Genomic DNA, 72,089 nt, shown 5'->3' on the forward strand with positions numbered 1-72,089 from the left:
TGACTTTAACATATCCACCTAATAGCTAACTACCATCACCCCAAGCCCCTCAAAGCACAAAGGAAGCAACATTTAGACAAGAAGGGAACAATCTCACGCAAATCTGTCCTCATAATGAGAAACTGTACTAGCATACAATGCTGAGCTCATACTATCAGGCATAACCTAAACAAGCTATCCTACTGTTGTCTACTCAATACTAGCATGCAATTCTCATAAGCTAAAGCACATAAAACATGCACATAAGGCATCATTCCTAGATCCTTAGTCCTATTCTAGCATGTTGTGTCTACTGAAACTGATAAACATAATCCAACCATTGTATGGGTACTTTGGGGAATACTTACTTGAGCTCGGCCGGTCGCGCAAATCACACACTTGTTCTTTCTCAAAAACTCTTCTGTCTTATTATTTAGAAAACCATTTTTCCTAGAAAAATCTTTTAATCCCTCGATTTGAGTCCAGACACCCCCGAAGGTGTGTCTGAATCCCTCAAACCAGAGCTCTGATACCAACTTGTAACGACCCAATTTTCACGTCCAAAAATTTCATTTTTAAATCAATACTTTGGAAAGCATTTGTGAATAAACATCGTTTGATCATATCATTTCATAAACATATTTCGTGTCTGAAAACCAAAACATAAAAACAACCATAGTGTCAGAGTACAAAATCCCAGAATAACTCATGGTGCGGAAAACAATGTGCGTGTATGATGTGCAGCTACCGCGCCAACTCCTTCCCCTTCGATGAAGAGGTACCTGAAAACAAAACTATAAACTGTAAGCACGAAGCTCAATGAGTTCCCCCATCGTACCACATACCATAAATCCACATAACATACAAATAATGTCAGGCATATCTGGGTGCCCGACCTACCCTTTCGGTCCTTTCGACCGGATACTGCCTAGCAATATCTGGGTGCTGGCCTCCCCTTCGGTCCTTTCCACCGGATACTGCCTAACATATATGGGTGATGGCCTCCCCTTCGGTCCTTTCGACCGGATACTGCCTAACATATTTGGGTGCTGGCCTCCCCTTCGGTCCTTTTGAACGGATACTGCCTAGCATATCTGGGTGCTAGCCTCCCCTTTGGTCCTTTCGACCAGATACTGGGGACTATTTCACCCCTCTACTACTACCACATAACATATATCACATAATCACATTCGATCTAACATAACTGGGCATGACTACCCCCTTCGGCCCTGTCGACCGATGATCTTGGGGACTATCTCCCCTACCGCTACTAGCATATAACATATTGTATTGGCTCGTATCATAACAGATAATAGCAAACCTAGATGATATCACAAAGACCATCATCTAAAATACGTCTACTACTGGTGGGTCGGCATTGTGGCCTTAGACCCACCGCTACTGGAAGGCAACTCACCTCGAAGTAGTTGTTGATCTGTGCGGGAATCCTCTGACTGTTGCCGCTGCTGCTCTGGAAATCCTCTGGCTATAATTCCCACAAAACACTTAGTCATACACTGCTAACTGTACTTAGGGTATAGACTTTATACCTTCTGTAGACTGCAAATGATGCTCAAAAGCGGATCCCTCTAGCCTCCTCTTGATCCTTCAAGCTTTTCCTTCCTTCCTTGGATCACAAAACACCAAAATCACTCCAAATGCCTTAGATTCCTTCAATAGCGGCTAGGGTTTGTTATGGGGGTCTTTTGGGAGCTAATGGGACGAAGGAGGCCGAGTTAAGGTGTTTAAATAGGGTGCAAACCCTCGGGTTAGGGTTTTTGTCCAGACAGGGCCTACTCGCCGAGTCCGGGACCCGACTCGTCGAGTCCACAGCTTAAACCCCGCGTCTCATCTCACTTCTACTCAGCGAGTTGGTCCTTCGACTCGCCGAGTCCAAGGCCAAAATGCAAAAATATTAAGAAAAGAATATGTACCAAGAACCAGGTGCTACATAAGCGTACACGTTGCATGGCTTGTACGTTGCACGTACGAGCTTGTACGCCCAACATACTCACTCATTAAGCCATTTCTCCAATAAGATCTTAATTACTTAAGTCCAAGGATACCAATCATATAGGGTGCAAACCCTCGGGTTAGGGTTTTTGTCCAGACAGGGCCTACTCGCCGAGTCCGGGACCCGACTCGTCGAGTCCACAGCTTAAACCCCGCGTCTCATCCCGCTTCTACTCAGCGAGTTGGTCCTTCGACTCGCCGAGTCCAAGGCCAAAATGCAAAAATATTAAGAAAAGAATACGTACCAAGAACCAGGTGCTACATAAGCGTACACGTTGCATGGCTTGTACGCTGCACGTACGAGCTTGTACGCCCAACGTACTCACTCATTAAGCCATTTCTCCAATAAGATCTTAATTACTTAAGTCCAAGGGTACCAATCATAGATCTGAGTCATATGCAACATCTTAAACCATAAAATCATTAACTTGGCGGCTTAACATGCCCCAAATGAACCTAAACCCGAAATATAACACTCTACTTCCATTAAATGTGTAACGACGTAAAAATTTTAAACAAATTTTTTAAATGCATACTATTCTAACACTTTGTATAAAAATCTCATTTGTTCAATTTTCAAAACATAACTCCATATTTGATTAAATTGGCAATCTAGATCCTCGAAACATAACTCTTTCTTTGGTGTGTACAATCAAGCCGATGCCATCTCGCTATCTTGAGAAACCCGAAACACATATCACATAACACGGTAAGCACGAAGCTTAGTGAGTTCCCCAAAATACCACATACAACACATACGCCACTCAAGGCTATATCTCAGCACGACCCTCCAGTCGATGTGTCTCAGCGGGACCCTCTAGTCCCGTAGCTCTTTGGACCCTTTGGTCCGGTCATAGCTCGTTGGAGCCTTCGGTACGGTCTTTATCGTTGGACCCTTTTTGTCCGGTCTATATCGTTGGACCCTCTGGTCTGGTCTATACAACACATAGCATACATATATCACAATGCACATAATCTCATACATACACATAGCACACAATACCCTCCGGTCTACACATAGACACCACTCTAGGTAATGTATAGTGAGAAGACTCACCTCGGATGATGAACAACTCCTATAGACACTGCTGCTTCGCACCGGCCTCTATCTCCGTGCCAAAACCACAATTTATCTTAATTAGGAACTAAGTCCAACCTCTCACTTATTAGGTCTAAAGATATACCACCTACCAGCCTATCAATGCCCTAAACCCATTGGGCCCACCAAGGCCCAATAATAAATGGGCTTCTCCGAGACCCAAACCTCAACCTACATGACAAGCCCAACTCAAGGGCCCAAGGCATAATTATATTATTTCTCTGCTCATAGACTCAAATACACAGGCCAGAGATTCATGTCCATCGCTTAAGGCCCAACAGTAAAGTCTAGCCCAAAAGCATAAAGAGAGATTACGCGGGGCGTACCTCCTTGGATCTGGGTCTTGACCCATTAAGACCTTAACTCATCTCTTGGATCTGGACTTCCTAACATATCTTACTCCATAAAGTTAATGACTTTAGGCCCTTGCATGGCTGATAAGGTCACAACACATGAAACTCTTACTTTCTTAACTCAAAATGCACATAACTCATGCATGGGTTGATTCTCATTATCAAGATCTCATTTTTATGGTTCCACACCACTAGAAACACTTAAAAGGACAAGTTATTAAGCTCTGAAGTTCACCAACTCACAAAGTTCCAATATTGGGACATAAAACCCTAAAAATGGACCATACTAAGCATAGATAAAAAAGAATGGGAAAACTTTGAGCTTTATACCTTCAAATGATGCTCTAGCCTCAAGAAAACTCAGATCCAAGGCCTGGATTTCAACTCCATTCTCTTCCATGCTCCTTCTTAACTCCAAAGAGCCCACAATAACATATATAAGCTCAACATGGCCACCCACAAGCTCAAGAACAGATATTAGGGTTTGAGAGGGTTTATTGACTGAGGAAGGTGGCCATAAATGAGACCACCTCATTCTTTAAATAGGGACACTACTCGAATTAGGGTTTTCCCTCAGCGCCTAATACGCCCAGCATACCCTCTGGTATGCCCAACGTACTAGGTGGCCCTCACATCTATTCCACGCTCATAGGTACGCTAAGTGTAACCATACTTACGCCCAGCGTACTCGATGACACCCAATTCTCAATAAGGACCAAACTTGTTATAACTTCCAAACTGTCATAGCTTCTTTGATATAGCTCAGATTCCAAAGATCCTCATATCTACGAAAAGGTGATGAGATGCCCTACGCTTTGGCAACTCGCTGCAACCCGAGACCTCCTCATGCCCGGCTTGTGGCTCACAAACCCTAATCACGGACAATCCGAAACATGATGTTACAAAATGAACTCAAACTCATGCATGGATGGTTCTAAGCTTCAAAGATGGCAAATTTATGACTCTATGACTAAAAGAACATCAAGAGTACCAACTTTAAGCTTCAGAAATGATAATAATCCACAAGATCTCATCTATGGGACCAAAAAGGGTCCAAAAACTCAACAAAGGAGATCTAAGCTATAACACAACAAATTCAAAGATTTATACCTTAAATGAGTGCCAAATGATGATGATAACTCAGATCTTCAAGCTCAAGCTCCAACAACTCTTCTTCACCAACTTCTTTTTCTTCCTTCCAAGGCACCAAACTACCTACAAGGTCAAGAACACACCAAGATGCTATAGGCTTCAATATTAGGGTTTATGGACAACAAAGGCCAATAAGGAGGCTAACACTTGGGACTTAATGACATTATATAAGGCTTGAACCATAGAAATTAGGGTTTTGAGTCTGATCACGTACGTTGCGCATACCACCTTGTACGCTGCGCGTACGTGCATGCCTCCGCGTTTCTTATGATCCATCTATGCCCCGCGTACACCAGACTTACGCCCAACGTACGACCTCGACTAAGTCCACACATAAAGGCCCAATACAACTTAACTAATTTAGAAAATTAAATAAATAATTAAATAAATATTACCTTAGAACCATCGAGTGTTACATTAGTTGTATTTTGATTTGTATTGGATGATTTGTTTGGTAGTTATAAAATTAAAAGTTATATTTGTTAATGTTTGTAGGTGATGCAAAATCCTGTCGATTTGCGCTTTAGAGAAAAACCAAGTATCTTAGAGAGTTTGAATGACAGAGTAAATAAAATTTATTGTTTTTATCTTTAAATTTCTAGAGTCGACTTTAATATTGTTGATTTTAGAAGAAGATGAATGTGCAAAGGAATGAAATTCTAGACTTCAGATTCTTATTATGTTTTTCTTTTTCTTCAATTCGTTAGTGGCTTACAAAAAAGATTGTGCAACTTTCGTTTTTCGCTCGATTGAATCGCCATATTTGCATGTAGAGTTTGGGAAGACGAAGACCGACTGCAATCGCTGCTTATCTTGTAGTGAATCGGTGTTTTTATTAAGTCGTTTTTAATATGTAAGTTCATTCTCCCCCTTTATAATAATTAGGTTGAATGCAAGTAATAACATCTTATATTCATTGCATTAATGATTTTTTTAGCATAAATTGACATCCCCATATTTAAGTTGGATGTTGGTGTGGTGTAGAGTTGCATACCTCGAGAAGTGGAAGTTGTATTTTGTGATTGTGGTCTGTAGGCAAAAGGATGAGCTACCATTCATCAGCACTTGGGAAAACACCTTATGGTATGATCTATTTGTAGATTTTGCCACTTTTGTAGATCGTTCTTAAATATGGCATTCTCCGTTAATATGCTTACTTGTTGTGTTTAATTAACATTATATATAAGATAGAATAAAATTTATGTTGATAAGTAACTTTTGGGGAAAGCTGGATTACTACACCACGAAAAGTACAATTATTATACATATAAGGGGTATGAAGGAGATGAGCCCGTAAATACCTTTGTGAAGCTTTGAAGAGATGAAATAAGACTAGGCTAGAGCAGCAACATTGGTGGAGAAGAAGATCACAGTATTGGTTTCACCTTCTGCCATTGATGACCACAAGAAACGCACCCAATAAAAGGTGACGATAATAAAATACTAAAATCAGCAAGAGTCACGTTTTTATCAAGAAAACCTTTATTTGTACCCTATTACTCATACCACAATCATTTTTATCAATAAATTATGGTAGCTATGTATAAGAGATCAAGTAACAAGTCTCTTTCCCACCTTCTAAATACTTGCAACTTTTGTCCCGTTGACTTGAGTCTAGGTCCTATTCATGCATATTTATTATTTAGCTTATTGAATATTAAAGTTGTTTTAATGACTAATCTACTATATTATATAACTCTTTATAATAATGCAGACAACAGAAGATTAAAAGATCTATTGCAACAATGTGATAATCAAACATGTGCTAATTGTGTTGCACCTGATCGGTTAAGTGGGCATCAATTCTTTTAGCTTGAACTAAAAGAGGTTTAATTTTCAAATATTCACTCAGTAAAAAGCAAAATGGTAAAACTTTAAACGTTCATTTCCTTTAACTCAAGAATATTAAAAACCGTCAAGAATATGGATAAAATAATTAGTTTCCTTTCTTTTCCTTTTTCCTTTATTTCTGTTCCTCCAAAAGAAATTTAGAAAACACAATGTTATTATTACTTTCTCAATGATTCCATGTCATCTATCTAACGATACGATGTTGTCATAAAAAACAAATCAAAATAGGATGCTCAAATGAAAACTTTTGATTTTGAATTTTATGTCGGCCAATATTGGAGTGTTCATAACTTCATATGTTTTGCTACTCATGAACACCGTTCAAATTTTACCAGGTGGACTATTATGCCCTTTGGTTCATATGTTCATAACTTTTTCATGGTTTTCTTCATACCCATGAAACAAGATTTCCCAACTATCTGGTGATTGACTATAAAGCAAAACAAAGTTGTGAAATCCGAATAAACAAACTGATTTTAGTGAAAAATGTAAGTTTATTAAAAAATATACACGTCCTAATATATTTGTGAATTTTTCCAATGAATTATAATTTTATCCATGTGATTATTATGACAGAAAAACATAATGAGATTCATAGTTTTGAAAATCTGTGATAAGAGGAAAAAATCTCTTTTTATGAATTCACACATTAGGGTAACATTGGAAATGAGAACAGACGAACAACCGCGAAGCACCATTACTGCTTCCCTTTCTCGCTCCGTCAACCTGAGTTTCACCATCACCGAACAACTACCAAGACAAGCTTCAACTTCTTGCTCCACCGTCTTCCGCCCTTAAATGCTCATAGCCACCATCGCATTCTCTATGTTTCTATCTACAAAACACCTGTATTATATTAATAATAGCGTCCCCTATGTACCAAGTAATTGATAGGTGTAATGAAATAAAAAGCTTCTACTTGCGGCCACCATGAATGTTCCTATGTCCCCATATTAGATTTAAATTACAATCACAAATATATAAAAAAAATTAAGTGACACTAGTTTAAATAAAAGGGCTAAAGATTTAAATTTAATAAAGATGATCACTTTAATGCTTTGCTCGCGAGTTCATCAAAGAAGAGAGAAAAAAAAAAGGAAAAATAAGAACTACGAGAAAAGAAAAAAATGAAGTGAAAAAATTATTTCCGTGTTCCCGATATCAAAAAAAAAAAAAAAAAAGTGAAGAAAGTATACATTTTAGCCTTTCCAATTTAAAAGGAAAAGAAAACTTGCATCGTGATTTTGTCATTTTCCCAACTTCTTCCCCCTTCCTTTCTCTTCCTCGATTAGTTTGACTGATGTCAAAGAATTTTACAATTTTCGTGGGATATTCACGACTTCTTTCGTCCAAATACCAATACCCGTTAATAAAATGATTCAGATACCAACTAAAAATATCAAAACTAAACCGTGTTTCCACTTTCCATGAAGTTTCTCCGATGTTCAACCTGCAGCTTCTCTCGAGCATTCACCTCCTCCGCCTACGCTTACCGCAACTTCCATGAAAATGTCAGGTTTTTCCTAACGAAGGGTCGTCTGGATGAAGCACTGACTCTCTTTTACACTTCAAACATCACTCATACCCAACAAACATACGCCGATCTCTTCCACGCATGTGCCCGCCATGGCAACCTTTCTCAAGGCCGAGCTCTACATCGCCACATGCTTGACACTCACAATCAAAATACCTTCCCTAATCTCTACGTTTCCAATCATCTGATCAATATGTATGCAAAATGCGGCTCTTTGGAATATGCACGTAAGCTGTTCGATGAAATGGGTGAGAGAAATATTGTGTCTTGGACTGCTCTTATTTCAGGTTATGCCCAATCTGAAAGACTCCAGGAGTGTTGTACAATGTTTTCTAGAATGTTAGGGGATCACCGCCCAAATGAATTTGCATATGCAAGCGTGCTAAGTTGTTGTGATCTCGAGGTTGGCAAACAGGTGCATGCACATGCCATGAAAACATGTTTGGATGCTTACACGTATGTGGCAAACGCATTGATAACAATGTACATGAATAATGATGATAAAAGTGAAGCTTTTGAGGCTTTGATGGTTTTCAAGTTTTTGAAGTCTAGGAATCTTGTGACATGGAACTCCATGATTGCAGCTTTTCAGACTAGAGGCAAGTTGGAAGAAGCTTTAAATTTGTTCTCATTGATGCGTCATGATTCCAACATTGGTTTCGATCGTGCAACCCTTCTTAGCATCTTTTCTTCATTACTGATAGGAAGAAGAGACTATGGTCATAACATGATTGCCTCATGTCTCAAGTATTGTTCTCAGGTACACTGCCTTGCCATTAAAACATGGTTTATCTCTGAAATAGGAGTAATAACAGCATTAGCAAAGGCTTATGCAGATCTTGGAGCAGAAAGCTTTGACCTTTCCAATCTTTACATGGAGTCAGAAGGCAAGAGAGATATCGTTTCTTGGACTGCATTCATAACAATCTTTGCAGAAAACGACCCTGAAGAATCCCTTCATATTTTCTCTGAATTGTGTCAATCTGGTTTGAGTCCAGATCATCACACATATTCCATAGTGTTAAAAGCTTGTGCAAACCTAGTCACTGATCGACACACCTTATCTATCCATTCTCAAATACTCAAACATGGTTTCCAAAACGACACTGTGCTTGCAAATGCATTGATTCATGCATATGGAAGATCCGGTTCGCTTATCGAATCCAAAAAAGTTTTCGATTCGACTCTTATTAAAGACATAATCTCTTGGAATACAATGATAAAGATTTACGGATTACATGGTCAACCAAAAGATGCATTGAAATGCTTTTCAGAAATGAATTTGAATTTATCCCCTGATGCCACCACCTTTGTAGCTCTCCTTTCAGCCTGCAACCATGCTGGTATGGTTGAAGAAGGGAGCAGGATTTTTGAAAGCATGCTCAAAACATATAAGATTGTTCCTCAACTCGATCACTATGCTTGTATGGTTGACATTCTTGGAAGATCTGGTCGCATTCTAGATGCTCAAAAGCTTATAAACAAAATGCCAATGGAACCCGATTCTATAATATGGAGTTCTATGCTTGGAGCATGTAGGAAACATGGTGAACACAAGCTTGCAGAGTTAGCAGCTGCAAAACTACAGGAATTGGACCCAAAGAATTCCCTTGGTTATGTATTAATGTCCAACATACATTGCTCAATTGGTACTTTCAGTGAAGCTCTAGATATAAGAAACCAAATGAAAAGATGGGGTGTGAAAAAGGACCCTGGTTTAAGTTGGACTGAAATTGAAAACAGGGTGCATGAGTTTGGTTCAGGTGGGATTCGACACCCAGAAAGAAACTCCATATGTGATGATTTGGATGAGTTAGTGAGTGAACTAAAAGGGTTAGGTTATGTGGCTGAAACTAATTTGGCTTTGCATGATATAGAAGAGGAAGATAAGAATCGAGAGTTGAATTACCATAGTGAGAAGCTTGCTTTTGTTTATGCGTTAAAGCATGGTGAATCTAAGTGTTATGGAGGTGCTATTAGGATTGTTAAGAACATACGTATATGTGTTGATTGCCATAACTTTATGAAATTTGCAAGTGAGTTTGTTGGAAGGGAAATTATAGTGAGAGATTCAAATAGATTTCATCATTTTAAAGACAGAGTGTGTTCATGCGATGACTATTGGTGATGGTATGTTCCTTAAGTCTATGTTTGTTACATTTGGAAATTGATAGCATTTACACAATCTTTCCCAAAGTTTTGGGGGGAAAGTGAAAGTCTTCAAGGAAATAACTGATATGGATGCATGCTTGGTAATTAGGTACTTGTTACAACCTGCACAAATATATAATGAAAAATCAACCCAATTATAGCAATGTCATTCAAACACAAAGTGATTTTCACTATTTTTTTGAATTATAATGTCCTGATAAGAAAAATTGAAAGTACAATGCACTTTCATTCACTTGTTTATTATAGCATCTTATTTTCATTTACTGATAAGAAAACACTGAAAAGTACATCATTCGTAGTACAATACCTTAGTAAGAATTTTTTTGAAAGGTAATAGAAAAATGAAAGCAAGATGGTATAATACACAAATAAATGGAAGTATGTGGTTGCATTTAGCCCAATAATTGATGCTTTCACTATGATTACAAAAACTGTATTATCAAAATAATATATATATTATTTTTTAATTAAAGCAATGTAGGAAGGTGTGAGATTTTTTGATACAATTTGGATGAGTTGAGAGCGAAATTGGATTTGTAGGCTATGCATATATGTTAAATATTTGATGTATTTTAATGTTTAATAAATGTTTTTACACATGTATTAATTGTATTGGTCATTTGGTTGGTGTAGGTGGAATTACGTCTTACCTTGTAGGCCAACAGGACCCACCTGTGTTGGACATTAAGAAGTCATCACATAAAAAGCTATCAAAGTGGCTACGGGACCCACACTTGTCTAGAAACAAGGAAACCAAAGTTGGGAACATCATCTTACCTCTATAAGCAAAGCAGATAACTGACATTACGTGCACTTAAAGATCAAATCCAAAAGAAATGTGAGGTTCGGGTGTTCAAGGCCAATGCTTTTGCAACCAAGCATGTTTTGATTGAAATCCCATTTTGAATGACAAAAAGGACAATCATCAACATGTTGGTGATCTGATCTTCATTGTTAGAGTGCATCAAGTTTATTGATTGTCTACATGGAAGAATGCATACTCTCCCTTAGTGACATCGATCATGAGTAATGCAAGAACAAAGGGCTCAAAACCAGGATTTGCAAGGCTCAAGATGGATCTTAGCAAAAGAAATGAATCGGGGTTTGAAATCATCTTTTTTTTTTTTGTCTTTAAGTTGGTGTTTGGTTTGCTGATAAATAATAGCAAGTAGTAGTATGTTTATTAGGCTTGTGTTGTTGGTATTGTGGTTTGCATAACTGTTGATGTTATTATTATTATTATTTTTTGCATATGGTACCTTTTTTTGTTAAGACACTACATATGGTACACTTTATGTCGTAGTTAATGAATGCATCGTCATGCATTTTGGTTATTACTATTGTGTAATTTGCTAGTTCTATTGATATGCTATCATTGATAGAAGTGCTTCCACATTTTGTTTGAACTTGCAAATAATACATAATGCAACATAGGATTTGGTCAACGATGCAAATATCATCTTTAGTTTATTATCAAAAGCAAACCCAAAAACATGAACCCCCAACAAAAACTTTTATGTTTGACCAAAGTTAAATGAACACCGATTACAATTGCGTCTAATTCTAACATAAGACCAAAATTACAAACAAAATCCTACTTATAGTAGGATCGATTTCAAGTTTCTAGCTTGTCATTGGTATTGCTCCACTGATGCTTCCACTTGGTTGTTGCTTTTCAATAAGCCAAATATGACCTCCACATGACAAACACATTAGGCAGATCAATCTCTCTTATAAAACGACATATTGAGCCCTTCATAAGGAAGAACCATGGTTAGGTTGGGAAACATCTATATGGACTAAGTAAGGTCCATGATGCATAATATTCCAATGAAGCACAAGCACGAAGCTATGGTCATATTTTGGGTGAGGCTGTTGAAGTTGGAACTCTTATCGAAATTTTTAATATTAAATATGAGATATCAAAATATCATTTTGTCCTTGTGTAAAAGACATGTGAAGTCACTATTCACTAAGAACCGAAAAAATGAGATATCAAAATAAGGGAATGGAAGAGTAAATAAATAAATAAATAATTTTAATATAAAAAATGAGATATCAAAATATCATTTTGCTCTGGTGCAAGAGACATGTAAAGTCACTATTTACTAACATTAAAAACCGAAAAATGGGTTTAAAAGGATTGGACCGAATTTACAAATAAAAAACATGGCCAAAATGTAATTTTTATAATTTAGGGACTGAACTTCCAAAATTTTGCTAAAACACACAATATTTACGATTACTCTTTATTTAAAAGCCAAATCGAACCATAGACCCGGATCCAGATACCCGCCATATGTTTTTGAAGACCAGAAGCCAGAAGCTGTCTAAACCCTGAGGCAAAAATCTAACTATTCATATCAACCAAAACCTAACATTCAAGAACTTTTCTACAATTCCTACGTTAATCTTGTCATGAGGACCACATCGGTGTCGGAGCTCAACGATGGAATCATCCGCAGTATGTCTATTGGGGCACTGTTTTCAGATTTCGTGAGTGCTTCCCCATTTTATGTGTGTATATCAACAAAAGATTATCGATAAAATTCATTGCATGTAAAGATAATTGATAACAAACAAGCACATGATGATAAATCGGATGGAACCTAGAATATAAATCCATATTACACTCGCATTCAGCATCGATTGGGACGAAGGTAATCTTGCTTCAGCTTTCGATGCGAATACTTTTCATGCCCAATGAAATTGCATATTGTGTTTGGGAGCATCAAATTGGAAGTGGACCTTAGCATACGCAGTTCAATCCTGCAACTGACTTTTGCTTGCCCTCCTTACAATTATGCCTTGATTTTTGCTATATAGTTTTTATACATGGTAAGGGGCAGATTAAAGCACCAAAACCTAAGGATTGTACATATTTTTCATAAACAACTTGCTATTTAATCTTTATACAAACTGGAAAGCTGATATTTGTCATAAAAAACTTGTCTTTAATCATAGCTAAACCATTCCTCCATGAGGAATTAAAGCACCAAAGGTCAGACTTGTACTCTCTTATCATAGGACAAACAAAAATCTTTGTATTGCCCACAGCAGTTAGCAATTAGCCAACTAGCAAACAACTTGTAATCACATAGAAAGTAGAAACCACAACCTTATGAACGACCTCTTTTTTTTTTTTTACTCTCATCATTAAAAGAGCACATGAATGAGATGTGAAAACTGATAATTTTTCTTAACTTTGGGATTCCACATGAACAAGAGAATGTGTGATAACTAGTCTCATGATGAGAATCTTTAGCAGTTTAGTTAATAAGTTTGTTATTTTGTGCATTTTTATGATTTCAAATGCTGTATTTTTTCTGTTGGATTCAGTCGACTCCTTTCATCATGACACATAGAAGTGTTTCAGGTTGGAAAGATAAATGCACTTGATTTTCATCGCACTGCGGATCTTTTGGTAACAACAGGTGAAGATGATTCTGTTCGGCTATATGACATAGCAAATGGCAAGTGCGTATTCTTATTTCTATATGTCGAAATCTTTAATTTTATTTGTTATGAAATATATTGTATTAAAGTTTTGTGCACTTTTATAAAAACCATATCTATATCTAGTGGTTGTAGTCTATGATCTTTTTTTGTTGTCTGCATTTCTCAATGATGAACTTAATGAATCGGTTCATTTTGCTTGATATTAGGCTATAGGAGATGCAGTTTGTAAAAATCTGACTACTTGATGATTGCTTGAATTTTTATCCATATATACTCAATTACTCATGATATGATTATGAATGAACTTCAGGTTACTAAAAACCACACATCATAAGAAACATGGTGCTGATCGTATATGTTTTACACACCACCCTAGTTCTGTCATATGCTCTTCAACACGAAATTTGGATTCAGGTGCAGGTAACTGTCTCTTTCTCATTAATCATTATCAAGTTTCTTTGACTTTTTCTTGTTTTGACTTTTTCAATGATGAAAACTACCATATTTTTATTTTCTTTCGTTTTCAGAGTCCCTGCGTTATCTATCCATGTATGACAATCGTTGCCTTCGTTACTTCAAGGGCCATAAAGAAAGGTTTGACTTTATTAATTTCATCTTATTCTTCAATGGTCAGATTAGTTGATGAGATTATGACAAAGGGTTTTACAAGTTTGCATTTTTTATGCTATTTGGCTTTTAATTTTGCCTAGGAGCATGTTGGATTTAGGTTAGTGTAAGGGAATGGAATGGAGCATTAGGATAAAATGTAAAAATCATAGGAATGGAATGAAGCTTTCTCACAGAATGTGAGACGATTTTCATTCCATGGAATGAAGTGATATATTACAGTTATAAAATTACTTATATCTATATAGTCTTCAGTAATGATAATGTTTTTCAAAAGTATGAGAATTTCATTTAAATTATTATTTTTTTAAAACAATTTTTTGATTATAACCAGCTTTTAAGATTTTATGGTATTTAATTTAATTTTTTATATTTGTAAAAAAATTTCTAAAGTAATTAATAAACTTTTTTTTTACTATTTGAAATACATAGTCTATATTTCAAAAGACATGAAACTTTTTTGTATGTAATTATGTACATATACATCTTTATTTGATTAAAGTTCTTTTTATAATATATCATTTTGACTTTTACTTATCAATTTATTTCCGTTAAATTTTTTAATTGTACATAACAAACAACATGTTTAAATGACTCATTTCATTCCTTTAAGCCAACCAAACATGATAAGGGAATGTAATCACACATTCCATCACCTTGGTCATTCCATTCCTTCGTTCATTCCATTTCATTGTGATTCCATTCCATCATACCAAAGAAACCCTAGATGAATGATTAGATCTAATTACATATTTACATTAATCTTTATTAAAATTATAAAGTTTTGTCTTTAATTTGGCTGTAGGGTTGTATCCCTGTGTACATCTCCAGTTGATGACAGTTTCATGTCAGGTTCTCTTGATCACACTGTCAGAATATGGGATCTTCGTGTGAATGCCTGCCAGGTTGGCATTTAAACTTTAAAAATAATATATATATATATATATATATATATATATATATATATATATATATATATATATATATATATTTCTGAAAATGATTTATACCTACCCTTTTCAGGGAATTTTACGCCTAAGAGGTAGGCCTACAGTTGCATATGATCAACAAGGCCTTGTTTTTGCAGTATCAATGGAAGGAGGTGCTATCAAATTATTTGACTCACGATCATATGATAAGGTTCCAGGGAAACAAAAGAAATATATAGAGTAAATTACATTTTTGGTCCTTGCGTATAGCTGATTTTTTCAGTTTTGGTCCCAAAAACTTTTCTCTTGCAGTTTTGGTCCTTATTTGAGGGTTTTGTAACGGTTTTTTTAGTTCATGTTATAAGTAAAAAAGGACTACCAAAATTGCAAAATCAGCTATGATCAGGGACTGAAAATATAACTTTATTAATAAAAATAAAGATCAAATTCTGACATCTGAATTTGATGGTTGTAGGGCCCATTTGACACGTTCTTGGTGGGAGGTGACATGGCTGAGATCTGGGATATAAAATTCAGTAATGATGGAAAATCAATGCTTTTGACTACCAAAAGTAACAACATATATGTTCTAGATGCGTATAATGGAGAGAAGGTTGGTTATTTACTGTTTTAAACACATTAATTAATCATCAATAATTATTTATCATATTTTGTTATGTAGAGATGTGGATTTAGTGTGGATGCTTCTCCAAACACAACGATTGAGTCCACATTTACACCTGATGGCCAATATGTGATTTCAGGTATATTATTATTCTCAATATGACTTAAATAAACAGAAGAAGAACTTATTAACTTGTATTTATAGTTTTCTTGTAATATTTTAAATTTTTTATGAATTTTTCTTATTCAGGCTCTGGAGATGGAACATTGAATGCTTGGAGCATTCCCACCAGGAGTAAGGTAGTAAAAATTATCATTTTCTTTAAAATAATTTTCCATCAAGTTTACATATGTAAAGGCTAAAACGGATCCCTATAGAGTACATAGCTTTAAACCTTCCAAATTATTTTATTAAAAAAACAATTGGATCATAATTTTCTCTTTTTTTTCATGTTAAGGGGCTGTTTCTTTTTTTCTTTTAACCCCATTAAGTCCTGTATAGATAAAACGGTTGAATATGTAATGATGTCTGTATGGATAAAGTGTTGTATACATAAGGTTTGTTTTATTTCTAGACTGAATAAACCGTCTGAATGACCAATTTACCCTTACATTTCAACAAATAGTTTTCACAATATTCATCGATTTTAACATGTTGTCTAGATAACTGATGCCTAAGAAATACCATGCAAAACTTGGGGAAATGGAAGGAGAAATAGAACAAGGGTAAATTTGTAAAAGGTTAAGGGCTTAATGGGGAAAACCTCATTTCTTTGACTTTTTCTGTTAGGTTGTTCTTTCTGCATGAAGCAAAAAAAAATTTAAAAATAACACCTCTATATATAGCTTACTAGATTGAAGCATGTTCCAATAAAATAAAATAAAAAAGAGTTCATAAACTTTTCTAATGACATAACTACCCTTGCGAGTAACTAAAAAATATGGTTGTGACAGGTGGCGAATTGGGACAGCCAGATAGGTGTTGCATCGTGCTTGAAATGGGCACCTCGTAGGGTCATGTTTGCTGCTGCTTCTGTGGGGGTTCTCACTTTCTGGATACCAAACGATACAATTTAGGATAAATTTTTGAGCAATTATTTATTTTCTTTTTTTTGGGGGGGCATTTTCGACCCTGTTTTTTCTCCCCTAATCCTTGTCAAATTGTACCTTATATATATCAAGAGCAAAATTTTGAAAGTGGGTGATGCATTTTAGTAAAAAAAACAGGGGAATCTGTCTTTCTGTGTAGGGCAAATTGCATAAAAGGCAACCAACTTTGGTTGTTATTTTGTTTAAGGTAATCAACTTTTTCTAGTAGCAAGTAGAAAAAAAAAGTTGAAAGTTGCTTGCTTAAGGGGAGATGAGATTGAAAGCTTGTTCCTGTAAGTATAAAATTGTGGACGTTTATTTTCTTTTTTTTTTAAGCAAAAAAATAATTGGCTACCTTAGACAAGAGATGTATAAAGTTATACTTACTAGCGTTGGAACTCCTGAAAAGCCATCTACTACTAAGAACAATATTCATCATAAGGTGTCTTCTTGATTCTTGATTACATCTTGGCAAATTTTCTTGATTGACGTTCAATTAGAGATTTAGTATGATATAATGTATTGTAGACTTACACATTTGTCAAATTTTAGCTATAATATTGCCATCAACAACTATGCAGTTATCGTAGGCAAAATTCTCTGCAGTGGTATCGACCACTATTTAAAATCACGGTTATCATGGTGGTATAGTGTTTTTTTTTTAATATTATGTATAATTTATATTATATATTTATATAGAAGCTATGAGATAGGTTCAAGTATTTTAACTAAGTATTGTATTATTGTATGCATGATTGTGGACCAATAAAAAATTAATAGAAAAAACAATAATTAAATAAATCAATAAGGGTAACTAGGTAATTTGAGAAATAACTTCCATAAATACTCCCTATAATTTTGGTTGATTTTAACCTAATTCCCCCCTTTTATATACGACCTATGACTCGACTGATCTGATCAATCTTCCACAAATACTCCTGCCGTTGAAGATGCCATCACCAAATCGGTAGCAGCAGTAGCAGCGACGACGCGAACAGCAATGGACGGAGCAACGAAGGTTCGGCGTTCGGCTTCGCAAGTCGATGTGGTCGATGGGAACAACAGAGAAGGTGTGGATGGCGCTCTGGTCGATGGGAACAGTAGGTACGACTATGGCAGTACCTTGGAGTATGACACTGTGGATGGCGAATATGGTGGTTGGGTTATATCGTGCTTGACTGTAGCTGATGAGATCGTTGGATCACTTCGTACTGGCAATATCGGTCCATTTCATGTTGGTTAGATCGCAATTTGTTATCGTTTTCGACTGTGCTGGTGAGTGAGTCTTCCATTATCATGTAATAATTCGAATCAATTCTTGATTGGCGGGGTTTCTGCTAATTTTGCTCTAAGTAATATGCCCTTTAGGTATGCATAATTTGTAATCAAATCCTATGATAATGACGATGGTATGGTTAGGTTTTTTCTTCAATTAATTCGCCTTCAATAGTGGGATTATGATTGCTTCATAGGATTTTGAATTACCCATTTCGTTGTATGAAGTTATCTGCTGATGAGTACGTACTATCATGGGATCAAAGTTGATATCAGAATCATATAACTGGATATAGTTTTGTATTTTTTATACTTGAATTCTTAGATTTCTAGGATGAACACCCATGGATAAAAATGTAAGTCCATTGTTATAATGGATAAAAATGTTGTTCATTGCTATTCTCTAGATACACACACATGTAGATGATTTGGTTAAAATGCTTGGGATTTGTAGTTATGGCCACTTTTTTGGTGCAATTTTTGTTGGGTTTTAGGTAAAACAAATAAACTAGAAAACAATTCCTAAGTTCACATGCAACCTACTTTAGATCTATGTTTTAACTATTGAACATATAACTTTGAATTGCAAACAAGAACCCTAGAGGAGAGAGGCTATTTTCGAAAATAACTAACTAGGGTTTAAGAGTTACATAACTTTAAGTTGTTATAGTAAACAATTGATAATCATCTTGAACTTGATCTTCTTGGAAGCCTAGCACCACAAATGTAATGCCTCTAATGGAATCACACCCAAGAACTAGCAAGAAGGAAACTTGAAGGAGAGAGGGTAGGGTATGCAAAAATTGGCCAAGGGTTTCTTCCAAGGTAGGAGTGGCCGAATTTAGGAGCTGGGAGGCTCCTTATATAGCTGAGGGATCTAGGGTTTTGGGAAAACCCTAATACTCCTTTGCTTGGGGCCTAAGCTAATCCAAAGGCCTTATCCAAAGCCCCTTGGACGAAATCCTTAAGGTTTCCCCTATAGATTTCGTCCACCTCCCTCCAAGGAGGTTCTGGAGCCTTCCACTCAACTATCTGATAATTGCAAACTAGTTCCTGCACTTTATAATTAATAGTACTTTTAACCCCAAAATTAATTATAATTAATTTCTGGCTAACTATTAATTAAACATTATGATTTATAATCAATATATATATATATATTAACAAATTAATAAATCATTTATATTAATTTATTAATCCTATAATAAATCAATATCTCTCCTTTCATAATTTCCTTGTCCAGTTGCTAGGTTTGAGGGCAACCCAAAAGGACTGTGTTGCTGTCAATTCAAGTACATACCAATTATAGTTATGGGATTAGACACCTAATCCAACAGTCTCCCACTTGGATAAGTCTATAACTATAATTGCTAGTATGACTTCTAGATTTGACTAGCAAATTGTAGCTTCCAAAAGCTGTTGCCGAACTCTGACCCAGTCAGTTACGTATCCTAAGATAAGTGATCACACGACCCTTCGTTCTACTAGATATCCCTAGACATAAGACATGGAATACAATCAATCTCTTTGTCCATAATCTATGTTTCCCGATTTTTGATTTGTGATGATATAGGACTTCTAATCGAACACATCAATTTGGTCCTGGCTGGGCCCAACACAAAAGTCAACAGCAAATCATCGAGGGGGCCACAGATATCGCTTTTCCCATTAGGGCAAAAGGAACGAATAAACATTGACTCATATGCTTGTATCTTTTACTCATCAAACCATACATGACAATACGTTTTATAACACCAAGTTACTGATGCGTTTTCGTATCACCAATGTACAGCCGACTTGCAAATTACAACTCATATATCTCTGTTTCAAGATCATAGATATTATCGTCTCAGTATTACTCGTGATGAATTCCATGAAGTAATACTCTGATCGTGGGTTTATCCAATACTCAAATCTCACTCTTTAAGTACTCATGAACATTGCAACAATTCTACTGCTATCTCTATCCTTAGACAATCTGCAATCCTATTCATGACAGTCTTAATTCACAACTTACTTCCAAAAGTATGAGCGACTGTAGAGTTTGAACAATCATATTATTCGGGGATTTAAACATGCAAAATATGAAACACAATAATAAACAGTTGACAAAAGGCCGTAAACAAACTCATAAATAATACTTTATTATTTAATCACCAAAAGTCAATTACATTTACTTTGTAACAAGTTTCTGAACTAGATTAATCTAACCACTAAAACTAATATCATCTTTCAGCCCTATGCTTCGAGCATGCTGAATATGCTTAGCCCTACTCAGACCCTTTGTGAGAGGGTCTGCTGGGTTATCTTTAGATGATACCCTCTTTACAACAAGATGGTCTTCTTCTACTCTATGCCTGATGAAATGGTACTTTCTGTCGATATGTCTGGTTTTACCATGGTCTCTGGGTTCCTTAGTTAAGGCAACCGCTCCCTCATTATCGCATAACAGTTCCATAGGCTCCTGGATGGTTGGAAAAACTCCGAGATCCCCGATGAAGTTCCTTAACCAAGCTGCTTCTTTAGACGCTTCACTCGCTGTTATGTACTCTGATTCACAAGTAGAATTAGCCACCGTATCTTGCTTTGAACTTTTCCAAGTAACTGCTCCTCCATTCAGTAGAAATACCCAACCATATTGAGAACGAAAGTTATCTCTATCCGTTTGAAAGTTGGCATCACTGTAACCATCTACTCTCAAAGTATCATTTCCACCAAGTACAAGGACCCAATCCTTCGTTCTTCGCAAATACTTGAGTATATTCTTTACTGCTATCCAATGAGCTCTACCTGGGTTTCCCTGATATCGACTGACCATGCTCAAAGCAAAGGCCACATCAGGGAGAGTAAATGTCATAGCGTACATGATCGATCCGACAGCGGAAACATAAGGTACACGACTCATGTCAGCTATTTCCTCATCTGTACTAGGGCATTGAGTCTTACTCAATTTTGTGTTGCTCTGGATAGGTAGTTCTCCCTTCTTGGAATTTTCCATACTAAACCTCTTTAGTACTGCTCTGACTAAGTCCAATTAGTCTTTTCTTTCTATCTCTCAATATCCTAATCCCAAGAATATAGGCAGCTTCTCCAAGGTCTTTCATGGAAAAACACTTTCCAAGCCAAGATTTAACTTCGTTCAAGGTTGGAATGTCGTTACCAATGAGTAATATGTCATCGACATATAACACCAGAAAAGTCACTATACTCCCACTAGCCTTTATATACACACAAAACTCATCTTCACTCCTAGAGAAGTCAAACTCTTTGACTTTCTCATGGAAGCAAAGATTCCAACTGCGAGATGATTGTTTCAATCCATAAATGGATTTCTCAAGCTTACACACTCTATTGGGAAACTCTGCATCAACAAAACCCTCTGGCTGATTCATGTAAACATCCTCAGCCAGCTTCCCATTAAGGAAAGCAGTCTTGACATCCATCTGCCATATTTCATAGTCATGAAAGGCAACTATGGCGAGCAATATCCTGATAGATTTAATCTTGGCTACTGGCGAGAAGGTTTCATCATAGTCAACCCCTGGGTCTGTGTGAAACCTTTCGCAACCAGTCTAGCCTTGAATGTGTGTACATTCCCATCCATTTATGTCTTCTTCTTGAAGATCCATTTGCACCCAAATGTCTTACGACCCGATGAATTATCAACCAAATTCCAAACTTGGTTGTCATACATGGACTTTATCTCGCTGTCCATTGTCAATTTCCACTTGGAAGCCTTTAAGCCTGCCATTGCTTCCTTATAAGAGACTGGTTCATCTAAATTCACCAGTGTCCTATCACTGATGAATGTGTCACCGTCTGAAGTAATATGAAAACCATACAACTCAGGTGGCACACTCACCCTAGTGGATCTTCGAAGAGGTAATGATTTATCAACTGGGTCAACACGAACTGTTTCCTCTGGTTGAGTGCTAGTGTTATCTAAGGTTCCTTCAGTAGTTGACTCTTGAATCTCTTCAAGGTCAATCGTACTCCCACTGTCCTCTTTGAATATGAGTTCTCTTTCTAGAAAGACTCCTCTTCGTGCTACAAAAACCATGTTCTCATTAGGTCTGTAGAACAAATATCCAAAAGACTGTTTTGGGTAACCAATGAAAAAACATTTCTCACTTCTTGCTGCTAGCTTGTCGTGAGTCTCTCATCTTACGAAAGCTTCACAACCCCAGACTTTAATATGTGCTAACGAGGGAACTTTCCTTGTCCATATTTCGTGAGGTGTTTTGGAAACCTTCTTTGTTGGGACAAGATTTAGGATGTGGGCGGCTGTTTCTAGGGCATAGCCCCATAAATGAATTGAAAGTGGAACATGACTCATCATAGAACGAACCATGTCTAACAAGGTTCAATTACGCCTCTCAGCCACACCATTTAACTGTGGTGTCCTAGGAGGAGTCAATTGTGAGACTATCCCACATTCCTTTAGATAGTCGTTGAACTCAATGCTAAGATACTCTCCGCCTCTATCGGATCTAAGTATCTTTATTTTCCTGCCTAATTGATTTTCGACCTCATGTTTAAACTCTTTGAACTTTTCAAAGGTTTCTGACTTATGTTTGATTAAGTATACATAACCATGTCTACTATAATCATCAGTGAAAGTCACATAAAATCGATTAGCATCTTTTTGTGGTTGATCTGAAGGGTCCACAAACATCTGTATGTATGAGGTCCAACAAACCTTCACCTCTTTCACAAGACCCTATGAATGGTGACTTTTTCATCTTTCCCAAAAGACAAGATTCACACACATCATCTGATTTCAGGTCAAATAATTCCAACACTTCATCCTTTTGGAGTTGGACTATGTGTTTCTTGTTAATGTGTACAAGATGACAATGCCACAAGCATGCCTTGTCTACACTATTAGATAAGTCAATATTAAACACACTATTTCCTAAGCTATCAACACAAGTCAATGTTTCATACATACCATCACAAGGTAAAGCTTCAAACATGAAAACACCCTTCTTATAAACAGAAATTGAACCATTCAAATTATTAAAAGAATATTTAAAACCTTGTCTGAACAATGCATGAAATGAAATAATGTTTCTTGTCATCTCAGACGAATAACAACAATTCAACAAATCTAATCTAACATCATTACTAAGCAAAAGTTGATAAACTCCGATCTTGGTCACTGGTGAAGACTTCTTGTTTCCCATGATCAAGTTTATCCTTCCTCGCTCTATCTCCTCACTTTCCTTTAGCCTCTGCAAATCAGAGCAGATGTGAAAACCACATCCTGTATCAAGGACCCATGAACGAGAAGATAATGAGTTATTAGAAGGAATAGTGTAAATACCTGCCGAAGATGGCTTCACTTTGCCATCTTTGAAATCCTGCAGATATTTTGGGCAGGTTCTCTTCCAATGACCTTTTTGACTGCAATAAAAACAAATAGCATCCTTTGGATCAGAAACATGGGGAATGGTAGCATTGGGCTTAGCCTTTGGGTCACCGCTAGATGACCCGACTTGGACCTTTCCCTTCCAGTTTTGCTTAGGAGGACCTTTCCTCTTTTTCCCTTTTCCTTGTCCAATAGTTAAGACATGAGCACTTGCAGGAGTGGAGGCTATACTTTTACCCTTCATCCCTACTTCAGCAATCTGCAACAAGTTGTGCAGTTGGGCCAGTTTCTGCTGAGTGTTGTTCAAATGGTAAGTTAGGATAAACTGACCATAACAATCAGGCAATGAGTTCAAGACCATGTCAATGGCCAATTCCTCATCAAAGTGAATGTTGAGCTTGACCAAACTCTCTATGTAGCGTTGCATTCTAAGCATATGAGATACAACCGACTCCCCTTCTTTCATCTTGCAAACCATGAGTGACTTGACTACTTTAAACTTTTCTTGACGAGCTCGCTTATGGTACTTTTCCATAAGGTCCTTTTTTATCTCAAAAGGCCAGTAGTCCTCATTGTACCTTTGCAGTTCTAGGGACATGGTTGCGACCATGATGCATGCCACTTTGGTAGCATCATCATAGTGCTTTTTGTAGGCAACATACTCTTCGGGAGTGGCTTTGGACTCATCAAGTTCTTTGAGCTCCTTTTCAAGGACATATTCTTTGTCCTCGAATCGAAGCTCCATCTTGATGTTATGCATCCAATCGTTATATTTAGAGTCATCCATAACAACTTTGGAGCAAATGTTGAGTAAAGAGATGTTGTGGCTGGAGGATGATGAAGTAGAAGTGTTTCTAGGAGTAGACATCTGAAAATAAAGATAGTTTTAGTTAGATTTCAAGACAACTCAATATAATAACCCAAAGATATCATATCAAGGTTAGGATCCAACTATGAAGATTTACAACTTAGAAATGGGATGCCGAGATCCAAGTTTAAATTTCATAAAGGTAGGTGAATGACGATTCACCAATTCCACCATTAGTCAAAATAAACGAAGTGAAATTCCCAATTCCTTTTGGGATACATTGAAACTATTCAATGGCATGTTTTAATCTCGGATTATGCTCTTCTATTTGTGACTGGGATACCGAGGATTACAAACTAGATGTGAATAACCATGCAAATGTGCTTGGTAACCTCATTGTCTTTATCATTAACTATTGATGTGCCGGTAAACCACACACGCTCCATCAAAATGATAATTATGAGATACCCATTACTACACTTTATTAGTGACTATTAGTGTGTTGGTAATCCACACACGCTCCACTAACGACCAATAAAGCATAATGTGCAATTTCATGGATTAGCATATTTTTCATATTTTTCCTAAAGTAACTAGAGTTGGGATTTTGTAAAATAATGTTCTAGTACTTTCTTTAATAACATTATACTTTTAATGAGATGTAGTTGTCCTATCAAATCATTCTGCTAACGACCCTCCACTAATCAAGGAAGCGGTGGGTGAGAGTGGACACTCATTCAACTACCATTTTATAGGCAATTTCCTTATACCCCCTTATAGATTAGCTTCGTGAATGAGGCATACTAGCGATTTGACTGACCATAGTCTTATACATATATAATATTTAACTTTTAATTATAATATATATATATATATATATATATATATATATATATATATATATATATATATATATATATATATATAAGGTGTCTTGTAAACTTTTTAAAACTTTAGGGTTTATATATAAATTTCGAAAATCAAGACATTAATCTTAAATTTAAAATAAACCAAATAACTAGATTTAATATTTATCTATTAATTAACTTTTAATTAATTAATTAAATCTTGTAATGATTATCTAATTAAATTAAACAATTAATTTAATCCTAATCCAAATCCCTCTAGATTTTGAAAATCAAGGAATAGGATATTTTCCTTATTTTTTTCTCAATTATCCAATAAGGCAACTATTATCCAAAATGAAGAAACCCTAAAAGGGAATAACAAATTTCGAAGTTTTAAGGGAGGAGGCTAGGGTTTCCAAGACCCTAACCCTAATTTCTATTAGGGTTCATGGAGGCTAGGGTTTTTCGAAAACCCTATGAATTAAAACCCTAAAATCGAAAATCTTGGCCTTTAGGGTTTAATGGCTATAAACCCTAATTTGCAATTCAACTATTATAGCTATTCAATTTAAAAAAAACCAATCGCTCTGATACCACTGTTGGGTTTTAAGTAAAACAAATAAACTAGAAAACAATTCCTAAGTTCACATGCAACCTACTTTGGATCTATGTTTTAACTATTAAACATATAACTTTGAATTGCAAACAAGAACCCTAGAGGAGAGAGGCTATTTTCGAAAATAACTAATTAGGGTTTAAGAGTTACATACCTTTCAATTGTTATAGTAAACAATTGATAATCCTCTTGAACTTGATCTTATTGGAAGCCTAGCACCACGAATGTAATGTCTCTAATGGAATCACACCCAAGAACTAGCAAGAAGGAAACTTGAAGGAGAGAGGATAGGGTATGCAAAAATCGACCTAGGGTTTCTTCCAAGGTAGGAGTGGCCAAATTTAGGAGCTGGGAGGCTCCTTATATAGCTGAGGGATCTAGGGTTTTGGGAAAATCCTAATACTCCTTTACTTGGGGCCTAAGCTAATCCAAAGGCCTTATCCAAATCCCCTTGGACGAAATCCTTAGGGTTTCCCCTATATATTTCTTCCACATCCCTCCAAGGAGGTTCTGGAGCTTTCCACTCAACTATATGATAATCGCAAACTAGTCTCTGCACTTTATAATTAATACTTCTAACCCCAAAATTAATTCTGATTAATTTTAGGATAAATATTAATTAAGCATTATGATTTATAATGAATATATATTAACATATTAATAAATCATTTATATTAATTTATTAATCGTATAATAAATCAATATCTCTCGTTTCATAATTTCCTTGTCCGGTTGCTAGGTTTGAGGGCAACCCAAAAGGACTGTGTTGCTATCAGTTTAAGTACATACCAATTATAGTTATGGGCTTAGACACCTAATCCAACAATTTTATCATTCCATCAGTGTTATTATAATTATACAAATGAAATATAACTAATATCAAGTTGCATTTGCTCGCAGGTTTTAATGACTTCTGTTGATGTAAATATTATATGCAAAAGTATCATCACAATTTACAATGGTTCCTCCTATCAAATGTTAGTCTTTTTATGTAGTAAAAAGTATGGAAGAAGGATCTAATAATCCAATAAAGTAAAGTTGTGTAGTTAAAAGATGGCATGGAATGGAATTCCAATTCTGTTGGAATGGAGTATGGATATTTTCACAAAATTGAAAGTGATTCTAAGCAAAATTATTCTTTTAGAATGTATTATATAAGAAATAATGTATTTTTTGTTTTTTATTCGTCAATTGTTAACAATTCTTAACAATTGTTACCCGTATTTTATAAGAAATAATGTATTTTTTGTTTTTATTCGTCAATTGATTGTTTAAGAATTTGTTATTCTACAAGAAGTTTTTAAAGTCATGATCAAGAAGTAGGTTCAAGAATATTTTTATTATTTATGCTTCAAAAATATTTTTTATTTTTGAATATACTCATAAACATAATCTGTCAGAATGTCTGAATTAAAAGAACTATAATCAGATTTTTAAAATTAATAGAATCTATGATCCCTAAAAAATGCAATTTTTCTTTATTAAATATATATTAATTGACTAAATTACCCTTGTAATTAATTAAGATGATATTTTTCAATTATATTTAATTGAATAATATATATTAATCACTTTCTTAAAATAAGTAAATTGGATTGGCCCACATTTATGCATACAATAACACAATAATTACTTTGAATAGAATAACGTAAGCCTAGAAGCTATATATTAGAGTATCAATACTATATAGAATTAATGGTGTCGGTCACAACATGCTAGTCATTCTTCATCGATTCAAATCAAACGAGCTTAGGACTTGGGAGGGAAAGTGGACACACAATCGGAAAGAGGAACAACGACTGCTTTCTAATTATGTTAACCCATTAAAGAATTCAAGTTTTGGTCCGGGCTCATTAAAAAAACATATTTATTATAAGGATTAACAAAAATCATTTTTTATTATAACAAGTAGCCCAAAGATGACTATATGATATAGTGTTGACACGAATAACTGTAAATCGTGGTAAATAGTGTTGCTAATAGTGTCGCCGCTATTCCAAATCGCTATTTGATAAATCACTTTCTTACTAGTCTATGAACCGCTATAGCGCATGATCAACAATGAATATTGGGTTATTTAAAGCTTAATGATATTGACATTAACAATGAATGTCGGGAATTTGGAGCTTGGATGAAGGAACCGATGAGGAAGAAGGAATTATAGAGTAGAGAGAGGGAAGAAATAAGTTAAGGAAAAGATAAATAGGAAAATATAAAGAAAAAGATAAGGTGTTGCTTGTGTATTTTACAATTTCTTTTACATGTTGCAAATCAAAGAATTGATCTTAAGTACATTATCTTCGTCTCAAGAAGGTGTTTGGTTTCTTGGTGGAAGGTAAGGGAATGGTGGTGGATGGTCGATTAGGTAATCCTTTTAGGGTTAGAGTTTCAATTGGAGAGGGAGAGTTGCACCAATGAAATAATGGGTGGCGGTGGCTTACAATTTAGTAGCAGTGAGAGAGAAGGAGAGATGGTGGTGGATGCGAGCTTCCAAAGGTAGTGGCTCATAAATCTAAACTATGTTGTATATTCATCTTTCATCTTTCACTATCATAGGAGCATCACATCACTTTCCACCTTAATCTTTCATTCCAAGTTATACCCATCTTTCAAAAAAAAATTAAAATTAAAGAGGCAAAATAAGAGCAAAAAAAATTGTTTTAAGGACTGCTTCAAACTAGAGCTGGCAAAAATCAACCCAACCCGAACCCAAAATTAGCGGGTTGGGTTAAGATTTTCAACCCATTTAACTTAAATGGGTTAACCCGTTGAACCCATTTAATTAAATAGGTTGGGTTAGGTAAAAATTATTAACTCGTTTTCAACCCGTCAACCCATTTAACTTTAATATATATATATATATATATATATATATATATATATATATATATATATATATATATATATATATATATATATATATATATAATTTAATATTATTTGAATATTATCATGGATTAATCAAAGTATTAATTTGTAAATTATAATGTTGCATTGTTATTATCTATGTTTAATAAAATTCAATCCTAATTTGCATCCTTTTTTTAGCGCCGATAATATCGGTCACTCTCCAAATTCACTATGAAACTAAATGTTTTTAATGTTATTTGAACAATTTATTTGTATTTATGAATTACGATTGTGCTTGTAACGCTTGTTTCAGGTATCATTTATTTCTCTAATATTTTAGGGTTTTGGACTGGGACTCGACGGGTTGGGAGCGCCAACTCGTCGAGTAAGGATCATTATGGACGCGCGATGAAGGGTCTACTCGACAAGTTGGAAGGCCCCAACTCGATGAGTAGACGCTGGAAAGGAAAACCCTAATTTTCTGGGTTTTGCACGCCTCCCTCATCGTCTTTACAGTCTAGAAGCAAACCCTAATTGAGCTAACCTTCCATATTGAGTGTGTGTAAGGCTAAAGAGTGTGTGTTTGGTGCACTTCTTGAAGAACTCGAAGATTAAAGAGCTTGGAACGAGAAAAATCTTATAGATCCAACATCTACTCAGTTGTAGCACCCGTTCGAAGGTAAAAAGTTGTTACCTTGATCATTCTCTTGTTAGATTTCTCCATTTAAGAGTTTAGGGTCCTTTTAGCCCACTTTGGATCCATTTTTGGAGGTTGGGCATGAGTTGAAGTTGTAACTTCAGATTTTGACTCCTCTAGGCCCTCATAGTTATAAAGTTATCGACTTTATCAAGCTTTGGTCCTTCTCCATGCCCTAAATGTATTATCAAGCTTGTTTTTAGCATTTTAGTCTCTTGAAGCCTTGCATGCACTTAAATTTGGCAACTTTACGTGGTAACTTAACCCTAGGGGACTGGATCTGTAATTTAGGGCTTTAGATTCGACTGAAAAGGGCTGAATAGGTTGAGACTGGGAAAACTCGACGAGTTGCCCTGGAAACTCGATGAGTTGTATCGGGTTTCCCCGTTTAGTGGATACTGAGTGAACTCGACGAGTTGATGAGACAACTCGACGAGTTGGCTAAGGTTTGTCCCGGTTTTCTGAACACTGAAGGAACTCGACGAGTTTCTAGATGCACTCGACGAGTTGGGGTCAACATGGATTGTTGAACTTGACCTTGACCATGGTTGACCAAGTTTGACTCTGAGGGTATTTTTGGTATTTTGGAATTTTGACAAGTTAGCCACATGATGGTTATAGGCAGTTGAGTTGGAGCTGCGAGTTGGGACTTATCTTATCAGTTCAACATTTCTTGAGAGGTGAGTCTCCTCACCATACTAATGGGTCGAAGGCACCAAGGCCGACCCATTATGTAATTATGTGGTATGCTAGTTAAGTATTTGGTATGTGGTATGCTAGTTGTCTTTGTGATACTTATATGGGAAACCCCGGGGGGAGTCCGTGACACTTGGATATCAAACCATGTGGGGGAGCCCATGGCACATGGATATCAGACCATGTGGGGGAGCCCATGGCATTCTAGGTAAAGACCATGGGGGGGAGCCCATGATACATAGGTGTAAAACCATGAGGGGAGCCCACGACATCCTTATACGTTTATATGCATGGCTTATGGGATTGTTATGGATTATATGATTATGTGGGGTATGCTCTGGGGAACTCACTAAGCATTAGCTTACAGTTTGTTGGTTGTTTCAGGTACTTCAGGATCTAAGGGCAAGGGCCCGGCTTGATGGCGTGACATGCACTCTCTGGCGATTTGTTTGGGGACACTATGATTTTACGAATAATGTATCTGAAGTTTTGGATTTGAAAACAGTTGTGATTGAAATTTTAAAACTTATGGAAATGGAATACACTATTTAAAAATGAAAAAAATTTATTGAGATTTTAGGCTGTTACAATGCTTTTGTCATAATTATGAAGTTTTATTTACATTTTATCATTTAAGTGGTATAATATTTTATTATATAATTTATTTAATTGATTTTAAATGGGTAACTCATGTTTAACTCTTTTATTTAATAGGTTTGGTCGGGAACTACATAAACAGGTCAACCCGGTCTCATTTATCTAAAATGTTAGGTTGGGTTGAAAATATCAACCCATTTAAATAAACAGGTTGGGTTGGGTTGACATTTTCAACCAAATTATTAAATGGATTGAATCCGAACCTAACCGAGGTCGACCCATTGTCACCTCTACTTCAAACCATTAAAAAGATTTCTTCATCAAAAATACATGATCTTTCTTGGAATCAAGAAACATTTCTAGTTGGGATATGTAAATCTTCTCATCTAAACTACCATGAAGAAATACAGTTTTTACGTCAAGCTGCTCAAGCTCCAGATCAAGTGAACTTACCATGGACAAAAAAACATGAATTGTTGTGTGTTTCACGATAAGTGAGAACACCTTGTGATAGTCAATTCATTCTTTTTAAAAAACCATTTTGCCACCAACCTCAATTTGAACCTCGTAGATTCAACTCCATAAATTCTCTCATTTATTTTAAAGATCCGTTTGCATCTCATTGGTTTTGCTTATTTCGATAATGGGACAAGAACTTACATTTTATTTTTCTCAAATGATTGTATTTATTCATTATCACCATTAACCATTTTAATGTGTGGTTAAGTTTTACAAGTTATGTAATTTTATAAACCTTTCTAAGTTTCTTATATTAGTGGCATTTTATGTTTTACAATTTAAGGACAATTCCATAAAAGTCACTGTATTTTTTTTGTCCGGTTTAACCATCGAAATAACTTTTTTCCAGTTTTGTTTTATTTTTCATAAAAACCACTATATTAAATTTGGTAAGAACAACTGAAGTTTGGAATTTGTTTGGTTTCATTATACAATTTTTTTTAATGATTTAACCTTTTAAACTTTGATTTTTTTTCCTAAAAGAAACATTTTTAACAAAATAAAAGCTATTGTTTCGATTGGTGTCTTCTACTCGATACCGAAACGTTCATGGCATAAGCCAAGTATGTTGAAGCCTTGAAGGTTTAGAAAAATAGATACAACAATATTAAGATGAGCAAAGGAATTGACCCGGCTGGAACCGGCCCGAACCGGACCCGGTGCGGGAACCAAAGTCGGCCGAATTTAAAAACCAAACCGGATCGCTGGTTCTACCGATTCTCGATTCCTACCGGTTCTTATCGTGTCTTCAATGTTAGAACCGATCCTCAAGAAATAGCAACATACGATTCCGTTTTTTGCCGGTTCTACTGGTTTTTGTCAGTTTCGATTCTACCGGTTCCCGGTTTCAAAAATCCACAAAAATATCGTCTCGGTATTGGGCCGATCGGCTCTATCCGGTTCCGGTACCGGGTTTTCCGGTCCAAATGCGCATCCCTAAACAATATCATTTGATTGCGTTCGTTATTTTGGATATTAAGATAGCTATTTTTTAAGTGTTGATAAAACTAACCAAGCCATGACCTTTTTTATGTATAAAATCAACCTACTACTAGGTAGAACCTATATACGTCAACTGTAATAAAAAAAAAAAAACCCAAACTGAAACGGAAATAAACATAACCGGAAGAAACCGGATCTGAACCGAAAAAAACCTTTACACTTCCTAGTCTAGACCAAGACCGGTTCGGGAAAATAAAAAGGGATAATGACTTGAAAGGGTAACAAACTTTCGACTTTTGTCACATTTAGTCACTAAACTTTTTTTCGTTATCTATTTGTCATTGAACTATTGAAACTGTTCATATTTTACCCTTATGACCGGCAACAGCCGGTCATAAGGGTAAAATATGAACAGTTTCAATAGTTTAGTGGCAAATAGACAACGAAAAAAAGTTTAGTGAATAAATGTGAACAAAATCGAAAGTTCGTTTCCCTCTAAAAAGTTCAATGACTAAATGTGAACAAACTTCCTATTGTATTATGTTTTAGCAAATTATTTATTTTTGTTTAATTGTAGCAACATTTGTTGATGAAGAAATCTATGAAATAAAAAAACAAAATGTAACATCCAGATTTCCAGGTATCATAATTTAAGTATTTTTCTTTTGAGTTAAGAAGAGAGACTCAACGAGTTGACGCCTCAACTCGTCGAGTAAGGTCGCGACTGATGACTCAGATTAATGAATGGACTCGACGAGTCGGTGAGGCGACTCGACGAGTCCGTGTTGTTGGCAGAAACCCTAAATCTTTGGGCCCGAGCCATATTTAAAGGCACTTATGACCTTCAATTGCGACTACCTTTCCCATAAGTGAGAACCCTAGCGAGCTTGAGTGTGTAGAGTGAAAGGAAGAGCTATCTTGAGCTTTTTGGTGTGATAGATCCGGACCCTTCTAGGTTTAGAGAGCTGAGAATATGAAGCTTTAGTAGAGTAAACCTTGGGGTTCGAAGTTAGGAAGCATTATGGTATTTTTATGGTATATATAGTTATTTTCATCTTACACATAGATATGAAGTATTTTATATAAATTACGTGCTATGTGTGCATATTATTTGAATACTTGTTGTCTATGCTGGATGAACGATTTTATACATGTTTTAAAAGATTTAAACGGTATATTTATTTTATATCTACAAATATGTTGCGGATGAAACATGGGTAGATGAAATAGTTGGTGTGTGATGAAATAAAATGATAAGAGATAGGAGATGATAGAAAGGTGATGATAATTAGGTAAATCGATGATGATGAATATGTGATGTAGGATGAAAGGAGATACCATAACCTTAACCGACAATATGGCGATGTAGTCATCTATCAGAGTATAGATGGCGACCACGGACTATTTTAGACAACTCAGTGGAAACATCAGCAGGCCCATAACCTGTAGGTGATGAATTACGAGTTCAAGCGATGTTGTAACTACGTATTCATGCGATTATACTCTAACCCCTTACTATGAATTACGAGTTCAGACGATGTTGTAACTACATATTCATAGGATGTCACAAATTCCGCATGCCAAACTAATGGTCATAATTCACATCAGTGAGAATGGTTCATTTTTTTGTAAAACCAAAATCAGATTGAAAATTTTGATTTTTTATTTTGGAAAATGTCAAACCATTGTTTTTTATTTCGGTTTTGGTTTTTTGTTTTTTTTAATATATTTTCAGGGTTCTGTTTTTTTTATTTCATAGATTTCTTCATCAACAAATGTTGCTACAATTTAACAAAAATAAATAATTTGCTAAAACATAATACAAGAGAAAGTTTGTTCACATTTAGTCATTGAACTTTTTAGAAGGAAACGAACTTTCGATTTTGTTCATATTTATTCACTAAACTTTTTTTGTTATCTATTTGTCATTGAACTATTGAAACTGTTCACATTTTATCCTTATGACCGGCTGTTATTCGTTGTTGCCGGTCATAAGGGTAAAATGTGAACAGTTTCAATAGTTCAATGACAAATAGATAACAAAAAAAGTTTAGTGACTAAATGTGACAAAAGTCGAAAGTTCGTTACCCTTTCAAGTCATTATCCCAAATAAAAATGGTCCAGACCTAGATTGAGAGACCGGTCCCAAACGGAGACCTATTCGAACACCGGATCGGACCCTTTTTGTGCACCTCTAATATATAGTCCACTTCTGGCCTTCTTTGGATTCAAGACAAATGAAATAATTTTTTCACTCATCTCATATCCTCTACAATTCTGGGCTTGCATTCTTTGGTTATTCATTTATTGTATAAACCAATCAAGCTTGTTTAACATCAACATATTTGCCTATTTTTATGCATATTATTCATATCTTTTGTTCAGAACCTCTAAATTTTGTTGTCTTTTGACGTATTTAAAATTCCAGAAAATTAAATAACAAATAAGCAAACCAGGATCGGTAACAGCCAGTGAAAAAGAAAATTTGGTACTGATTTTCAAGTAGGAAGTACAAATTACCAAAGCATCATGGTACCCCTACTCTATTGACCATAACTAAGACATCTTATTTAACTTAATCAACATTATTACAATATTAATTAAATTTTCAACTCTTTCCACCCTTCCGACCACTTTTACTTTGAGCTTGAGTTTGATCATCTGGTCCTATTTCATGAGCCTTGCTCTGAATCGTCTGACCCACCTCCTCCGTCTTCTGCCCTGCATACACCGCCAGATCCTCAATCCGCTGCTTCGCATAATCGATCTGCTCCGGCACCGACCCCATCGTCTGCCGGAGTCTATTCACCAAGAACGATAACGAGGTCAGACCCGTCAACCCGAACGTCCCGGAGGTCAAAATCCCAGTAACCGCAAGCCCGATTATGAGTGCTGCGGGTACGATAACCGGACTGAAAATTATGAACACCGGGGTGGCTAAAGCGAGTCCGATCAATGTTCCGACGAAGGTTAGTCCGGCGAGGCCTAGTAACAACCCACCAACTGGAAGCAACGCCATCACGGCCAGGATTTTGCCCTTGGATGGACCTTGTTGATGGCGGAGGGACGAATCGCCTCCGTAAACAGGGCGGTGGTGGGTGGTGGTGTGGACTTGGATCTGGTGTGGCTGACGTTCATGAGTAGCCATGGTTAATGGATGCTTGTAGTAGTGAAAGAGATCAGCTACTGAGATGGAGGAGGTGGTGTTTATAAACATGGAGGGGTGAAAGTGTGGCGATGACACGTGTATGTTGACGTGGCAGCATTAAGGTCTGCATGAGGTCCAAGTTTCATAGCTTTTTGGACTGTTCTGAATCTATTGAAACACGCGACATGTTCTTTTTTGGGGAAGTTATATTTGGCCCCCCTGTAATATGAACTTATTACAAAGAGGCGTGTTATACTTTGTGAGAATTAGCAGTAACGCCCCTCAAGTATACTAGTTTGTCGGTGAAAATAGTAATGTTCTTTAGGGAAAATGACTCTTGAGGGTAATTAACTTTTGCGTTTGTACTCATTTGGTCCCTTTTCTTTTTTTTGTATTCAATATACCATCGAACTTGTTGTCGGTGTTTACCATAGCCCTTTTGACCGGCTTTTGACCTGTGATAGCCGGTCAAAGGGCTATGGTAAACACCAACAACAAGTTCGATGGTATATTGAATACAAAAAAAAGAAAAGGGACCAAATGAGAACAAACGCAACAGTTGGTTACCCTCCTGATTCATTTTCCCTTTACTCATTTACAACAAATCCCACATCATCTCCTACTGATATTAATAACTTTTATGAGATTCATTCTTGCTTCTCTTCAAAACATAACCTACGAAAGGACATTATTCATACATGTACAACTTTGTAATGCACTTGAATATTTATTAGGGGAATCTTGACTAAGCAGGCGCATTTCATGACTACATTTACATTTCAATCAAATGATTTATCGTATCATGGATTCTAGACAAGTCTACAAACGAGTGGAATCATAAGTGTTATGATTTTTGAGTTTACTTAGCTTTAAGATCGAACTCATGGGATAAGATACAACATCAATATGTACAATATTATGGTGTATTGTACATATTGATGTTGTATCTTATCCCATGAGTTCGATCTTAAAGCTAAGTAAACTCAAAAATCATAGCACTTATGATTTCACTCGTTTGTAGACTTGTCTAGAATCCATGATACGATAAATCATTTGATTGAAATGTAAATGTAGTCATGAAATGCGCCTGCTTAGTCAAGATTCCCCTAATAAATATTCAAGTGCATTACAAAGTTGTACATGTATGAATAATGTCCTTTCGTAGGTTATGTTTTGAAGAGAAGCAAGAATGAATCTCATAAAAGTTATTAATATCAGTAGGAGATGATGTGGGATTTGTTGTAAATGAGTAAAGGGAAAATGAATCAGGAGGGTAACCAACTGTTGCGTTTGTTCTCATTTGGTCCCTTTTTTTTTTTTTTTGTATTCAATATACCATCGAACTTGTTGTTGGTGTTTACCATAGCCCTTTGACCGGCTATCACAGGTCAAAAGCCGGTCAAAAGGGCTATGGTAAACACCGACAACAAGTTCGATGGTATATTGAATACAAAAAAAAGAAAAGGGACCAAATGAGTACAAACGCAAAAGTTAATTACCCTCAAGAGTCATTTTCCCTGTTCTTTAAAAGTATGTTTCGAAAATAGTTAGTTGCGATATCGTCCGTATAAAGATATTTATTAATTTTTATATTTTTAATTGAACAAGCTAATGAAAAACTTCCTTTCCAATATTTTTTTTCTTTATCTTTTTAAGTCTCCTAATTAATGTCATGTCACTTGATTTTTTATTTCAAATTTTAAATTATTACTTTTTCATTCTAATTATATTAAATTAATAAAATTATAATAAAAATTTAAATGAAATTAATACATATTATAAGGTCACATATTTATTTAATTCAACGATTATAATGTTATATAACTAAAAAAAATATCTAATTAATAATTTATTTAAAATAATTGATTAATAGTTTTGAGTTTTTACTATAAAAATTTAATTAATTTTGTAACTATAGTTTTCAAAGGTTATAAACTGATATTAATATAAAGGAAAAATAGTTAAAAAAAAAACAAAAAACACCAATGTTCTATTTATGTAATTTGGCTATTATATCGGGAGCATTATTATAATTGTATCTTATATACTAGTTGTGAGACCCGTATGTTATACGGGTTGGATAGAACAAAAAAATTAAATATAAAGGTTTAAACAAAAATTTATTTAAATTTGAAATTTAAAATTTAAAATTTGAATTTAAAAGGAAATATATTCAATAGTACATGAGTTGTAATATTGTAATTTAATGGTTATTTTCAATTAAAGTAATTATTAATTGAGATGTAAATATGATGTGTTAATTAAGAAAAGACAAACAATGAGAAAATGACACATGAAAAAAACATGTATTCAAAAATACCAAAAAATGACATGTGTCCAAGTTAATAAGAGAGTGACATATGGCAAAATTATTTTCATTTATTAGGGAGGATTGAATAAGCTAATGAAAAACTTCCTTTCGAATAGTTTTTTTTTCTTTCATCTTTTTAAGTCTCCTGATTAATGTCATGTCACTTGATTTTTCATTTCAAATTTTAAATTATAACTTTTTCATTCTAATTATATTAAATTAATAAAATTATAATAAAAATTTAAATGAAATTAATACAGATTATAAGGTCACATATTTATTTAATTCAACGATTATAATTTTATATAACTAAAAAAATATATCTAATTAATAATTTATTTAAAATAGTTGATTAATAGTTTTGAGTTTTTACTATAAAAATTTAATTAATTTTGTAACTATAGTTTTCAAAGGTTATAAACTGATATTAATATAAAGAAAAAATAATTAAAAATGAAACAAAAAACACCAATGTTCTATTTATGTAATTTGTATTTATGTAATTTGGCTATTATATCGGGAGCATTATTATAATTGTATCTTATATATTGTTTATTTCTTTAATTTTAAATATGGACTATTTTTATAAATTTGCAATCATAGATGGACCATTTATGTATCTTCGTTGTTACATAATAACCATTTCTATAATCACACATGCAATGACAATTCTAGAATTAAAACCATGTGTTACTTATGTAACTATAACGAAAAAAATATGAGTAAAAGATATTAGCACTATAACGAAAAAAATCTGAGTAAAAGATATTAGCACGGTCAAATCGTATGCCCTAAAACATTTAAACATAATTTAAGTAGTTGTAACATCCATAAAAATCATAAAAAATCTAAACTTTTTAAACAACCCAAAATCATCATTGTTTACAAAATAGTTTTTCAAAAAATGTCTATTATCAGATTTTGCCCAAAATCACAAAACCAAACCCGAGGAGGTGCACAATCACGCCTTCGCCTTCTCGCGATCATCTGAGGTACCTGAAACATAATCCAAAACTGTAAGCCCAAAACTTAATAACTTCCCCCAAAATACAAATGCACAAACAATAGCACATATACAATAACAACATGCAATGGGTCCACAACTAACATAATGGATTACCCCTGAGCCCATAACATAAGTCTAGCCTACTCTCAGCCCATAACTTATGTCTGGCTGCTCCCCAACCAGATCAGTCCTCAGACTGAATACCACTAAGCCCTCAGTACGAGTATGGCATGCCCTTCATGACCCTTAGCTCGTATCTGAAATGCTCATGAGCCCTCAGTATGAGTCTGAGATGCCCTCCCCGGCCCTCAACTCATATCTGGCTTACTCCAGGGTTTGTTGGCTACCGCACGGAGCAGTACAACCTCAACCCAACCCACACAATATGTCTATTTATAACAAATAATATCATACACATATAAACATACAGTAACACAGGTAGTCCTACAAATCTACCAGAATAGTATGACAAAACTAACATGCATATCTATTCCACACTAAACATATCAACGAATATCGGGTTATCAAACCAATGGGTCGGCCTTGGTGCCTTTAACCCCGTAAGTATAGTGAGGAAAACTCACATCCTACTGTTGAATCACACTGAAAGTCTCCGACTGCTAGCTCGCTAACATCCTCGCGCTATCACAACAAAATAATCATCTAATTAATAATTGGATTACAACCTAAGCTAATAGTCCATCATTAGGGTAAAATGCCACTCTACCCTTTCCCTAGTTGGGCTAAGACCCATGCCCAAATCTTGATCCAAAAGCTAATAGTCCATCATGAGGATTACAACCTAAGCTAATAGTCCATCATTTGGTTATTCCACTTTAACTTATTTTCCTCGTTGGGATGTGAGCCTAAAGAATAATCATTTATTTGACTACCTTTTCAATCTTAATTATATACGACTCGTATACACGAGACTGTGATTGATGAACCATGTATGACTTCTAATATGAACTTCAGAACGGAGACTGCCCAAGACTACGAGTAATCGCATCATCATGCGAACAAATTTAGAACCCAATACGACTCCTGTAACCAGATCGCCCTATAGTCTAACACCCATGGAGATACAAGAACCGTCCGGACAGCTTAACGACTACTCAGCAATGGAATGGAAAGACCAAGCTTCTCACCCTGGAGAGCTCCGGTCTTATTCTTCAAGAAGGTAGACGGATTGTTTCATAAGAGCATCGACTTCAGAGACCTCGACAAGATCTCCATTAGAAACCATTACCATCTGCCTCACATAGAAGAACTGGTTGACCAACCGCAAGGAACGATGTACCTTTCAGGAATGGACCTGAGATCCGAATATCACTAGTTGCGAGTGTTAGAGAAGGATGTCCCGAGGACAATCTTCCAAACTCGATACGGATGTTGCGAGTCTGTAGTGATACCCCTCGGATAAGACCAATGCGCCCGTAGTATTCATGAACTTAATGAATAGGGTACGTCATTCTTACTTGGATCAGTTCGTCATTGTCCTTGTAAATGACTTACTTATCTACTCTCGTAGTAAGAAGGAAATCATGAAGAGCATATACAACAAACCATAGAAACAATACGATCAGAGAAACTTTACGCAAAGTTCTCTAAATACGAGTTTTGGAAATGAAGAGTTGAATTCCTAAGACACACTATTAGTGATGTGGGAATTCTTGAGGACCCTTCCAAAAATCAAAACCGATGAGAATTTGTCAGCACCAAAGACACCGACGGGAATTCGCCAAATCCTAGGTCTCGCTGACCTACTGTCGTAGCTCATTCAGAACTCCTCGCAAATTACGGAACCTCTTATGACTCTGACCCAGAAGGGAGCGGACCTTGACTGGGAAGAGAAGCAACAGGAGGAAACCTTTGTAATTCCAAGTGAGAGACCAAATCCTTTTGGAAGTCTCACTCTAGGAAGGCTTCATACCCGGAAAGTGTGGTAAGCTAAATCCAAGATAGTTAGGACCTCCGAGATTCTTGCCAGAATCAACCCTGTAACTCATCCAACCTACCCGCGAACTCAGTAACGTACATTTTACCCTCCACATCTTGAACTTGAAAAAGTACCTTTCCGTCAGGACTCTTGTAATCCCACTCGACGAGATCAAGTTCAACAAGAGCCTCACCTTCGTGGAAGAACCTTAGTGACGATGGACCGAGAGGTCAAGCGAACAAAGCGACACCGCATCCCATTAGTAAAGGTTCGCTGGAATGCCAACCGAGGACCTGAATTCACTTAGGAGCACGGGAATCAATTGAATAGGAAGTATCCCCACCTCATTGCTTGATTTTTCATACCTACTTCCTTACCTAAATTCTAATTTCGAGACGAAATTCCCTCTAACAGGGGGATGATGTGATAACCTAAAATTTTCCATCCTGTTCAGTCTAACACTTCATTGGAAGTCAAACTCATTCCTGCTATCATTTAGCACAATTTGGAGCCTGTTTGAGCGTTCTGAGCCTTGTACTCTTAAGGGATAAGTGTCGGGGTTTATCTGCTGAAGATATAGCACAAAGAACAAGTCTATATCACCTTGACAAGGAGTTCACGGCCACCACATGGGAGTTTACGGTCGTAAACTCCATGTGGGCCGTAAACTCCTCCTATATGTTGACATTTTGGCCATTTGTTCCATTCTTTCACTTTCTTGGCTGAAATCCTCTCAAGTACCATCCTGATCTTCGTCCCTGATCTTCAAAACTCGTAAGTTTATTGTCCTAATTAGTTGATATCTTACATGATCTAGTGATCTTACATGACTTCATCCATGAAATCATTCCATTTTGTAGATCTTCAAGTTTCACCAAGAACACCAAGAATACACACTAGTGTTCTTGGCCAAAACCGACCATTCACGTGTTGGGTTTTGAGCATTCTAACACTCCTAAGTGTACATGCAACCCTAAATACCTTGGATCTATGTTTTCTCTATTATACATGAAAATATGAATATTCAAAGGTATTCATCCTAACTAGCATAATAACATTGATTCATATGAATATCTCAAGTTAGAATTACATACCTCTTTGATGTAGAATGTCTTCACGAAGCTTGAGTGCATAGTGCCCTAAGTGTGACACCTCAAATGGTTCACACAACACCATAAAAACTTGGAATAACCTTGAGAATAAGGATACTTTGGTTCTCTTTAGTGAAATCGGCTAGCCCTCTTAGTGTACCTACACTAGTGTCAATTTCACCAACCAAGGATATCTTTATATAGTGTGGAGATTAGGGTTAAACCCCAATACCCATGACCTTTCATTTCATATGATCCATGGGTTGAACACTCCATGGACTATCCATGAAAGCTTAGCCCAACCTAAATGAACTTGGCCCATCACACAAATATATCTTAGAGTCCATATTTAATTAGTTCCTTTTGATCACTTAATTAATTATAAATTAATTATTGATCAATACTAATTAAATAATATGGTTATATATTAATATATTAGAACTTATAATATATTAATATAAATCACTGGTATCCTTTTTCCTCATCTTGTCTATCCAATTGTCCCGATGCCATGCAACCCAAATGGACCATGCCGGGTCGGGTCAAGTCTTACCAATTATAGTTATGGACTTAGAAATTAATCCAATAGTCTCCCACTTGGATAAGTCTAAAACTATTATTGAGTATGACTTCAAACCCTGACTAGCAATCGTAGATCTCAAAAGCTTCTGTCGAACTCTGACCTTGCCGATGAACTCTGACCTTTGTCAATGACTTGTCCATTAGATAAGGGATCATACATTCCTCCATTCTAGATATCATATGGACTAAGACATGGATTATAAATCATTCTCTCTGTCCATTTGTTGTTTCCCAATTTCCGATTCATGACGACTGACTGATTGAACAAATCAAATCAGTCCCGGCTTGGCCAAGCACTCACGTGTATCATCATTTAAATCATCGAGGGGCCCACATATATCGCTTTTATCCCAAAGGTAAAAGGAATGGATAAACTTCGACTCATACGACTTGTTCTACTACTTGTTGAATCATACACAAAGGCACGTTTTATAACATCGAGTTACCGAATGCGTTTTCGTGCAATCAATGTACAACCAACTCATAGTAACAACTCATATCTCTAGGTTTGAAGAATATAAGATATTATCGTCCCGTGATCACTCGTGATAAAATCCATGAAGTGATTCAAATGAGCGCGGGTTGAATCCAATACTCAAAAATTATGAGCACTCATGAGTGTTGTAGCACAACTTTGTCCACCAACTTGGACCTCTACAAGCCAACCCATGACAGTCTTGATTCATATCTACTTCCAACATATGACCGACTGTGGATGGTTTGAATAACTTAGTCATTCCGGAAGAATAACCTAGTTAATGAAAGTCAAAACATGCAAAGTGAAACACAAGAATTAATTAATCAAATATGGTATCAAATCCTATGAATATAAATAGACCACTTTTATTTATCACCATACTGATTACTCATTATTCATTGTTTCGGTTTTATCAACTTTATACCTGAATTAAAAACACTAGTTGTCCCATGCTCCAAGCATGTACACTATGTTTTTCTAAACAATAGCTTTGCCATACACCAAGTATGCACTCTATGTTTGTCTATGATCCTTTTCTCTGTGAGCTAGATCAATTGAACATAATTTCAATGATTCTCTTTTCACACTCCCAAATCCTTGTCTTAAATGTAAGAATTCTAAATTCCTATCATTTATCGAAATATGTTTAGATTTTAAACATATATGCATTGTTCCTCTTGTAATGATTATGCGTAAAGCCACAAAGACTTGGCAACAATCATTACAAAGCATTCCAATGGAAAGCAATTCCATGGAAACGAAGTCTCAAAGCACATTGCTTTGAATATCCTTCTTGCATTAAGTTTTTCTAATTTTACACATATAACTTCCACCTATGGAGACAACTCCATATTCCTATTTTGACTACTACTTATGAACAAGAGTTGTCTCTTTTCTAGAATATGTCAATATGGTCCTTCCAATATTAACAATATACTTCCAACAGTCCTTGAGCAACCAATCTTTGGTAAAACCTTAGATTGTCCTCGACAATTGTTTAATCACTTTAGTCATATCCGATTCTAGACCTTTTTTCCCCTTAATGCCCCAAGGCATTTGGAAAATTTAGAAAGGATAAATATTATAGCACATGCAATCGATCTTGTACCCAAAGCAAATGGGACACGATTCATGATGTCTCACATAAGGACATGATTCTAGACCAGTCTTTTGCTACAATAATTTTTGTTTGCCATGTTTTCAAAATTTGACTATGAAGAGGGATGTCGTAATCATAACTGAATTTTGAGAACGCAATATATAGAATTTCCTTAAGTTGAACCAATCCAAAATGAAATTCATATATATATATATATATATATATATATATATATATATATATATATATATATATATATTCTTGACCAAAATGATTAAAATCTCAATCTAAGCCTTTTAGAATTGAAATGAAGTATAATTTCCTCTCCCTTAATTATAGCAAAACAACTTTTTCAACCCTTGCAACCTCACGAGTTGAACTTTTGTTTTCTATAATTAACATTGCTAACTTGCAATACTTATCATAATTATCATGCTCCCACTAACATGATGATTATTATCATAACACTTATGCTCCCACTAGCTTTGACATGTACTTAGAAATCAGCTGGACTTCTAGAAATCAATACTTTATTGACTTTCTTACCAAAGTTCAGATTTTTGATACTAGATTGCTTTGATAAAACTTTATCATAATCATACACCTTATCTTAGATAGCTCACTGATATGTCTACACAATTTCAAAACTATGAAAAGGTATGTCGTAATCATAGTCTCAATTGTTTAGACCTTTGTCACTTCTCTCAAGTCTATGTTAATGTGTCGATAAACCACACACGCTCCACTAATGACTTTGAGAGTGCAAATATCACAATTGCTATCTACTTAAAAAAATCTACTTAGTGAAAGTGTTTCCTCACCATCATTTTCGTGAATCGGAGAGAAACCTTATGACACTTAGATTTTTATGGTGTATGAGTTCTTACCCATATGAATTTGTCAAAACCATAATCACAAGACAAGGTTAGTGTCAAATCCAAACTCATATGGATTGAACTTGTGCAATCTTAAGTTCTTGCCCCCTGGCAACACAAGGGCCTGTCATAGCTTCCAAGTAGCTGTGCAACCAATTGAGAACTCTCAGAACTACTATGCAAAGTCAACTTGAATAGGCACAAAAATGTCAACACGATATGTTATACACCTCAAGTCGTGTGCTAGTGAAGAATTTCAGGTTTTATTCTTGACTAGGTCTTGAAACTTTCAAGAGCTTTAGGACTCCCACTGTCCTCTTGACATATAGGACTCACTTGCCAAATATACAAGAGATAGTGCAGATTCTTTATCAAGACAAACACTTCACACAATTGCTCTAAGTTGGTCTCTGTTTTATCCAAAACATCACAACTTACCAATTTCAAATGTACAAGAGTAGATAACCATTTACTCTTACATTTGACTAGTGTTAATAAACCTTCTTTAAGATATGTCATTCAAGTCACAATCTTGGAGTATGACTCTAAGAATTGTTTTGGAACGAAGTATGACTCATCTTTTTGATTTAACCATTTCAACAATTCATGACTCCTCTTCTTAGTCATAAAAAAAATGCACTAAGAGGACCTTAGAGGATCAAGTGTGATATGGTATCTTAATCATTAAGATGATCATAAACATGATACTAAAGTACTCTCCCATATTTTCAGATTTGAGAAACTTTTATCTTTCTGCCAAATTTGATTATTCTCATTCGTTCTGCCATACATTGAAGTATTTTCAATGTTTCAGAATTATACTTAAACTTGTAAGTATAACCATATTTACTAAGCTTTAGTAAATCATGACGAATATTCTTTGTGGTGGACCTGACCAGCACACACCCAAGTGTACCCGATCCCTTTGTCCTTCCCTTGACTAATATATACATGTGAACAAGGAATTAGTCTTAATTTTCCAAATATGAAAATTTTCATTCATCATACTATACAACTTGCATGATTCCAAGTTTCGGTCCAATTTAAACTTGGGTGATGAAAATCTTTCCTTATTTGGTAAAATTAGACACTACCATAGATGAAAGAATCAAATCCATATTCAATATTGCTATCAATGGAATCTTATAAGCAACAATTTTTCCACAAATGCCATTGTAAGGATACTGAAAATAAATGAAATCAAAAATTTTCCTTTTATTTTAAAATTTTGCGGAAAACCTTATCCTTACAATCCATATGAAAACCTTGTTGTTATCTATACCTAAGCAATATATCATAACTCTTAAGCAACAACTCAAAAATTCTGATCACCGAACCATGCGATCGAAATCCATCTTCGCAATCAAAATCAGCATATACTTCCTTTAAGTTTCTTTACTTTTCTTTGATTCTTAAAACATCAACATGTGACCCAGTCACATCATGTAATTAGAATCTCCAAGTAGGAACTTAATAGAGTTAGACAATGGACTATACCTGAAATAAAGTCATACTTATTGACTTTACCATCCTTAGGTAAGTTTGGCAGCTTCGTAACCAAAGCCCCTTCCTTTGGCAATAGAAACATATGGAACAATAGTTATTGGTACATGGGACTATCTCAGACTTAGCTTTTCTCTTTACCATTTGGTCAACCAAGTTGACTATGGCCAATCCCTTTCCATTGGGAAGAGAATGCTTTTATGGATTTCCTGTGTCACTATTGTCCCTGTCCATAAAGTTTTGGGAAGTTGATTTCCTAATCAAATTTGCTTTACTAGTACACCAAATCATTTCTGATTTAGCAGCACCAAGCAAATAGATAAGATCATTAAGGGTCTTGTCATAGTCTATTTCATAGGAGTCCCAAAGGAATTCACTATGTGACTTAGAAAGTGATTGAACATCCACTTCCTTTAGACTTTGACACCCAACTCTCCCGGCTTGTGAATACATGACATAATTGGAGGAGGTGAAAGAAGTAAAGTTCCAAGAGATTTGGGAAGATCATAGATGTCTGAACTTAGACATCTTTTGGGAGATATTCAAGATAGTTGATCTAAAGTCCTTAATATGACACCCAATATGAAATATTAAGGCTAGGACCCAACAAACTATTTTATAACTTAGAAGAGGGATGTCGTAATCCAAGCTATAAAATATTTGAAGGTAGGTGAATGACGATTCACCAATTTCCACCAAGATAAACGAAATGTATTATTAGGTTTTAATTGGATTTGAAACTCCTATATTTTTTGAGATTCATTGAACTTTTCAATGGCGTGTTTCAATCTCGAGTGTGCCCTTCAGGTTTTGTGACTGGGATGTCGAGGATCACAAAACAAAGTGTGAAGTAACCATGCAAATTACTTGGTACCCTTAAGTGTTTACCCTTCAATCGATGTGTCGGTTAACCACACACGCTCCATCGATACTATGATAAACATTAAGTTACCCTTTGCCTACCTTGTTAAGTCCAGGTTAGTGTGCCGGTTAACCACACACGCTCCACTAACTGATTTAAACAAAGTGCAAAGTGTAATTTCATGGATCAACACCACATTCACAGTTTCCTAAGTAACTAAGATTGGGAATTTCTAAGTGTTTAGTTACTTAGTATTTATCATTAATACTTTCAGTGAAGGGAGAATTATATTCCTTGTCCTACCCGTTTGGCTAACGACCCTCCACCAGTCAAGGAAGCGGTGGGTGAGAGTGGACACCCATTAAACTGTCATTTTATAGGCAGTAACCTTATACCCCCCTTATATACCGGCTTCGTGAATGAGGCCTACTATTGGTAAGACGACTTTACTCTTATACATATATATAAATATTATTAACTTATAATATTATAAAGTATAAGGGTTGAATTTTAACTTTTAAAATTCTAAGGGCTTAACTTATAATTAAAGTATTCATGAGGAAAACTTTATAAATTCCAAAACTTGAGGGCAATTTTTGAACTATTCAAAACTAAATAATTCCATAACTTATGTGTTTAAAGTAGTTTTAATTAAAAAACTATTCAAGTTCCATAACTTGAGAACAAGTTATGGAAGACTTTAAACCATTAAAGAATGTGACTCTTCCTTATTCATAACTTATGGATTTAATTAAGGTTATACATTTTTTTATTTAATGAAGAGACTCTTGAACCTCCATAACTTGAGGACAGGTTATGGAGCCATAAAATCATTTAATGAGGACAAGACTCTTCATTTTGTAATCTATGACAACTTTTATGAGTTTTAAGAAATTTAAATGTGATTTTTCATGTAACTTGAGGACAAGTTTCAAAAACACATTTTAGAATCAACTCTTAGATTAAAATGTATTGAAAACATATTATCACATAATTTTCTATTAATCTAAATCAACTCATAAGATCAAGATAATTCAAAAAAAAAACTTTTGGATTCCATAACTTATGGAGGTTTCAAAAAACTCTTTAGATCAAAATTTTAAAACTAATAAAATAATCATATCATCTTATCTTTTACTAAATTTGACCTAATTTAACTCATATAGCAAATCAAATTTTACAAATAATTAGTTTTCACAAAAACAAGTAATTATCTTAAAATTTGACAAACGTCATGTTTTTTTTTTCCAACTTTGAAAATAAAACATTTGCATCAATATAACAGAAAACAACCCGTGGCTCTGATACCACTGTTGGGTTTTGAGCATTCTAACACTCCTAAGTTTACATGCAACCCTAAATACCTTGGATCTATGTTTTCTCTATTATACATGCAAATATGAATATTCCAAGGTATTCATCCTAACTAGCATAATAACATTGATTCATATGAATATCTCAAGTTAGAATTACATACCTCTTTGATGTAGAATGTCTTCACGAAGCTTGAGTGCATAGTGTCCTAAGTGTGACACCTCAAATGGTTCACACAACACCATGAACACTTGGAATAACCTTGAGAATAAGGATACTTTGGTTCTCTCTAGTGAAATCGGCTAGCCCTCTTAGTGTACCTACACTAGTGCCAATTTCACCAACCAAGGATATCTTTATATAGTGTGGAGATTAGGGTTAAACCCTAATACCCATGACCTTTCATTTCATATGATCCATGGGTTGAACACTCCATGGACTATCCATGAAAGCTTAGCCCAACCTAAATGAACTTGGCCCATCACACAAATATATCTTAGAGTGCATATTTAATTAGTTCCTTTTGATCACTTAATTAATTATAAATTAATTATTGATCAATACTAATTAAATAATATGGTTATATATTAATATATTAGAACTTATAATATATTAATATAAATCACTGGTATCCTTTTTCCTCATCTTGTCTATCCAATTGTCCCGATGCCATGCAACCCAAATGGACCATGCGGGGTCGGGTCAAGTCTTACCAATTATAGTTATGGACTTAGACATTAATCCAACATCAAGCTCCTAGATCGTAAGCATTCTTGTTCTAACTCGTTGTACGCTAGGTTTAGCATGTTTAGAGCTTAGAATCATCAAGAATCAATGGTTGAATGAGATTTTACGGCCAAGGATCTCTCAAGGCCGTAAACTCCCTATAAGGGTGCAATGATGCCTTTTCCTCCTTCCAATTGACTAGAACTTAGCATAGAACCAACCACCATTGAACTAGGGACTTCAAGCAACAACATGGTACTTCCTACCATGAGTTTACGGCCGTAAATTCATGGGGAAGTGGTCCCCAGGCCGGAAACACAAACTAGGTTCATTCTTGGACCTTAAACTCACCTAGCCTCTTGTTTAAGCCTTGGAGCACTTAACCACTTGAGACACCTTGCCTTTAAGCCTCAAATGGAGATCCATTAGAGATTTTACGGCCAGGAGTAAACTCCCCTGGGCCGTAAACTCCATTAAGTATGGTCCATTGACCATAAACTCAACTACGATGCCTTGCAATCCTTTGTTGCAACCCAATGGCCTCCTAGCACTTGACTAAAGTGTTTTCCTCCCAGTAGGATGTCTATACTTGTCTAGTTAGTGTTATAATCACTAATATTATATATATATATATATATATATATATATATATATACACATATGTATTTATATGTTATTAGGATCATTGTGTGTGTTTAAGTCTTCACTAGACACCAAGCACTTGTCCGATACTTCCATACGATCCACTCACTGCAGGTGAGTTCATACCCCTTAATTAACCTTTAAATGTTTCTAAAATTTTATAAATGCTTTTATGGGGGTGTAACATCCCAAGTCAGAATCAAGAGTTCAGGGGGTAAAGTGTAAGCTTGGAAAAGAGGGACTCGGCGAGTAGGAGTTGCAACTAGCCGAGTCTAAGCATGTGCCGGGCACATGTTAAGTGACCGGACGCCGAGTCGGAGGCTGGACTCGACGAGTCCGTGCTGGAATGAGAAACCTAATTCCTAGGGTTTGCACCCTATTTAAAGAATAATATGTCTTCATTTCAGCCTCTATCTTCCCTGAGAGTTCCAGAGAAACCCTAAATCGTGAGAGACTCCATTGTTGAGAAGATTGAAGCTTGGAAGTAGAAATTGGTGAATAGAAGCTGGAGGAATTTGGGGATAGCATCAAAAGAGCTTGTGGATTTGAAGTTTACATCAATTTAGACTCATCTCTAAGGTAAGAGGACATTACCTTAAGCTACTTCCTTGTTATTTCATGAATGGTGGTTGATTTGGAATCCATTAGCTTGATTGGGATCTATCTTGACTTTGAGGCTTACATCTGAAGTTGCTACTTCAGATCTAGACTTTTGATGGCCCATCAGGTCACAAAGTTCCTGTCTTAGAGTCATTGGTGAAGCCCTTTGTCTTAAACCCTAGCCCTAGAAGTGTTTTGGGCTTATATCTCCTTGCTTTCACGTAAAGTTTGCAACCTTATGTGAGGGTTAGGTTGTAGAAGAGTGGATCTATGGATTGGAGTCCCTGCATGGCTTGAAAAGCCTCTATTTGGAATGAGAACTAAAGAGACTCGGCGAGTCACATAAGTGCACTTGACGAGTTGTATGAATATGTGCATGGACTCGGCCAGTTGGAAGAACAACTCGGCGAGTCTGTTGAAGATTGCTTTGGACTCGGCGAGTCTGGTTGTGGAATCCTAACATTTTCTTGTTGAGTTGTGAATCGGTGAGTCGAGGGATGACTCAGTGAGTTCAGCAGGAAGGGACTCATAGCTTGTTGGACTCGACGAGTCTTGGGGCAACTCGGCGAGTTGAGTCGTGGCATGGGAGTCTCTGAGCATAGGAACTTGACAAGTCAACGGGTTGACTCAGTGCGTAGGGTCAACCAAGAAGGTTGACTTTGACTTGGACCAAGGGTTGACCAGTTTGACTTCCAAGGGTATTTTGGTTATTTTTGGAATTGGTTCTTTGGTAGTGTTCTGTGGTGAAGATCGTGTTGGTGGTCGGAGCAGCTTGGTCTTATCTTTCCAGTCGGCAATTGCAGGTGAGTTATCCTCACTATATCGACAGGGTCTACGACACCAAGGCGGCCCTTTATCGGATGGAAATCCGAGTATTGTTTGTTATGTTGTTGATATGCTAGATCTGCATCCTGGTATTTAGGATGGTGTTATGTTAGTGACCTGGTTAAGGTCGGTACCCGGTATATAGGGTAATGCTATGCAAGTGACCGGTTAGGTTGGAATCCTGGTTAGGATGTTGATATGTTATGTGATCTGTTGGACTGTTTGTCTGGTTAAGGATTTGTTATGTGATTAATTGGTTTATGTGCACATGGTTGTTTGACGGGGGTTGGGTTGAGGCGGGTCCTGCTTTGTGCTGTAGGCCAACATACCCAGGGCGGACCGGATATCCCGAAGGCCCAGCGAGCGGTCCGGATAGGCTGAAGGCCCCAAGAGGGCGGACCAGACGTGTCGAGGCTTGGAGAGTGGACCAGGCCGACTGAAAGGCCCGGTGTGGACGAACCAGTCATATTGTAGACTTAGAGAGTGGACCAGATGGATTGAAGGCCCGGTACGGGCGGACCAATCACACTGTAGAATCGATGTACATGGCTAGACTTGGAGGGTGGATCAGGTGGACTGAAGGCCCGGTGCGAGCGGACCAGTCACACAGTAGACCCGATGTGCATGGCTGTTCTATTTGTGATATGTTATGAGTATGTTTATGTGTGGTTGGTATTTTGGGGGCAACTCACTAAGCTTTCGGGCTTACAATTCAGTGTATTGTTTTAGGTACTTCAGGAGATCGTGGCAAGGCGAAGGCGTGATCGTACCGCTCCTCACATTTTATGATTTATGTGATATGGTTTTGGGGAATACTCTGATGTTTAAACTATTTTGAAAACAAATGTATGAACTTAATGGTTTTTTAGTGAATTAAAATGTTTTAAATTGGCTCGAATTTTATGGGTGTTACAAGTTGGTATCAGAGCCTTGGTTTGAGTGAATTGGAGGAACATTCATGTGAATCCAGTCTCAAATCTAGGAGGGATTTTCAAAAATAGTTTTCAAAAGGTTTTCAAAATAAGTAAAGGAGAACGTAGAGGGTACGATCAGTCGGAGCCAGTAAGTAGACCCCAAATACCATACAAGTTATTTGATTATGTGATATGTTAGAACAACATGCTAGTACTAGGCTAGGGATATTCAGGAATTTCATGATAGAATTTCCTGATTGTATGATGCCTGCTAGCCTAGGGTTTCCTTTGTATGAAATTGACATCATTACTGTAGTTATTTAGTGTATGCATCACGGTTATACATAATTAAGATCTTATAGCCTGGGAATGTTTGATTTGGCCTTATGTTTTTTTCTTGTATGATTGGGAGCTTAGGGTAGGATTGGGTATTCGAAAGTCTATAGGGTCCAACGTTATGTATGACTAGCATACACCAGTACTGCAGGGTTGGTGGAAGTTTCATGGGTGGGTAGGTTGCGTGAGACCAGTAGGTCGATTATGAGATAGTGGTGCCCCTCTAGGAGTGGGGATCGAATGTTCGTTGTGTATATGCTATTGTTAGGGTGTTGTGGTGATACTTGATACAAATATGGGTAGGTGTGGAAGTTAGTATGGGCCCGTACTACTGAAAGCAAAGGACCCATATGCGTATCAAGGAAGTCACAACCCCTAGGGTTTGTTGGGAGTTATTTCTCGGGAATATTATGAGGAATTCCTAATATTTTGTGGCGTATTATCAGTATGGCGATTACGAGACGTCTCGGGGCAGGATCCGGTTCGGGATCGGGATCAGGAGAGGGTGGTCAGGAGGGATCAGTACTGATGGGTTTTGGTCATAAGACATCCTATGTGCTCATACAAACCCTAATGCTTGGATCTAGGTTTCTCTATTGTACATGCAAGTTATCCAAGACTATAAACCCTAATTCTAGCATACAAGTAATCATATTAACATAATAATAGGTTTATAATGTTACCTTGATTGTTATGTAGCAATAACAATCCCAAATCTCCTTGTATTGGCTTTGGAAGGCTTAGAGTCACAAGTGTCACTCCTCTAATGGTTCACAAACACCATAAGCAAGAGGATGAAGAGGAGAGTGGATGGAGGCTACCAAAACTCGTGTGAAACCCTAGCAAGAAGCTTAGCCACGTTTTTGGGTCATAAGGGATCCATATATATAGGAGGCAATTAGGGTTATCTAACATGGAAACCCTAATTTGGTTGCTTAAGCCCTAAGCAACTCATGGACTCCTTTAATCAAGCCCTTGGACGATTTCATATGGGCTTCCCCCATAGAATTCGTCCACCTTATAATAAAAGACAATCCATGGCCCAAATTGCAATTATCTTATAATTACAATTCCAGTCCCTTAAGTTTAATTAATCTCTTTTAGTCACAAAACTAATTACCAATTAATTATTGACTAATATTAATTAAACAATACGATTTCTCCTTTAATATATTATTCTCATAATATATTAATAAATCACATTTAATCCTTTCTCTCCATAATTCATCCTATCAAGTTGCTTTGGTGAAGGCAACCCAAAAGAACCATGCACCATCGGGTCAAGTACATACCAAAATAGTTATGGACTTAGACACTAATCCAACAGTCTCCCACTTGGATAAGTCTAATAACTTTTATGCGTATAACTTCAGATCCTGATCTGCAATCGTAGCTTTCCAAAGCCGCTGTCAACTCTGATCCTATCTGATACGCGTGTCCTTAGATAAGGGATCATATATTCCTCCATTCTAGATATCATATGAGATATGATTTCAAATCATTCTCTTTTTACTATATCTCGATTCCCGATTTATGACGACTGACTAATTGAACAAATCAAAATAGCCCTATCCCGGCCGAGCATTTATGTTTGTCATCAGTAAATCATCGAGGGGCCCAAAGATATCGCTTTTATCCTACCTTGGATAAAAGGAACGGATAAACTTTGATACAATACTTGCTTGCACTTACTCACCGAATCACACACAACAATATGTTTTATAACACCAAGTTACTAGTGCGTTTACATATTATCAATGTGCAACCGATTTGTAAGATACAACTCACACATCTCGGTTTCAAGAATATAAGATGTTATCGTCTCACCAATCACTCGTGATACAATTCATGGAGTGATCTAAGTGAGCGTGGGTTTAATCCAATGCTCAAATCATATTCATAAGCACTCATGAACGTTGCAGCAAACATTTGCTTATGTCTAATACTCTTTTAGACAATCCACACACCAATTCACGACAATCTTCATTCATATCTACTTCCAACATATGAACGATTGTGGCCCGTTCGAATAATTTGACTGTTCTAAACCAATTAAATTATTCAGGAAGTCAAAACATGCAAAGTGAAACACAAGAATAATACTAATCCCATATGGCCTCAAACCTTTGAGTATAAATAAAACTCCTTTTATTTATCACCATATCGATTACTCATTATTTGTCGTTTCGGGTAATCAACTTCTTACTTGAATTATTACACTTGTCCCATGCTCTTAGCATGCACACAATGTTTACCTATGGTTCTTACTTTTGTGAAATAGATCAAATTGAACACATTTCCAACCATTCTCATTTCACAACTCCAAATCCTTTTTCATAAGTGTAAGAATATCAAATACTTGCCACTTATAGAATATGCTAGATTCTAACACTTTATGCAATGATCCTTTTGTAATGTCACTGCACCAATGTCGCAAAGACTATTGCCAATGATATTACGAAGTTCTCTATCGGAAATTGTTACAATACAATTCCTTAGATATGATGTCTCTCACTCAAAGTACATTCCTTTGAACATCCTTTTGCATAAAAGTTTCTAATCTAGTCATAGATTTTCAATCTTCAATTCCCAATATGGACACGTTTCCATATTTTCCATATGACAACTCATTCTTAATAGAATCTCATATACTCATAATAATGTCGATATGATCCATCCAATATGAAAACAGTTCCATATTTTCCAACACTATACTTCCAACTACTCACAAGCGACCAATCCTCGACTAACTTTGGATTTTCCTTTGATAGTTGTTTAATTATTTTAGTCAAAACCGATTCTTGTCCTTTTTCCCTCTAAATGCGCTAGACATTTGGAAAATTTTAGAATGGTCAAACATTAAAGCATTTGCAATCGATCCTATACCCGAAGCGTATGGGACACGACACATAATGTTTTATTTGCTATGTTCTCAAAATTCGAATTGTGAAGAGGAATGCCGTAATCATAATCGAAATTTTAAGAACACACTATGTACCTTTGACTAAATTTATTAACATTTCTCAACCTAATCCTTTAGATTTGAAATGAAGCATAATATTCTCTCCCTTAATTATACCAAAACAACTTTACAACCCTTACGACTTTGCAAGGTATAACTCTTGTTTTCTATAATTAATATTGCTAACTTTGCAATACTTTCCTTAATAATCATACAATCATACCATTTATGATCCCACTATCATGATGATTATTATAAAACATAACACTTATGCTCCCACTAGCTTCGACATGTATTCATAAACATCTTAACTTTCAGAAAAATAATACCTATTGAATTTCTTAAGTCCATGTTTCTAATACTTAATGCTTTGATAATCTTTTATCAAGGCTTCTTGAACTTATACACCTTTGCCTTAGATAGTTCATATGCGTGTCTAAACAATTAAGACTAATTGCCAAACCTCACAATTCAAATTATGGAAAGGGATACCGTAACCATAATAGAATTTGAGAATGCAATTTTACTATCTTCTTAAAATCTTTCTTAGTGAAAGCTTTTACTCACAATCATTTTCATGAAGGAGGAAATCTTATGACACTTAGATTTAAATGGTGTATTTTTTCCTATCCATGTGAATCTGTCAAAACCAAAGTTTACAACAAATTCAAACTCATATGGATCGAACTTTCTTGATCTCAATTTCTTGCCTTCATGGTAGCACAACTGCCCACCATGTCTTCCAAGTAGTTAAGCAGCTCACCTTTTCTCATCAATGTACTTTCCATTGATCAAGGTCCTTGCCTTTTATGCATTCAAATGAGAACTCATAGGACTCACAGGCATAATTAACTCGATTGGATTGGCACATAAACAAAATAATGTCAACACGATAGGTTGTTAACCTTAACTCGTGTGCTAGTGATGATCGATAAGGTTTATTTGATTTGTTCTTGAAACTTTTCAAGACCATTAAGACTCCCACTGACTCCTTGACATATAAGATTCTTTTGTCAATAAACATTTCTTGACAAACAAATATTCAAGAGTTAGTGTAGTTTTTATCATAACATTTCATAAAATGGTCCTAGTTGGTCTTTGTCTTATTCAAGACATCACAACTTTCCATATTTGATGAATGTTATAAACCTTTAATACTTTTCACTCATTGTCACAATCTTAACTTTAAGACTTGTTATTGGAACGAAGTATGATAGACTTCTTGATTTAACCATTTCTTCAATCCTTGATTCCTCTTCTCAAACATACAATTGTACTAAGACTCACTTAGAGGATCAATTGAGATATGGTTCTTATCATTAAGACCTATCATAAAGCATAAAAGCTACTCTCCCTTCTTCTTAGAATGGAGAAACTTTTATCTTTCTGTCTACTTGATTCTTCTTATTCGTTTTGCTATTAATTTAAACCTTTTTAATCAATTCATAATCACACTTAATCTTGTAAGTATAATCATATTTACTAAACCTTTAGTAAATCATGACAAATATCTTTGTTACTCTTATGGTGGACTTGATCAACACGTGACTTTGTGTATTCGATCTCCAAGTCCTCCACTTCACACTTTGTCAATGAATTAGTCTAATTTCCAAATATGAAATTTCCCATTCATCGTGCAACCAAGTTGCATGATTCCAAGTTTATGTCCAATTGAAACTTGGGCGATGAGAAACTCTCCCTATTTGGTAAATTCTCGACTTTCCATAAATAACATAATAAGAACCAAATCCATTATTGCTAATAATAGAAACATTCAAACATCAATTTTTCATACACGCCATTGCAAGGATAAATAAATAATATAAAATCAAAATTTATTTTATTGCGGAAAAATTTTGTCCTTACAATGCAATTCATTGAAAAACTATGCTAATACATCTTTCTTAGCAATCCTATTCTAACTCCAAGTAGTAGCTCAATGATCTAATCTTCGAGAAATGCGATTGAAATCCATTCCTTCACGGTTAGATTCTGCTCACTTCTTCCCTTAAGCTTTCTTTCCTTTCTTCGATCCTACAAAACATCAATTGCAATCTTATCACATTATGTATTAAGAATCTAGAATAGAAGCTTAAAAGAGTTAGTTAATGGATTTTACCTATATTAGAGCCATACGTTTCGACTCTCCCATCTCTTAGATCTTTTAGGTAAATGGGGCAGTTTCGTCTCCAATGCCCTTTCTCTTGGCAATAAAAGTAAATTGACTCTTTTGGAACATGACATGGAACTACTTCAGACATTGCCTTTCTCTTATGATCAAACTTTTCGATCAAAGCATGTCTTTCGTTGCCATTGTCCATATCCATAGAGGTCTTGAAGGCAGATTCACCAATCAACTTTGCTTTTCTATTGCGCCAAACCATTGCTGATTCAATAGCAATAAGCATATAGGTGAGATCTATAAGGGTCACGTCGCGGTTCATCATATAGTACTCTCTTACGAACTCACTATATGAGTTAGGAAGTGACTGAAGAACCCAATCAACAACCATTTCCTCACAGAAAACGGATCCCAACATTCTTAACCTATCAATGTGTGACTTCATCCCTAGGACGTGTGCACACACCGACTTTCCTTCTTTATGTTTACTTGCCAAAAGGGCTTGAGCGATCTTGAACTTTTCAAGCCTTTGAACTTGTGGGTTAGGGAGAATAATCGGAGGAGGAGGAGGAAGTGAAGTATGATCTCTTGTTCCTCGATCGAATCATGGAATATCATCTTCATGTGGAATGCTTGTTCCACGGGATTTGGTGTAACAGCCGGATTTCCAGGTATTTTATTGTTTTGATTTTTTTTAGTTTTGAGAGGGGACTCGGCGAGTTGGAGCTCAGACTCGCCGAGTAGGGTCGCGATTCTGGACGCGGGATTCGTCTGGACTCGGCGAGTCCAGGATATGGACTCGGCGAGTCCACGCTGTTTAATGAAACCCTAATTTCTCGGGTTTGGGACCTATTTAAATGGCCTTATGGCCGTCATTTGCATCCATCAGTCCATAGAGAGAAACCCTAAAAGTGCTTTAGCGATTTGAGAGAGAAAGGAGGCATTTCTTGACAATTGTGTGTTGTTTAGCAAAGAAGAGGGAGGCTCTAGCCAAGAGGAGGCAAAGGAGACTGCTATTTGGTGGATTTGAAGCTTGGCCCTTCAATCTAAAGGTATGATTTCGGCTCATCTCCTGTTTTGTGAAGTATAATCGATTTTAGGGTTTCTTGTGGCCTTGTTGAGTTGATTTGATGGCCAAATAGTCCCATGCTAGTGATGAGACTTCGGATCTGGATCCATAGAGGTCCAGAGAGCCTCATCCATCAAGCTTTATAGAGAACAATGGAGGTCATGACCTTGTGTAGTGAGATTTGTTGATGATTCTTCATAATTGGCCATATAGAGGTTGTTTATGCATCAAGACTGGGACTTTACGTGATGAATCAATCTAGGAGGGCCAGATCTATGAATTGTTGGAGTAGATCTGACCTTAGAAGCAAGTTTGAGTGATTGCATGGCATGGACTCGTCGAGTCCGATGAGCAGACTCGGCGAGTAGCTTGAAGATTGCCTTGGACCGGTCAGTGAGTGGTCCAGTCGAGTCAGGGGTTGACTCAGTGAGTCAGGGCGAGTTAGAGAGGGTTGTCAAAGTGGACTGAGTCGAGCTGGGACTCGCCGAGTCGTTCTTGAGACTCGGCGAGTTGAGTCGGGGTGGCCCCGCGATTTTCTACCAGGTGGAGCTCGTCGAGTCAGGGGGGAGTACTCGACGTGTAGGAAGAGAATCCTAGAGGGTTGGTGAGAACGTCTAGACTCGCCGAGTTGCCGTGTGCACTCGCCGAGTCCGGTCAAAGTTGACCATTGACCGTTGACCTGTGTTGACTTCTTAGGGATAGTCAACCTTAGAGATAAAACGTGTTAATTAGAGTCTTGTGATGTTATAGGAGGATTAGAGCTCGGAGGATCGAGCACGAGAGACTTCCAGGGATCGCGAGATACCGAGACACGCGAGGTGAGTCTTCTCACTATACTTTACCTTGAGTAGGTAATCAGAGCTATGTGTTAGAGTATGTATGTTATGTGTATGCTATGTGTTGTACTGCATTATTTCTATGAGATTTATGATGTGCATGATTTCAGAGTTGGGACCGGAAGGTCCCTATAGTTAGAACCTGAGGGTTCACAGAGTTGGGTGTACGGACCCATAGAGTTATAGCCTCGAGTGGCTAATATGTGCTTGGTTGTGGTATTTTGGGGAACTCACTAAGCTTCGTGCTTACAGTGTTTGTATTGCTGTTTCAGGTACTAGCGATGACCGTGGGAAGGCGCCGGCTTGATCTGTACACACGCAGGAGACTTTGATATAGTTATGTGATCTTGGGATTTTTATGATACAGACTTGAATTTAAAACTTATTGTTCTTATGAAATTAAATGAGAAATGTTTTTTATATTGCGAAAAATTATTTTGAAATTCACGGTGTTACAAGTTGGTATCAGAGCCTTGGTTTGAGGGATTCGAGTACACCTTCGGGCGTATTTGAACTCAAACTGAGGATTTGAAATGTATTTTCAAAAAGAGTAAAAGATTTTGAAAAACGCAGAGCAAGAGATATGTGTACGATCAGTCAGCGCCCGAACGGTGATTTCCCAAAATACCCTTGTATATTATGTGATATTGATATTGTTATGATGTGTTCGCATGCTAGAGTAGGCTAGGTATTGCTATTAGGACTAGAGTGGCCTGATTTGTGATGCCTTAGCCTAGGAAGAGGTGAGCTGCTATGAGATGCTTGAGAGTGAGTTAGTAGCAGTGAGGAACTTATGAAAGATCTATGAGAGAGTGGTCTATGCATGATAGAGTACTTGAGACCTGGGATCCAAAGAGAAGGACTTGGAGTGTATTCTGGTGCGGTGCGGACAGTAGTATTGGGCCCGTAGTACTGGAAGCACCGGGGCGGTGTGCAGCCCAAGTCAGAATCTTTGGAATGCCAAGAATCAAGGAGGAAAGAGTTGACGAGTGTGAGTATACTCGTGAGGATTCTAATTTATCATATGTTGTATTTCAGAGGTAGATCATGGTGAGGACACGTTTGATGCCCGAGAGCAGTGGTACCAGTGAGGAGGAGATCCGCCGGATCATTCAGGAGGAGGTGGCTGCGGCCATCAGGGCAGAGATACCGGAGATGTTTGGGTCTATAAAGACCACATTGATTGAGACGTTTGATGAGCGTTATGCCGCTCTTTCAGAGGCTGCTGCTGCAGCGGCTACCGCAGCGATTGCTGCTGCGAGGCCGCAGGGTGGGGATGCGTTGTTGTTCCGTGAGTTCAGCAACACAAAACCACCAGAGTTTGATGGTACTCAGGATCCGGTGGCAGCTATGAGGTGGATATCTGATATTGAGGGATGTTTCTTCACTTGCTCGTCTCCTGAGCATTTGAAGGTACGGTTCGCACTGAACCAGCTTCGCTTGGGAGCGAAGGACTGGTGGAAGTTTGTGACGGTGCATTATTCGCCTGCTGAGCTTTCTGCGGTGACCTGGGAGAGGTTCACCACCATGTTTCGGGATGAGTACGTTCCCCAGGTGGAGAGGGAGCGTTTAGCACAGGAGTTTCTGACCCTCAAGCAGGCAACTGAGTCTGTTACAGCGATCACGAGGATGTTCCATGAGAGGGCGATGTTCTGCCCTGAGCACGTGTCCACTGAGCAGGCACGTATGAGCCGCTACTTGAGCATCTTGAGGCGGGATATTCGGGAGTTCGCTGCGAACTCCTCGTACCGGACATTTGCCGAGCTTCAGGCAAATGCCCGGAAGAGGGAGATTGAGCTTGAGACTCAGGCCAAGGAGGAGGCGGAGTCTCAGGGGAGGGATCGGCGACCGGCACAGTCGCAACCGGCTGCCAAGCGGGCCAAGCCTGCTGATCCCAGGCCAGGGAGTCAGAAGGGCCGCACTTGCGGAAAGTGCGGCAAGGGTCATGACGGAGTTTGCCGAGCGGGGTCTTGCTACAAATGTGGCAAGGAGGGGCACATGGCCAAGGACTGCCCCAAGGGGTTTGCAGTGTGTTTTCACTGCAACCAGACCGGACACCGGAAGGCCGAGTGTCCGCAGTTGCGCGGAGCATCTCAGGGGTCTGCTCCTGCCACCACCAGAGTTACAGAGAGTCGGCCTGTGAAGTCCGAGACGCCGAGAGCTCGAGGGAGAGCCTACCAGCTTACTGCGGAGGAGGTCCGCGCTGCGCCCGATGTTGTGGCTGGTATGTTTCATTTCGTGTATTTATTTCGATATATGATGTTGTGCTTATATTATGTTATGTGTAGGTACCTTTCTTGTGAATTCCGTACCTGATTTAGTGTTATTTGACTCGGGTGCGAGTCGGTCTTTTGTATCTTTGGCCTTTAGCCAGCATATCAGTGTTAGTCGTGAGGCGCTGAGTCGGCCTCTGAGAGTTTCCATAGCTGATGATAGAGTGATTTGTGCCACGGAGGTTTTCCGGGGATGTGTGTTAGAGATTTTCGGGGTTGAGTTTCCGATTGATCTAATTCCTATTGCGATGGGTGATTTTTGTGTCATTGTGGGCATGAACTGGCTGAGCCGATTCGGCGCAGTTATCGACTGTGAGCGACAGCTGGTGACTATACGAGACCCTAGTGGGGGAGTTCTTTCGGTGTACGACGAGGGTACTCGTTCGGGATCAGCCTTTTGTTCGGCCGCTAGGGCGAGGCAGTGCCTACAGCAGGGCTGTAAGGGTTTTGTGGCGTATGTGTTGGATACGCGCGCGACTTCCGAGAGACCGATTTCAGTTGAGGAGGTACCGGTGGTGCGTGAGTTTCTAGATGTCTTTCCCGAGGAGCTGCCGGGAGTACCTCCTGTGAGGCAAGTGGAGTTTGGTATTGATTTGGTCCCGGGGGCCGCGCCTATAGCTAAGGTACCGTATCGTCTTGCACCTCCAGAGATGCAAGAGTTATCCTCGCAGCTTCAGGAGTTGTTGGGGACGGGATTTATTCGGCCGAGCAGCTCGCCGTGGGGAGCGCCTATTCTGTTCGTCAAGAAGAAGGATGGTTCACACCGGATGTGTATTGATTACCGGGAGTTGAACAAGTTGACGGTCAAGAACCGTTACCCGTTGCCGAGGATCGACGATTTATTTGATCAGTTGCAGGGAGCATCTTGGTTTTCCAAGATCGACTTGAGGTCGGGATATCATCAGGTGAGAGTGCGGGATGAGGACGTCCAGAAGACAGCATTCAGGATGCGATATGGGCATTATGAGTTTGTGGTGATGCCTTTTGGGCTCACCAATGCCCCGGCGGTGTTCATGGATCTCATGAACAGGGTATGCAGGCCGATGTTGGACCGGTCGGTGGTTGTATTCATCGATGATATTCTGGTGTATTCGAGATCTAGAGAGCAGCATGAGGAGCATTTGAGGGAGGTCCTTGGGGTATTGAGATCGGAGAAGCTTTATGCAAAGTTCTCCAAGTGTGATTTCTGGTTACGGGAGGTCCAGTTCCTAGGACATCTCGTTAACTAGGAAGGGATTATGGTCGATCCGGCCAAGGTTGAGGCGGTGATGAGTTGGGAGGTGCCAAAGTCACCCTCTGAGATCAGGAGTTTCCTCGGATTAGCAGGGTATTATCGGAGATTTATCAAGGATTTCTCCACGATCGCAGTACCGCTCACCAGATTGACCCGGAAGGGTGTCGCATTCTCATGGGGTCCTGAGCAGCAGACCTCCTTTGAGACACTTCGCCAGAAGTTGTGCGAAGCCCCGGTGTTAGCTCTCCCGGAAGGGATGGAGGATTTTGTGGTATATTGTGATGCATCGATTTTGGGGATGGGTGCGGTATTGATGCAGAGGGGTCATGTGATAGCATATGCATCGAGGCAGCTTAAGCCTCATGAGACGAGATATCCCACGCATGACCTAGAGTTGGGGGCAGTAGTGTTCGCCCTCAAGATATGGCGTCACTACTTGTATGGGGTTCGATGTACAATATACACGGACCATAAGAGCTTGAAGTATTTGATGGATCAGCCCAACCTAAATATGCGTCAGAGGAGGTGGTTGGATGTGGTCAAGGATTATGATTGTGAGATCCTGTACCACCCGGGCAAGGCCAATGTGGTGCCTGACGCGTTGAGTCGCAGGGCGGAGAGAACTCCCTTGCGAAATGTATGTTTGAGATTGACCATGATAGCTCCGGTATTGGATGCCATTCGTGGGGCACAGGCCGAGGTTGTGCAGCCGGAGATGCAGAAGAGGGAACGGGTTGTTGGTTTGGTTTCAGAGTTCGTTACGGATGGTCGAGGGCTTATGACTTTTCAGGGTCGGATTTGGGTACCGTTTGTGGGTGGTACACGCACTTCCATGATGGAGGAGGCTCATCGGTCGAAATTTTCGATCCATCCGGGGGCTACGAAGATGTATTTGGATTTGAGGAGAGAGTATTGGTGGCCCTGTATGAAGAGGGACGTCGCATGGTTCGTTGAGAGGTGCTTGACCTGCCGTAGGGTTAAGGCCGAGCACCAGAGACCGCATGGCAAGTTGCAGCCATTGGAGGTTCCCGAATGGAAATGGGAACAGATCACTATGGATTTCATCACCAAATTGCCGAGAACTGCCAGAGGAGTTGATTCAATTTGGGTGATTGTGGATAGGTTGACGAAGAGCGCTCACTTCCTTGCCATCAGTGAGAGTTCTTCAGCAGAGAAGTTGGCAGAGTTATATGTGAGAGAAGTGGTATCTCGGCATGGGGTGCCGATCTCGATTGTTTCAGACCGTGATGTGCGCTTTACTTCCAGATTCTGGAAGAAGTTTCATGAGGAGTTGGGTACTAGATTGCATTTTAGTACCGCATATCATCCCCAGACGGACGGTCAGAGTGAGTGGACGATTCAGACGCTTGAGGACATGCTTCGAGCATGTATGTTGGATTTCGGAGGTAGCTGGGATACATATTTACCCTTGGCAGAGTTTTCCTACAACAACAGCCATCATTCGAGCATTGGTATGCCACCCTTTGAGCTGTTGTATGGTAGGAGGTGTCGGACCCCCATTTGCTGGGGAGAGGTTGGGCAGAGAGTGATGGGCAGTACCGAGATCATGCTTCAGACGACAGAGCAGATTCAGCAGGTCAGACAGAGGTTATTGACCGCCCAAAGCCGACAGAAGAGTTATGCAGACAAACGCCGGTCCGAGCTTGAGTTTCAGGTCGGCGACTTCGTTCTCCTGAAGGTCTCTCCTTGGAAAGGAGTGATTCGATTCAGGAAGAGGGGCAAGTTGGGGCCCCGGTATATTGGGTCATTTCGTGTGATTGCGAGGGTAGGCCGGGTAACCTATCGGTTGGAATTGCCAGCAGAGTTGGGGCAAATCCACGACACTTTTCATGTGTCGCAATTGCGGAAATGTATTGCCGATGAGTCGGCAGTGGTTCCATTAGAGGATATTCAGGTGGATGCGAGCCTGAATTATGCCGAGAGACCAGTAGCCATCAGGGATCGGAAGATCAAGGTTCTGAGGAACAAGGAGGTACCTCTGGTGTTGGTTCAGTGGCAACACCGGAAGGGATCAGAGATGACCTGGGAGCCGGAGCGCGAGATGCGGGAGCAGCATCCGGAGCTATTTTTAGAGCGAGACTTCGAGGGCGAAGTCTAGTCCTAGTGGGGGAGAGTTGTAACAGCCGGATTTCCAGGTATTTTATTGTTTTGATTTTTTTTTTAGTTTTGAGAGGGGACTCGGCGAGTTGGAGCTCAGACTCGCCGAGTAGGGTCGCGATTCTGGACGCGGGATTCGTCTGGACTCGGCGAGTCCATGCTGTTTAATGAAACCCTAATTTCTCGGGTTTGGGACCTATTTAAATGGCCTTATGGCCGTCATTTGCATCCATCAGTCCATAGAGAGAAACCCTAAAAGTGCTTTAGCGATTTGAGAGAGAAAGGAGGCATTTCTTGACAATTGTGTGTTGTTTAGCAAAGAAGAGGGAGGCTCTAGCCAAGAGGAGGCAAAGGAGACTGCTATTTGGTGGATTTGAAGCTTGGTCCTTCAATCTAAAGATATGATTTCGGCTCATCTCCTGTTTTGTGAAGTATAATCGATTTTAGGGTTTCTTGTGGCCTTGTTGAGTTGATTTGATGGCCAAATAGTCCCATGCTAGTGATGAGACTTCGGATCTGGATCCATAGAGGTCCAGAGAGCCTCATTCATCAAGCTTTATAGAGAACAATGGAGGTCATGACCTTGTGTAGTGAGATTTGTTGATGATTCTTCATAATTGGCCATATAGAGGTTGTTTATGCATCAAGACTGGGACTTTACGTGATGAATCAATCTAGGAGGGCCAGATCTATGAATTGTTGGAGTAGATCTGACCTTAGAAGCAAGTTTGAGTGATTGCATGGCATGGACTCGTCGAGTCCGATGAGCAGACTCGGCGAGTAGCTTGAAGATTGCCTTGGACCGGTCAGTGAGTGGTCCAGTCGAGTCAGGGGTTGACTCAGTGAGTCAGGGCGAGTTAGAGAGGGTTGTCAAAGTGGACTGAGTCGAGCTGGGACTCGCCGAGTCGTTCTTGAGACTCGGCGAGTTGAGTCGGGGTGGCCCCGCGATTTTCTGCCAGGTGGAGCTCGTCGAGTCAGGGGGGAGTACTCGACGTGTAGGAAGAGAATCCTAGAGGGTTGGTGAGAACGTCTAGACTCGCCGAGTTGCCGTGTGCACTCGCCGAGTCCGGTCAAAGTTGACCATTGACCGTTGACCTGTGTTGACTTCTTAGGGATAGTCAACCTTAGAGATAAAACGTGTTAATTAGAGTCTTGTGATGTTATAGGAGGATTAGAGCTCGGAGGATCGAGCACGAGAGACTTCCAGGGATCGCGAGATACCGAGACACGCGAGGTGAGTCTTCTCACTATACTTTACCTTGAGTAGGTAATCAGAGCTATGTGTTAGAGTATGTATGTTATGTGTATGCTATGTGTTGTACTGCATTATTTCTATGAGATTTATGCTGTGCATGATTTCAGAGTTGGGACCGGAAGGTCCCTATAGTTAGAACCTGAGGGTTCACAGAGTTGGGTGTACGAACCCATAGAGTTATAGCCTCGAGTGGCTAATATGTGCTTGGTTGTGGTATTTTGGGGAACTCACTAAGCTTCGTGCTTACAGTGTTTGTATTGTTGTTTCAGGTACTAGCGATGACCGTGGGAAGGCGCCGGCTTGATCTGTACACACGCAGGAGACTTTGATATAGTTATGTGATCTTGGGATTTTTATGATACAGACTTGAATTTAAAACTTATTGTTCTTATGAAATTAAATGAGAAATGTTTTTTATATTGCGAAAAATTATTTTGAAATTCACGGTGTTACATTTGGGAAGACCATAGTTGTCGAACTTTGACATCTACAATACGGGAGAAAACGAATTCAAGTTAGTTGATAGATTGAGTCCTTAGTAAATCACCCAAATGAAATACTAAGGCTAGGACCCAACACAATATTCTACAACTCGGGAGTGGGATGTCGTAACCCAAATTGCAGAACATTTGAAGGTAAGTGAATGACGATTCACTAATTTCCACCACGAAAAACGAAAAAGAATTTAAGTTTTAAATCTATGAAAACACCTAGATCCTTTGAGATTCATTGAACTTTCAATGGCATGTTTAAATCTCGATATGCCCCTCTTGTTTGCGACTGGGATGTCGAGGATCACAAAGCGGGTGTGAATAACCATGCAAACTTACATGGTGCCTTCACATGTTACAGTCACCTATTCGATGTGCCGGTAAACCACACACGCTCCACCGAACTATGACTAACATTGAGTCACCCTTTGCTACCTTTGCTTAGAACCATTTAGTGTGCCGGTTAACCGCACACACTCCACTAACATCTTCGCAAGGGCACAAAGTGTAATTTCATGGAATTGCATCAATTCACTTTGCCTAAGTAACTAAGATTGGGAATTTGTAAAACATTTAGTTACTTTTGTACTTTATTATACTTATAATGAAAGGTTTCATCCTATCCTACCCGTTCAGCTAACGACCCTCCACTAGTCAAGAGTGCGGTGGGTAAGAGTGGATACCCATTCAATCGCCATTTTATAGGCAATTTTCTTAAACACCCTTATAGAATAGCTTCGTGAATGAGGCCTACTAACGGTAAGACTGACTTTTACTCATACATATATATAATGTTAGACTTTTAATGTTATATATATAGTATAGGGTGTATTTTACACTTTTAAATTACTAGGTGGTTTAATTTAACAATTATACTTTTAATTCAATTAAATTGTTAACCTAAACTTTTATGGATTTATTAAACTTCTTTTAATTATACACCTTAATTAATTAATAAAACCATAAGGGTGTGATTTGAACTTTTCAAAACAATACTAGGCTTTTAGAATTTAACATTCCTAATTAAACCTTTAATCAACTTTTAAATTCCAAAACTTGAGGGCAAGTTTTGAAACATTTCAAAACATTAGGGTTTAGAATTTAAATATACATCAAATTAAACTATTAATCCAAAATTTTAAATTCCAAAACTTGACGGCAAGTTTTGAAACCTTTTTCAAAACATTAGGGTTTTAACTATTTAAATTTCAAAACAACAAAACTTTTGGGTTTAAATTTAAACTATAAAACCTAAAGGGATTAATTTGAAACTAATCCAAACTTTGTCAAGAATATTCTAGATCACATAATTCAAATAAGGCAATTAACTATAATTGGTGGTTATCTAATTAGATCTAGTTCAAATTCTTGCAAGATAATGATCAAATAATTTCCATAACTTAACGTATATCAAATAAGGTAACAATTATCTAATTAGATGACCAAAATCTTTTATTTTGACAAGGATAATCATAAGGGATTAACAAAATTCGAATTTTATTAAGTTTAAACAATTATGGCAATTATCCTAAGTCAAAATAGGTAAAAATCCTGAAAATCCGCCTGTCTGACAGCTAAACTCGCCGAGTCCCCTTATGGACTCGCCGAGTCCACAATGAGACTCTTCGAGTACATCAGGCAGGAGGCAAAAAAACGATTTTTTCAAGCATGAACAAATTAACAAGGCATCAATACAATAGAAACCAATCAAGTCTCTGATACCACTGATGGGTTTTGGTCATAAGACATCCTATGTGCTCATACAAACCCTAATGCTTGGATCTAGGTTTCTCTATTGTACATGAAAGTTATCCAAGACTATAAACCCTAATTATAGCATACAAGTAATCATATTAACATAAGAATAGGTTTATAATGTTACCTTGATTGTTATGTAGCAATAACAATCCCAAATCTCCTTGTATTGACTATGGAAGGCTTAGAGTCACAAGTGTCACTCCTCTAATGGTTCACAAACACCATAAGCAAGAGGATGAAGAGGATAGTGGATGGAGGCTACCAAAACTCGTGTGAAACCCTAGCAAGAAGCTTAGCCACGTTTTTGGGTCATAAGGGATCCATATATATAGGAGGCAATTAGGGTTATTTAACATGGAAACCCTAATTTGGTTGCTTAAGCCCTAAGCAACCCATGGACTCCTTTAATCAAGCCCTTGGACGATTTCATATGGGCTTCCCCCATAGAATTCGTCCACCTTATAATAAAAGACAATCCATGACCCAAATTGCAATTATCTTATAATTACAATTCCAGTCCCTTAAGTTTAATTAATCTCTTTTAGTCACAAAACTAATTACCAATTAATTATTGACTAATATTAATTAAACAATATGATTTCTCCTTTAATATATTATTCTCATAATATATTAATAAATCATATTTAATATTTTCTCTCCATAATTCATCCTATCAAGTTGCTTTGGTGAAGGCAACCCAAAAGGACCATGCACCATCGGGTCAAGTACATACCAAAATAGTTATGGACTTAGACACTAATCCAACAAGTACCACCCGAGGTCATTGGTTAGATGAGTACGAACGAGTTGGATGCCAGGATTCGTGAGATCCTGCATGATGAGGTTGCTGCTATCTTCCGGGCTGAGTTTCCGGAGATGTTCGGGTCGATCAAGACCGACATGGTTGAGTACTTTGATGAGAGTTATGCAGCTCTTGTGGAGGCGGCTGCTGCGGCAGCTACAACGACTGTATTAGCGACAGGGGGGAGGAACCGGTCGAGGTTTTCAGTATCGGGACTTCGATAATACGAAGCCCCCTACTTTCGATGGAGTTCAGGATCCGATCGTTGCTATGAGATGGTTGTCAGACGTGGAGGGTTGTTTCTTCACGTGTTCATGTCCTGCGAATCAGAGGGTAAAGTGTGCTCTGAACCTTTTGAAGGTCGAGGCAAAGGATTGGTGGAGGCTAACTACAGGATCTTATTCGGATGCGCAAGGGGCTGCGGTTACTTGGGATCAGTTTCAGTAGATGTTCAGCACTCGTTATGTCCCACGGGTTGAGAGAGAGAGAGAGAGAGAGAGAGAGAGAGAGAGAGAGAGAGGTTGGCTCAGGAGTTCCTGGAGCTGAAGCAGGATTCAGAGTCGGTGACGGAGATCACTAGGATGTTCACTAAGAGGGCGATGTTTTACCCGGAGTTTGCTTTGGAGCAGGCTCAGATGTCCCGATATCTGAGTATGCTCAAGAGGGACATCAGGTAGTTTGTAGTCCGGTGGCACGTGTCGTAAGTGTGGGAAAGAGGGGCATTAGGCGAGGGATTGTAGGCAGTCAGCCCCGGTTCAGGATTTGAGGATTTGTTATCATTGCCATCAAGTTGGTCACTTGAGGGCCAACTATCCACAACTTGTTGCTAGACCAGTGCAGGCTCCAGCACCGACCCCTTTGAGGATTATGGGTGGAGGTCAGGGTGGAGCGGGGCCTCCGAGGGCTCAGGGACGCGCTTTCCAGCTTACACCATAGGAGATCAGGTCAGGGCCGTATGCAGCTGCGGGTATGTTTCCATTTTGTTATCTTGTGGTTATTATGGAGTATTGTATATCTGCTAGTCTCATTTTCATGATTCATGGTATTGTATTCGTTCGTCCTTTCGCTGGGTTTATCGTATGATTGAGGGTTTTAATATTGGGAGTCTTAGTTGGGTATCATCCATGGGGATTGTTGGTGGGGAATTAGGATTTTTGGTCTGGATGTCGGGTATAGCATTTGCAATTTGAGGAGTGTTTAGTTGAGGGTCGAACTCCCTTAGAGTTCGAGACGTGCGATGTCGGGATGTGATTTCGTGAAGGTTGCTTATTTTAGATGAAATCAGTTCATGGATAAAGGGGAATGTGTTGAGTAGGGTTGTTTAAGTGATGTCGGGTGGGTCACCGGTGGTTGGAAGTCAGTGCTCTAAGTGGGGAGAATTGGAAAATTCTCAGGAGGATCGACAAGTATTTGAGGTTGATTAGTTGTTTGGGATTCAACAGTGTTTCAGTCAACCAAGATTGTGGGTTGGTATTAGGAAGTGGCAGTCAAATGGGGTGGGGTGTAGACCAAGGTTATCAGAAAAGGGGATTGGTTGTGCGAGGCCTAGGATTAGGTCGGGATTTGAGTATATAGAATGGAGTTAGAGTTCGGAACCCCCAGAGGGCTAGAACAGTATGTACGGGAGGGATTCCCAAGAAGGATAGTTCGGGATGATGTATGATAGTTTAAGCGGTCCAGATAGACTGAAGGTCGGTGGGCGTACTAGTCAGGTCGAAGGCTCGGAGAACGGTCCAGACAGGCTGAAGGCCCTTAAGGGCGGTCCAGACATGCTGAAGGTTCTGAGAGTGGTCCAGATTGGCTGAAGGAAAGGACTCAGAGCTTGTTGAACTCGACGAGTTGAGTCGTGGCATGGGATTTTCTGAGCATAGGAACTCGACGAGTCAACGGGTTGACTCGGTGAGTAGGGTCAACCAGGAAGGTTGACTTTGATTGAGGAATTTGACTTGGACCAAGGGTTGAATAGTTTGACTTCCAAGGGTATTTTGGTAATTTTGGGTATTTTTGGAATTGGTTCTTTGGTAGTGTTCTGTGGTGAAGATCGTGTTGGTGGTCGGAGCAGCTTGTTCTTATCTTTCCTGTCGACAATTGCAGGTGAGTTATCCTCACTATATCGACAGGGTCTACGACACCAAGGCTGGCCCTTTATCGGATGGAAACCTGGGTATTGTTTTTTATGTTGTTGATATGCTAGATCTGCATCCTGGTATTTAGGATGGTGTTATGTTAGTGACCTGGTTAAGGTCGGTACCTGGTATATAGGATAATGTTATGCTAGTGACCGGTTAGGTCGGAATCCTGGTTAGGATGCTGATATGCTATGTGATCTGTTGGACTGTTTGTCTGGTTAAGGATTTGTTATGTGATTAATTGGTTTATGTGCACATGGTTGTTTGACGGGGGTTGGGTTGAGGCGGGTCCTGCTTTGTGCTGTAGGCCAACATACCCAGGGCGGACCGGATATCTCGAAGGCCCAGCGAGTGGTTCGGATAGGCTGAAGGCCCCAAGAGGGTCGACCATATGTGCCGAGGCTCGGAGAGTGGACCAGGCCGACTGAAGGCCCGGTGTGGGCGGACCAGTCATACTGTAGACTCAGAGAGTGGACCAGGTGGATTGAAGGCCCGGTACGGGCGGACCAATCACATTGTAGACTTGATATACATGGATAGACTCGGAGGGTGGACCAGGTGGACTGAAGGCCCGGTGCGGGCGGACCAGTCATACAGTAGACCCGATGTGCATGGTTGTTCTATTTGTGATAAGTTATGAGTATGTTTATGTGTGGTTGGTAGTTTGGGGGTAGCTCACTAAGCTTTCG

At 37.9% G+C, this 72,089-nt stretch overlaps 4 protein-coding genes and 1 long non-coding RNA gene across 6 annotated transcripts; 3 read left to right on the forward strand and 2 right to left on the reverse strand.

The window, feature by feature from the left end:
• Positions 1-580: 580 nt before the first annotated feature.
• On the reverse strand, positions 581-6,011 carry LOC128133961 (uncharacterized). The gene is made up of 3 exons (XR_008232285.1): positions 5,898-6,011; positions 4,555-4,659; positions 581-761 (listed from the first exon to the last, which is right to left on the reverse strand). It is a non-coding gene; the product is annotated as an uncharacterized LOC128133961 (long non-coding RNA).
• Positions 6,012-7,642: 1,631 nt separating this feature from the next.
• On the forward strand, positions 7,643-11,548 carry LOC111883103 (pentatricopeptide repeat-containing protein At1g71420). Its single transcript, XM_023879478.3, has 2 exons — positions 7,643-10,111; positions 10,787-11,548. The coding sequence occupies exon 1, from the start codon at positions 7,875-7,877 to the stop codon at positions 10,107-10,109; it is 2,235 nt and encodes a 744-aa protein (XP_023735246.1). The 5' UTR covers positions 7,643-7,874; the 3' UTR covers positions 10,110-10,111; positions 10,787-11,548.
• An 883-nt stretch (positions 11,549-12,431) lies between these two features.
• LOC111883098 (protein ANTHESIS POMOTING FACTOR 1) lies at positions 12,432-16,989 on the forward strand. 2 transcript variants are annotated; one of them, XM_023879470.3, is made up of 10 exons: positions 12,432-12,649; positions 13,530-13,630; positions 13,923-14,032; positions 14,140-14,206; positions 15,045-15,144; positions 15,263-15,379; positions 15,644-15,781; positions 15,851-15,932; positions 16,043-16,092; positions 16,747-16,989. In XM_023879470.3, exons 1-10 carry the CDS (start codon positions 12,572-12,574, stop codon positions 16,867-16,869), a joined length of 966 nt encoding a protein of 321 aa, XP_023735238.1. In that variant the 5' UTR covers positions 12,432-12,571; the 3' UTR covers positions 16,870-16,989. The 2 variants fall into 2 exon arrangements, with proteins under 2 accessions (XP_023735238.1, XP_023735239.1); XM_023879471.3 differs by having other exon boundaries at positions 13,923-14,026.
• An 892-nt stretch (positions 16,990-17,881) lies between these two features.
• Positions 17,882-18,317, forward strand: LOC122197574 (uncharacterized). The gene has a single exon (XM_042901797.2). It carries the CDS (start codon positions 17,882-17,884, stop codon positions 18,122-18,124), a length of 243 nt encoding a protein of 80 aa, XP_042757731.1. The 3' UTR covers positions 18,125-18,317.
• Positions 18,318-34,572: 16,255 nt separating this feature from the next.
• Positions 34,573-35,279, reverse strand: LOC111883037 (oleosin Ara h 10.0102). The gene has a single exon (XM_023879394.1). It carries the CDS (start codon positions 35,246-35,248, stop codon positions 34,709-34,711), a length of 540 nt encoding a protein of 179 aa, XP_023735162.1. The 5' UTR covers positions 35,249-35,279; the 3' UTR covers positions 34,573-34,708.
• Between the last annotated feature and the right edge of the window lie 36,810 nt (positions 35,280-72,089).

The sequence above is a fragment of the Lactuca sativa genome, chromosome 4, assembly GCF_002870075.4.
Source record: "Lactuca sativa cultivar Salinas chromosome 4, Lsat_Salinas_v11, whole genome shotgun sequence".
Classification (NCBI taxonomy): Eukaryota; Viridiplantae; Streptophyta; class Magnoliopsida; order Asterales; family Asteraceae; genus Lactuca; species Lactuca sativa.

Bases quoted from the DNA above. Each gene is read 5' to 3' on its own strand.
- LOC111883103 (XM_023879478.3), top strand. From the start codon at position 7,875: ATGAAGTTTCTCCGATGTTCAACCTGCAGCTTCTCTCGAGCATTCACC.
- LOC111883098 (XM_023879470.3), top strand. From the start codon at position 12,572: ATGAGGACCACATCGGTGTCGGAGCTCAACGATGGAATCATCCGCAGT. The intron at 15,782-15,850 runs GTTGGTTATTTA...TTTGTTATGTAG, and splicing joins ATGCGTATAATGGAGAGAAG to AGATGTGGATTTAGTGTGGA. The intron at 15,933-16,042 runs GTATATTATTAT...TTTCTTATTCAG, and splicing joins TGGCCAATATGTGATTTCAG to GCTCTGGAGATGGAACATTG.
- LOC122197574 (XM_042901797.2), top strand. From the start codon at position 17,882: ATGGACGGAGCAACGAAGGTTCGGCGTTCGGCTTCGCAAGTCGATGTG.
- LOC111883037 (XM_023879394.1), bottom strand. From the start codon at position 35,248: ATGGCTACTCATGAACGTCAGCCACACCAGATCCAAGTCCACACCACC.